Raw genomic sequence first — 57,854 nt, 5'->3', positions numbered from 1 at the left:
AGGAGACCGAAGTATGCTACTCGTGTTCTTATTATCGTTATGGTAACCGAGGTATGCTGTGGTAAGTGTTATCGTTTAGGAGACCGAGATATGTTGTAGTTGTACTTGTTATTATTGAGGAGACGGAAGTATACTGTAGTTGTTCCTGTTATCGTTAAGGAGACTGAGGTATGCTGTAGTTTGTGTTATCGTTAAGGATACTGAGGTATACTATATTTGTACTTGTTATCGTTAAGGAGACCAAGGTATGCTGTTATTCATGTTATCGGTAAGAAGGCTGAGGTTTGCTGACATTGTTCATGGTTTCATTAAGGAGACTGAGGTAGGCTGAAGTGGTTCTTGTTTTAAAGGAGACCGATGTATGCTGAAGTTGTTCATGTTATCGTTAAGGCGACTGAGGTATGCTGTAATTGTTCTGGTTATCGTAAAGGCGACCGATATATACCGCAGTTGTTCTTGTTATCGTTAAAGAAACCAAGATATACTATATTTGTACTTGTTAATGTTATGGAGACTGAGGTATGCTGTAGTTCCTGTTATTGGTATGGATACCAAGGTATGCTGTTATTCATGTTGTCGTTAAGGAGACCGAGATATATGCTGTAGTTCTTGTTTTCGTTAAAGAGACCGATTATACTGGTGTTGTTCTTGTTATCATCAAGGCTACCGATGTATATGCTGTAGTTGTACTTGTTATTGTTTAGAGGCCGAGGTATGCTGTAGGCTTGTAATCGTTAAGAAGACAGAGATATATGCTGTAGTTCGTGTTATCGTTAAGGAGACCAATATATACTATGATTGTACTTGTTATTGTTGAGGAGACCGAGGTATGCTGTAATTGTTCTTGTTATCGCTAAGGATACCGAGGTATATGCTGTAGTTGCTCCTGTTATCGTTAAAGATACCGAGGTATATGCTGTAGTTTCTCTTATTATCGTCAAGGAGACCGAGGTATATGCTATATTTGTTCGTGTTATCGTTAAGGAGACCGACATATACTGTAGTTGTTCTTGTTATTGTTAATTAGACCGAGGTATGCTGTTGTTCATGTTATCGCTAATGAGACCGAGGTATGCTGTAGTTTTTCGTGTTATCATTAAGAGACCGAGGTATGCTGTAGTTGTTCGTGTTATCATTAATGAGACCGAGGTATGCTGTAGTTTCTCTTATTATCGTCAAGGAGACCGAGGTATATGCTATATTTGTTCGTGTTATCGTTAAGGAGACCGACATATACTGTAGTTGTTCTTGTTATTGTTAATTAGACCGAGGTATGCTGAAGTTGTTCGTGTTATCGTCAAGGAGACCGAGGTATATGCTATATTTGTTCGTGTTATCGTTAAGGAAACCGACATATACTGTAGTTGTTCGTGTTATCGTTAAGGAGACCGACATATACTGTAGTTGTTCGTGTTATCGTTAAGGAGACCAATGTATACTGTGGTTGTTCTTGTTATCGTTAAGATACCGAGGTATATGCTGTAGTTGCTCCTGTTATCGTTAAAGATACCGAGGTATATGCTGTAGTTGCTCTTATTATCGTCAAGGAAGCCAAGGTATATGCTATATTTGTTCTGTTATCGTTAAGGAGACCGACATATACTGTAGTTGTTCTTGTTATTGTTAAGGAGACCGAGGTATGCTGTTGTTCATGTTATCGCTAATGAGACCGAGGTATGCTGTAGTTGTTCGTGTTATCGTTAATGAGACCGAGGTATGCTGTAGTTGTTCGTGTTATCATTAATGAGACCGAGGTATGCTGTAGTTGTTCTTGTTATCGTTAAAGATACCGAGGTATATGCTGTAGTTGTTCTTGTTATCGTTAAGGAGACCGAGGTATGCTGTAGTTGTTCTTGTTATCGTTAATGAGACCGAGGTATGCTCTAGTTGTTCTTGTTATCGTTAAGGAGACCGAGGTATGCTGTAGTTGTTCTTGTTATCGTTAAGGAGACCGACATATACTGTAGTTGTTCTTGTTAATGAGACCGAGGTATGCTGTAGTTGTTCTTGTTATCGTTAAGGAGACCGAGGTATGCTGTAGTTGTTCTTGTTATCGTTAAGGAGACCGAGGTATGCTGAAGTTCATGTTATCGCTAATGAGACCGAGGTATGCTGTAGTTGTTCTTGTTATCGTTAAGGAGACCGAGGTATATGCTGAAGTTGTTCGTGTTATCATCAAGGAGACCGAGGTATATGCTATATTTGTTCGTGTTATCGTTAAGGAGACCGACATATACTGTAGTTGTTCTTGTTATTGTTAATGAGACCGAGGTATGCTGAAGTTGTTCGTGTTATCGTTAAGGAGACCAATGTATACTGTGGTTGTTCTTGTTATCGTTAAGGTACCGAGGTATATGCTGTAGTTCCTCCTGTTATCGTTAAAGATACCGAGGTATATGCTGTAGTTGCTCTTATTATCGTCAAGGAAACCGAGGTATATGCTATATTTGTTCTGTTATCGTTAAGGAGACCGACATATACTGTAGTTGTTCTTGTTATTGTTAAGGAGACCGAGGTATGCTGTTGTTCATGTTATCGCTAATGAGACCGAGGTATGCTGTAGTTTTTCGTGTTATCGTTAAGAGACCGAGGTATGCTGTAGTTGTTCGTGTTATCATTAATGAGACCGAGGTATGCTGTAGGTGTTCTTGTTATCGTTAATGAGACCGAGGTATGCTGTAGTTGTTCTTGTTATCGCTAAGGAGACCGAGGTATGCTGTAGTTGTTCTTGTTATCATTAATGAGACCGAGGTATGCTGTAGTTGTTCTTGTTATCGTTAAGGAGACCGAGGTATGCTGTAGTTGTTCTTGTTATCGTTAAGGAGACCAATGTATACTGTGGTTGTTTTGTTATCGTTAAGGAGACCGACATATACTGTAGTTGTTCTTGTTAATGAGACCGAGGTATGCTGTAGTTGTTCTTGTTATCGTTAAGGAGACCGAGGTATGCTGTAGTTGTTCTTGTTATCGTTAAGGAGACCGAGGTATGCTGAAGTTCATGTTATCGCTAATGAGACCGAGGTATGCTGTAGTTGTTCTTGTTATCGTTAAGGAGACCGAGGTATGCTGAAGTTGTTCGTGTTATCGTCAAGGAGACCGAGGTATATGCTATATTTGTTCGTGTTATCGTTAAGGAGACCGACATATACTGTAGTTGTTCGTGTTATCGTTAAGGAGACCGACATATACTGTAGTTGTTCTTGTTATCGTTAAGGTACCGAGGTATATGCTGTAGTTGCTCCTGTTATCGTTAAAGATACCGAGGTATATGCTGTAGTTGCTCTTATTATCGTCAAGGAAACCGAGGTATATGCTATATTTGTTCTGTTATCGTTAAGGAGACCGACATATACTGTAGTTGTTCTTGTTATTGTTAAGGAGACCGACATATACTGTTGTTCATGTTATCGCTAATGAGACCGAGGTATGCTGTAGTTTTTCGTGTTATCGTTAAGAGACCGAGGTATGCTGTACTTGTTCGTGTTATCATTAATGAGACCGAGGTATGCTGTAGTTGTTCGTGTTATCGTTAAGGAGACCGAGGTATGCTGTAGTTGTTCTTGTTATCGTTAAGGAGACCGAGGTATGCTGTAGTTGTTCGTGTTATCATTAATGAGACCGAGGTATGCTGTAGTTGTTCTTGTTATCGTTAATGAGACCGAGGTATGCTGTAGTTGTTCTTGTTATCGTTAATGAGACCGAGGTATGCTGTAGTTGTTCGTGTTATCGTTAAGGAGACCGAGGTATGCTGTAGTTGTTCTTGTTATCGTTAAGGAGACCGAGGTATGCTATAGTTGTTCTTGTTATCTTTAAGGAGACCGAGGTATGCTGTAGTTGTTCTTGTTATCGTTAAGGAGACCGAGGTATGCTGTAGTTGTTCTTGTTATCGTTAAAGATACCGATGTATATGCTGTAGTTGTTCTTGTTATCGTTAAGGAGACCGAGGTATGCTGTAGTTGTTCTTGTTAATGAGACCGAGGTATGCTGTAGTTGTTCTTGTTATCGTTAAGGAGACCGAGATATGCTGTAGTTGTTTTTGTTATCGTTAAAGATACCGAGGTATATGCTGTAGTTGTTCTTGTTATCGTTAAAGGAGACCGAGGTATGCTGTAGTTGTTCTTGTTATCGTTAAGGAGACCAATGTATACTGTGGTTGTTCTTGTTATCGTTAAGGAGACCGACATATACTGTAGTTGTTCTTGTTAATGAGACCGAGGTTTGCTGTAGTTGTTCTTGTTATCGTTAAGGAGACCGAGGTATGCTGTAGTTGTTCTTGTTATCGTTAAGGAGACCGAGGTATGCTGAAGTTCATGTTATCGCTAATGAGACCGAGATATGCTGTAGTTGTTCTTGTTATCGTTAAGGAGACCGAGGTATGCTGAAGTTGTTCGTGTTATCGTCAAGGAGACCGAGGTATATGCTATATTTGTTCGTGTTATCGTTACGGAGACCGACATATACTGTAGTTGTTCGTGTTATCGTTAAGGAGACAAATGTATACTGTGGTTGTTCTTGTTATCGTTAAGGTACCGAGGTATATGCTGTAGTTGCTCCTGTTATCGTTAAAGATACCGAGGTATATGCTGTAGTTGCTCTTATTATCGTCAAGGAAACCGAGGTATATGCTATATTTGTTCTGTTATCGTTAAGGAGACCGACATATACTGTAGTTGTTCTTGTTATTGTTAAGGAGACCGAGGTATGCTGTTGTTCATGTTATCGCTAATGAGACCGAGGTATGCTGTAGTTTTTCGTGTTATCGTTAAGAGACCGAGGTATGCTGTAGTTGTTCGTGTTATCATTAATGAGACCGAGGTATGCTGTAGTTGTTCTTGTTATCGTTAATGAGACCGAGGTATGCTGTAGTTGTTTTTGTTATCATTAATGAGACCGAGGTATGCTGTAGTTGTTCGTGTTATCGTTAAGGAGACCGAGGTATGCTGTAGTTGTTCTTGTTATCGTTAAGGAGACCGAGGTATGCTGTAGTTGTTCTTGTTATCGTTAAGGAGACCGAGGTATGCTGTAGTTGTTCTTGTTATCGTTAAGGAGACCGAGGTATGCTGTAGTTGTTCTTGTTATCGTTAAAGATACCGAGGTATATGCTGTAGTTGTTCTTGTTATCGTTAAGGAGACCGAGGTATGCTGTAGTTGTTCTTGTTAATGAGACCGAGGTATGCTGTAGTTGTTCTTGTTAATGAGACCGAGGTATGCTGTAGTTGTTCTTGTTATCGTTAAGAAGACCGAGGTATGCTGTAGTTGTTCTTGTTATCGTTAAGGAGACCGACATATACTGTAGTTGTTCTTGTTAATGAGACCGAGGTATGCTGTAGTTGTTCTTGTTATCGTTAAGGAGACCGAGGTATGCTGTAGTTGTTCTTGTTATCGTTAAGGAGACCGAATTAAGAAAAAATAACTAGATAGACACACTTTATATATTTCCCATATAAAATCCTAAATGACGAGATACATTCATATTAATATTGGGGATATCTTGTTAAAGGCGAAGTATCTCTCCAGCCTTTAGTATCGGAGAATATAACATACATTATCTAGTACATACAGTTGGACAGGAAAGACTCTAGCGTCGAGAGTCAGAGAAACTATACACATAGCAGTTAAAAATTGAACAGGTATAGCAAAGTTAAACAACTGTCTTTTTTTGAAAGTCGTAGAAAACGATATTGTAGGAAAGGACAAAATTATCACTCCAATGTCTGGGTCATATTATTCCCTTGCACAGTAAAATGTTTATATTTGCTTCCCCTTTCCTACTCATTCATTTCGCTTTAGAAACATTTTTATACATACCACAACTTTATGCAATTACATTTTGAGAAAGGCAACAGAACACATACTCTACATACAAGGATACCAAACTAAACGTAACTCTTCTCATTTCAATATCATTGACATAAAAACAAAGCATTTTGTCAAGTGTACGCCCCTAGACATGTAGATACATAATACGTCAGTCATTTTACTCTCTCCTTCTGCAGTGGTAGTTAGTTTTAAACGCCAGATAAATCCCTGACAGTGGCAAGATATCATGATTGAAAGCATTGTAAGATAAAATATGTGCACTGACCTGTGAATATATCAAGCTGATCACCGCAAGCGATGCTATTTAAACTGTCGTAGAAAGAGACTGCATCTACTAGCTCAACCTTTGTTTGCCGTGCTCAACTGTTGCTGATTATAAAGTAAGATATGTAACTGTAATCTGTGACATTTACGAGGGATGATTGATATGTTGTGAGCCTCATATGGAAGGAGGTACTCAAGGATGTTCTTTTTAAGTCTCTGGCTATATAGGGCCGTGTACCCAATAACTGGTCTGATTTGGTAAGTTTATATCGACGAGGTAGCACTCTAAAGTAAACAAGACAAGCGGCTTTTGCAAAATGGACAAAATAATGATACCCATAATGATATGGTAGGAATACTAGGGAAATATGCTACAGTGCAAAGGTGAGTGGCGGAAATTAAGCGCGGCCGACAGAGCCTTGAGGATGACCACCGCCTGGAAGGCCTGTCAATGCTGCAACCCCATATGTGGTCAATAAAGTTCATAATATTGTTATGACTGTCAGACGAGTCACAGAAAGATATATAGCCAGCAGAGTTGGTATTTCACAGGAAAGAGTACATTCCATTCTGACCGAGGATCTTGCAATGAGAAAGCGTTCGGCTCGATGGGTATCAAGTCTTCTGACAGTTGATCAGAAGCACACCAGGCGCACACTATCGCGTGCTAATCTTAATCTTTTTTAGGAAGATCCAGCAAACTTTCTTCAGAAATCACTATGGATGAAACATGGGTCCATCATTTTACCCCAGAGGCAAAACAACAATGGGAACGATGGAAGCACCCTGGCTCTCCCCCGCTAAAGAAGGCAACGACTGTTCCATCAGCTAGGAAAGTTAAGGCCTCGGTTTTCTGGGATGCAGATGGTATTCTGCTGATTGATTATCTCCAAAGGGGGACAAACGATTAATAGCACATAATATGCTTCACTTCTGAGGCAGTTACGGGAAAATATTAAGCGCCGCGGAAAGCTCACTAAAGGTGTGCTATTCCATCAGAACAATGCTTATTTGAATGGAATTAATACGTTAAATAGTGAATATTTTATGGATTTAAAGCGTTAAATAGTGAATGTTAATGTAAACAGTGAATGTTGATTTGATTGGTTCTTACGGTAAATAGTGAATGTTGGTTTGATGGATTAATACGTAAAATAGCGAATGTTGATTTGATGCGTTTAAAAAGAGCGTGTATCGAAAGTGGATTGGAAGCGAATGTTGTGTCATTTTTCTTGTGTTGCAACGGGACGTTGCAATAGACAGGTATGCAAAGCAGTGCATGAAGTAAATAAAATACCGTGTGGCAAATTTGAAAATTATCAAATAACATCAGCTGATAGAACTTGATTCCTAGCTGTCCTACAGAACATGAGGAGAAAAACAACGTAAACACTAAAATCAATTTATTGGCACATAATAACTACAATAAATAATCACAGATAAAATTAAAGGTAATCTAAGAATGTTTCGTTGGCGTCTATTGCTAGAAATAAATGACTTTATATCAGTAAAACGATAGTACATGGGCACTATGATCAGACACACATCATATATAAAAGTAAAGAAAACACTGCAGTCACTGAGTAAAAGGGTAAGGAAAACATGACAGATCCTTCTCATGTCAAATGGATGGCAAACGTTGGTTATATAGATATATTGTATGTAGATAAATCAGTAATTTTGAAGGTTTGGTTTAGTGTTGTCTTACGTCAACAGTTATAGTCATTGTGGGAATTTTGTCGTAGTAGTTTCGCAATAAAGTTAGAAAAAGTCGTTAATTAAAATAACAGCTACATAAGTAAGGAGCAGGCAATTGATTTTTTACGGTCTGTAGGCGGCCAAGTTTCACAAACGCCAGGAACACAAACAATAAAATACATGTTAATGTGAAAAATGTACTAGCAGCGATACATTGGTTACGTATATAAAAATGAGAAACAAAGAAAAGATATTTGCGGAAGCAAATGGTAACGATAAATTGGTTACCTATACGAAGATGAGGAAGAACGAATTATTTTGCAGGAGCGCATGGGGAGCATTAAGTAACTGTTAATGTGATTCGGTGGGACATCATTAAACAGGTTCATATGTGTCACTTAATCTCTTGCCGAGCCATCAGTAAAAAGTTAAACACAGTGGCGTGTAATGGGAAATTGAGAAAAAAAACCTTCAAAACGCTTTTACTGGGAATCTGGATCACATACCCCCAGTATATAACTATAATCATTTACATTATCATCATAGATATAAGTAGAAGTGGTGACAAAAAGTGACATAGTGGTGCATTGAACAATAACTACATTATAACCTCACAACAAATGTAATTCAGTAATCAAATACTAAGTATCTAGTGTACGTCAATAACTAAAGTTTACATGCACTAAACACACAAACGATTCGTGTTGTAGAAAACTATAAATAAGCTAACATCAACTCGCCTGTTAGATACAAGATAGCAGTAACACTATTACATAATATCTATATCTCCATTTCATAATATCTATATCTCCATTACATAATATCTATATCTCCATTACATAATATCTATATCATGAAATCATTATAGTTCAAAACACGATTATATTGTACATATCATTGTCACCCCTGCTAAACCTGTGTACAATATATCACAACAAAAGTACGTCATTCTCAACAATAATACATAACCTCAAACAATTTTAAATAATCCCAAATGGGGCACAACTATCAAAAAAATGCTGACCATGAACGACCTGCGCTCGGCCACAATGTGAATGTATCGGAACTTGTGTGGCTATAGATATATCCGTGATCACGTGACTAGATATACTTAATCATGTAAGGAACAACTAAAATCCTGATATCTTTTGTTTGGTTGCTGATATCTACATTGTATATTGATTATTTGGTTGCCGCTGTATCACTTATTTACGCAAAAAATATCAGAAAAGTTAGCTGACCTGGAAGGTCCTTCACATTTCATATAACACGTAGTTACATGTATTCCCCGTCCTAGGTGTATACAATGATTTACGTATTACACGTAGTTATTCTCCGTCCTAAGTGTATACATGTTCCATGATTTACATATTACACGTATTTATTCCCCGTCCTAAGTGTATATAATGATTGATATATTACACGTAGTTATTCCCCGTCCTAAGTGTATAAAATGATTGATATATTACACGTAGTTATTCCCTGTCCTAGGTGTCTATATAATGATTTATATATTACACGTAGTTATTCCCCGTCCTATGTGTATATAATGATTTACGTATTACACGTAGTTATTCCCCGTCCTAGGTGTATATAATGATTTACATATTACACGTAGTTATTCCCCGTCCTAAGTGTATATAATGATTTACGTATTACACGTAGTTATTCCCTGTCCTAGGTGTATATAATGATTTACGTATTACACGTAGTTATTCCCTGTCCTAGGTGTATATAATGATTTACGTATTACACGTAGTTATTCCCCGTCCTAAGTGTATATAATGATTTACGTATTACACGTAGTTATTCCCCGTCCTAAGTGTATATAATGATTTATATATTACACGTAGTTATTCCCCGTCCTAAGTGTATATAATGATTTATATATTACACGTAGTTATTCCCTGTCCTAGGTGTATATAATGATTAACGTATTACACGTAGTTATTCCCCGTCCTAAGTGTATATAATGATTTACATATTACACGTAGTTATTCCCCGTCCTAAGTGTATATAATGATTTACATATTACACGTAGTTATTCCCCGTCCTAAGTGTATATAATGATTTACATATTACACGTAGTTATTCCCCGTCCTAGGTGTCTATATAATGATTTATATATTACACGTAGTTATTCCCCGTCCTAAGTGTATATAATGATTTATATATTACACGTAGTTATTCCCCGTCCTAAGTGTATATAATGATTTATATATTACACGTAGTTATTCCCTGTCCTAGGTGTATATAATGATTAACGTATTACACGTAGTTATTCCCCGTCCTAAGTGTATATAATGATTTACATATTACACGTAGTTATTCCCCGTCCTAAGTGTATATAATGATTTACATATTACACGTAGTTATTCCCCGTCCTAAGTGTATATAATGATTTACATATTACACGTAGTTATTCCCCGTCCTAGGTGTCTATATAATGATTTATATATTACACGTAGTTATTCCCCGTCCTAAGTGTATATAATGATTTATATATTACACGTAGTTATTCCCTGTCCTAGGTGTCTATATAATGATTAACGTATTACACGTAGTTATTCCCCGTCCTTAGTGTATATAATGATTTACATATTACACGTAGTTATTCCCTGTCCTAGGTGTCTATATAATGATTAACGTATTACACGTAGTTATTCCCCGTCCTAGGTGTATATAATGATTAACGTATTACACGTAGTTATTCCCCGTCCTTAGTGTATATAATGATTTAAATATTACACGTAGTTACTCCCCGTTCTAGGTGTATATAATGATTTACATATTACACGTAGTTATTCCCGTCCTATGTGTATATAATGATTTACATATTACACGTAGTTATTCCCCGTCCTAGGTGTCTATATAATGATTTACATATTACACGTAGTTATTCCCCGTCCTAGGTGTATATAATGATTTACGTATTACACGTAGTTATTCCCCGTCCTGGGTGTATATAATGATTTACGTATTACACGTAGTTATTCCCCGTCCTAGGTGTATATAATGATTTACATATTACACGTAATTATTCCCGTCCTATGTGTATATAATGATTTACATATTACACGTAGTTATTCCCCGTCCTAGGTGTATATAATGATTTATATATTACACGTAGTTATTCCCCGTCCTAAGTGTATATAATGATTTACATATTACACGTAGTTATTCCCCGTCCTTGGTGTCTATATAATGATTAACGCATTACACGTAGTTATTCCCCGTCCTAGGTGTCTATATAATGATTTACATATTACACGTAGTTATTCGCCTTCCTATGTGTATATAATGATTTATATATTATACGTAGTTATTCCCCGTCCTAGGTGTATATAATGATTTACATATTACACGTAGTTATTCGCCTTCCTATGTGTATATAATGATTTATATATTACACGTAGTTATTCCCCGTCCTAGGTGTATATAATGATTTATATATTACACGTAGTTATTCCCTGTCCGAGGTGTATATGATGATTTACGTATTACACGTAGTTATCCCACGTCCTAGGTGTATATAATTATTTACATATTACACGTAGTTATTCCCCGTCCTAGGTGTATATAATGATTTACATATTACACGTAGTTATTCCCCGTCCTTGGTGTCTATATAATGATTTACATATTACACGTAGTTATTCCCCGTCCTAGGTGTATATAATGATTAACGTATTACACGTAGTTATTCCCCGTCCTTGGTGTCTATATAATGATTTATATATTACACGTAGTTATTCCCCGTCCTAGGTGTATATAATGATTTACATATTACACGTAGTTATTCCCCGTCCTAGGTGTATATAATGATTTATATATTACACGTAGTTATTCCCCGTCCTAGGTGTATATAATGATTTTTATATATTACACGTAGTTATTCCCCGTCCTGGGTGTATATAATGATTTATATATTACACGTAGTTATTCCCCGTCCTTGGTGTATATAATGATTTATATATTACACGTAGTTATTCCCCGTCCTTGGTGTATATAATGATTTATATATTACACGTAGTTATTCCCCGTCCTAGGTGTATATAATGATTTACATATTACACGTAGTTATTCCCCGTCCTTGGTGTATATAATGATTTATATATTACACGTAGTTATTCCCCGTCCTTGGTGTATATAATGATTTATATATTACACGTAGTTATTCCCCGTCCTTGGTGTCTATATAATGATTTATATATTACACGTAGTTATTCCCCGTCCTAGGTGTCTATATAATGATTTATATATTACACGTAGTTATTCCCCGTCCTTGGTGTATATAATGATTTATATATTACACGTAGTTATTCCCCGTCCTTGGTGTCTATATAATGATTTATATATTACACGTAGTTATTCCCCGTCCTAAGTGTATACATGTTCCATAATTAACGTATTACACGTAGTTATTCCTCGTCCTAGGTGTATACAATGATTTATATATTACACGTAGTTATTCCCCGTCCTATGTGTATATATTGATTTACATATTACACGTAGTTATTCCCCGTCCTAAGTGTATATAATGATTTACGTATTACACGTAGTTATTCCCCGTCCTAAGTGTATATAATGATTTACATATTACACGTAGTTATTCCCCGTCCTAAGTGTATATAATGATTTACATATTACACGTAGTTATTCCCCGTCCTTGGTGTATATAATGATTTATATATTACACGTAGTTATTCCCCGTCCTTGGTGTATATAATGATTTATATATTACACGTAGTTATTCCCTGTCCTAGGTGTCTATATAATGATTTATATATTACACGTAGTTATCCCACGTCCTAGGTGTATATAATTATTTATATATTACACGTAGTTATTCCCTGTCCTAGGTGTCTATATAATGATTTATATATTACACGTAGTTATCCCACGTCCTGGGTGTATATAATGATTTATATATTACACGTAGTTATTCCCCGTCCTAAGTGTATACATGTTCCATGATTAACGTATTACACGTAGTTATTCCCCGTTCTTAGTGTATACATGTACATGTTCCATGATTTACGTATTACGCGTAGTAGCTGTATATTTCATCTGTTTTTTCCCTTAAATATCGAGGCAGGTTCTATTATATATCTAAAAAGGGGAGGCAATAATAAAGTGAGATACTTTGGAAAGTAATGTGCATGAACAACTTATCACATACAATAGAAGGAAAACGACAGTCGACACCCTGGTCTCGCTGTCTCCCTGTATTAAACCTGAATAGATACTAAACCCGTCACACCAGTCACACTTCACTCTCGTCATCATCAGTCACGTGACTTGGACGTTTCTTTCCACTGCCAAATCTATGGATGGAGTTCTGCTGAGAATGAGTGTTAGGTACGTTGTTTTGAGTCTGTGTTGGAACTGGCGCAAAACATTTTACAAGGTTCACAATTTCACATTGCATACTTCCTAAAGCTTGAATAATATTGCACAACGCTTTCTGGTTTTCATTCATTACTCTCCTCAAAAACTCTATATCGTCAATGATTTTAGTATTCATCTTGCTGTTCGTTTGAAGGTGTTGTAAGCGTACATCAAGCAGTTTCTGCGAGCGTTGGATAGCATCCAGTTGTGGGATGACCAAGGTTGTTGGGGCAGGTGCTGCGGGATTTGATACCCGCCGGTTAACGCCTTTCCGCCGCGGAGGTGGTCCTCTGGAGGCTACAATACAGACAATGTTCAGCAAACCTAAATACCATAATATACCATGTCTGAGTGGCAGAAAGAATACATAGGTCGTCATTAGTTGATGATTTGACACATTGCAGATATGTCATACATGTCAAACATACATTTGATTGTAAAATGGGAAATAGTAGCAGTACAAATACATGTATACGCTTCTTATGAATTATAATTATTGTAGTGTCATACTTATACTATTCATTGCAGTCTGCATATCTTATAGGCATAGGTATGATTTTATTTTATATAGGTAGATTCTTAGAACACGTCAGTCACTTTTCACCTTTCGATATCCGTTATTGAAAACAATAATAACTTGATAAAAACATATCGATATATCTTAACTTCAAATACATAATCAGAGAACTTATCTTTGATAATGTATACATATTTACTATATGTTGTCTTTCTTTTGATATACAATGTATTTCATTTTTCATAATAGTACCTTCATCTGCCTGTTGAACATGTTTTAAGAATTCCCTGTTCATTATTCGGCATTAAACGAAGTCACATATACGTGATAATAATAAGTACTTGTAAAATTAAAACGTCTATGTACTTTGTTAACATGTAATCAATATCTAGAAGCAAACTGAACCAAGGAAAGAATAGTAAAAGTATTTTGTGTACTTACGATTGAAATACGTACTTTTGCTGTTCATATGGACCCCCTCCTCCTCGTCTTCGTGTATGGTTGGCGGAGTGGCATACTGGATTCGGTTTGGGGCGTTCGGTACTGGAGGTGGTGTATCATTCATATCGGCAATCTCCACTTCCTCTGACCGTATGTTTGGTCCGCCATCTTTTACTATAAATAAGCACGTACTATCGTCATGTTGCCGATTTTACAGTGCCAAATGCGTCTACATACATGTATATACCATATAGTTGATATAGCGGTTTGGGGAAAATCTGGGTGAATGTGAATTTAATGCGACAATATATCATCCTTGTGTGAACAGGCATCTCGACGAGACCAAACTGTCACTAAGATTACTATTTTGGCTGGAAGAGAGAACACACATGTTCGGAGATTACTAACTGAGAAGAGTCCCATCTATAGGTGTCTAGCTTGTCGTTGTTGAGGTGCCACGATGTGCCTGGTTGTTCGATTGTCATATCTCTTGTTCTCATTTTGAAAATGTGATCTACACCTAATTAGGCCTATACAGTATTTGTAAGACAGGTGTCACCGATGAACAGAAGTCGCTTAGCCGTTTGGAACACATGGTCTTATTTCACTTTATTTTTCAAAGGTTTCCTTGTAAATGTATTTTTTGTTTCCCATTTTCTCTCGTTTTATCTAACTTGAGTTATACTTTTATAACAACAAAATATCCCAACCAGTTTAGAAGAGGTTAGATTATCATCAAGCTTTACTAAGCACGGACCTACGCAATGGGCTGTTTGACTGCATGCATTTGTGTTTGTTTGCCTGAAGTATTTAATATGAGATGGAAACAACACTCACACAATAAAGTTTCTATTTATATATGTGTGCATCCCGTTGTATCCATGGAACAGACTGATTGCTACCATACATTGTTCAATTCAATGAAAAACAATATCTTTGGGCGCAAATATGTGTTATGCACGTAGTGGGAAAATCGCTGTATTGTGCTGCAATCCCTATACCAAAGAAAACACGTTATCGTACCGTATTGATACTGTATTCGCCAAATAAACCGCGGATAAGACTCTACTCAACCAAGGTTATTTCGACAAGTATAATTATGACAAATGATTGAATACATAATATAACAAAATGAAATGGATATAACACTATACTTCTAAGCATAAATCGTTATTAAGTCTGGTTGAACCATATTTGTTTTAGTGCTTAATATAGCATAGGCCAACATACTGTAAAAAAATCGGTGTGTTAACTGTTCGCACACATGTTAAGGAACCCCGGAAATGTAAAACATAAATACTTTATATCATACTTACAGTTTTCCTTCTCATCTTTTGCTCTCTCAAGTTTAAACAGATATCTCTTGACCAGCCGTTGTATCATTTCAGAGTATGAGGTATTGTCAGTTTTCAGTTCCAATGACTTGCATATATTTTCGCGTCTCTTCTGCACAACAAAACAATACATATTGAAGTGTCTAAAGTGTCATCATTAGTTGGTAAAATATATTGTTCAAAACACACATGAACAGCACAATTTAATTTAGTAATGAATACATTATCAAGTCATATTACTGATCAATGAACTAAACTACATCTCATTCCTCTGTTACGCAATTCTTCAATTCGTCAGCGATGCTACATGTAATGATCAAACTACAAGTACAATGCAGAATCAGGATTTTCCCACAATGACATCGCTAAATATACATTACCCAGTATATAAATAGCCCGGTATGACAAACCACATCCGACACCACAAGCAGACATACAAGTTTATTATATAACGACACCCTAACTTCACCACTTGGCTGATAATACGACGTCACGGCTGATATTTGGACACCACAAGATAGATGTTTACACGGCGCCACGTACCGTTCAATGTAGCGCCTGTGAAACACCTTTCTAGTAGAGTACAGTGTATGTACCGCCGGTAGCTGGCATCATTTACGGAAATAGTGCATAATTCGGTGACACAACGAAACAATGCCACAACTTTGACTCTATACGGACTTTACACAACAAGCCACACTAATGAACAAACGAAGACATAACAAGCATGTTAGACTGAGTGCGAACATTTGTAAGGTACATTGACATAGATTATATTTTGAGGTATTTTCTTAATGTCGTAGTGGATCCTACAAACATCGACATGATCCAGGGTTCCGAAATTCATGGCGACAAAACAAATCGTACCCCAACATGTCATAGCATAACACACTCTCAACCGGGCCAACACGAGTGATTCATAGATGATATACCTTGTTTCGCAATTGTAAGATGTTGAAAGTTTTTGCAATCAAAGCGTATATTTAGTAATACTGTGACCCTTAGAGGTACCAAAATAACCTGACAAATCATGCATTGGAACACTTACTAGACAGCATTAAACGTAATCCGAACGTATATAAAGGTGGCGGAGTTATGTCTGGAATAACAGCTGCACATTCTTTAACATTGGAAAATACACACAAAACAACACAGTGGTTATAACCATATCACAGGTTACCTTGATAAACGTCTGTTTTCGAGCTTTCTGGTAAACCGACCAATTACTATCAGCCATAGCAAACAGGTCTCTGCAGAACTTCCACAAATAGCAGAAAGACTTAATGGAAGGGATCATGTTAAATGGCACAGGTAAAGTACTGCCCTCATCCATGTAGTTCAGCCATAACTTAGTTCGGGCAAACTTCCATTCTACATCACAGTCAGTCTGAAACATGTCACAAACACAGATAATAAAAATAGTTACATCATTCCCCATCTAATGTTATACTGGTATACACAAGGGGGGTAAGGCATCTCAATCCATCTGACTGATCTACGCTTACAATGTAAAGTGATAGAGCGAGTCTGTTTCCATGTTTTAAAGCGACGGAATGAGACCCAATGTTTTACACCAATGGAGTAAAGTGACAGAATGAGACCCAATGTTTTACACCAATGGAGTAAAGTGACAGAATGAGACTCTATATTTACACCAATGGAGTAAAGCGACAGAATGAGACTCACTTACGGTTTACACTAAAGAGTAATGCGACAGAGCGTGCCTTATTGTTTTATACTAAAAGAGGAAAGCAGAACAAGTCTTATTATTTTACACTAACGAAATATAGCAACAGAACATGTCTTACTATTTTACACGTAAGTAGGGAGGCGATACAACTGAATAACACCTAGACATTATTTACACCCGAAGAGTAAAGCGAAGAGACTCACAACGGTGTATCTATGGATGTTGAAGTTATTATTCGTATCCCTAATCTATCATCAGTAAGTCTTGTGAGTAAATCAAAACAAGTCGCTCGACTGGTTTACATTGGGCGGTAAAGAGCTATAACACATATAATGATAAACACTGGAGTAATAAGCGGAAAAGTAATGATATAGTGCTTAGAAGTGGAAAAACAAAAGTTTCTCACGCAACGCTTCAGTCGATTGCCCTAACTATTTATAATTGGAACCCCATGCTCAAGTAGTCAAAGATATTTCCATTGTGCAAGCTGCCGTAGTTTGTATGAGGATGGCGCCCTCCGGGAAGGGTGCAAGGCTTGCTGTGTACAATTTAGTTGGCTACGTTACTGACAGCCGACTATAATATGTTTTACAACAGTTTGCAATCACGGCAAGACGACTTCAAACAAAGTAGCAAGCTTTTTATGATTTTTATCAACACTAATACACGTAAACGACAAAACAAGCTAGATATATAAGATGTACTGATATATATTACATACATAATAGAGAATACATTTAGGTTTCAGTCATCAGGACAGATAACTACTGTTAGAGCGACATTACATGTGATCTAGTATATGAATGGCAGTCCAGAACAGTATCATAAGTGTAATGATATTATACACGCTATCATTGCCATTGAACTTCGCTCTCTATCGTCGGTATTTTCAAACCTGACACGAGCACCTCTGACATCTAATGGTGGGTATGAAATTGCCCAAAGAACACGTTACGGCGATTTACCGGAGGCTGAGTGCTGGAATGGCATCAATGGACGCATGTAAAATCGACAAAAATCGCATCACTGTGTACAAATTAGACAAAACATACCGCACTTTGTGCATACCATATACAACTACAATAACAGAACGCTATCGGATGGTACATACACAACTATATCACAGAGAACGCTGTCTGATGGTACATACACAACTATATAACAGAGAACGCTATCTGATGGTCCATACACAACAATAGAACAGAACGCTGTCTGATGGTACATACACAACTATATAACAGAACACTATCTGATGGTACATACACAACTATATCACAGAGAACGCTGTCTGATGGTACATACACAACTATATCACAGAGAACGCTATCTGATGGTCCATACACAACAATAGAACAGAACACTATCTGATGGTACATACACAACTATATAACAGAACACTATCTGATGGTACATACACAACTATATCACAGAGAACACTATCTGATGGTACATACACAACTATATAACAGAACACTATCTGATGGTACATACACAACTATATAACAGAGAACACTATCTGATGGTACATACACAACTATATAACAGAACACTATCTGATGGTCCATACACAACAATAGAACAGAACGCTGTCTGATGGTACATACACAACTATATAACAGAACACTATCTGATGGTACATACACAACTATATAACAGAACGCTGTCTGATGGTACATACACAACAATAGAACAGAACGCTATCTGACGGTACATACACAACTATATAACAGAACACTATCTGATGGTACATACACTACTATATAACAGAACGCTATCTGACGGTACATACACAACTATATAACAGAACACTATCTGATGGTACATACACAACTATATAACAGAGAACACTATCTGATGGTACATACACAACTATATAACAGAGAACACTATCTGATGGCCCATACACAACTATATAACAGAACACTATCTGATGGTACATACACAACTATATAACAGAACACTATCTGATGGTACATACACAACTATATAACAGATCGCTATCTGATGGTACATACACAACTATATAACAGAACGCTATCTGATGGTACATACACAACTATATAACAGACAACGCTATCTGATGGTACATACACAACTATATAACAGAACGCTATCTGATGGTACATACACAACTATATAACAGAGAACACTATCTGATGGTACATACACAACTATATAACACAGAACGCTGTCTGATAGTACATACACAACTATATAACAGAACACTATCTGATGGTACATACACAACTATATAACAGAACGCTATCTGATGGTACACACACGACTATATAACAGAACACTATCTGATGGTACATACACAACTATATAACAGTGAACACTATCTGATGGTACATACACAACTATAAAACAGAGAACGCTATATGATGGTACATACACAACTATATAACAGAACACTATCTGATGGTACATACACAACTATATAACAGAACACTATCTGATGGTACATACACAACTATATAACAGAACGCTGTCTGATGGTACATACACAACTATATAACAGAACGCTGTCTGATGGTACATACACAACTATATAACATTGAACACTATCTGATGGTACATACACAACTATATAACAGAGAACGCTATCTGATGGTACATACACAACTATATAACAGAACGCTATCTGAATGTACATACACAACTATATAACAGAACACTATCTGATGGTACATACACAACTATATAACAGAGAACACTATCTGATGGTACATACACAACTATATAACAGAGAACGCTATCTGATGGTACATACACAACTATATAACAGAACACTATCTGATGGTACATACACAACTATATAACAGAACACTATCTGATGGTACATACACAACTATATAACAGAACACTATCTGATGGTACATACACAACTATATAACAGAGAACGCTGTCTGATGGTACATACACAACTATATAACAGAGAACGCTATCTATCGGTACATACACAACTATATAACAGAACAGTATCTGATGGTACATACACAACTATATAGCAGAACGCTATCTGATGGTTCATACACAACTATATAACAGAACGCTATCTGATGTTGCATATACAGCTATATAACAGAACAAGGCTACATTTAACGATTCCCATGTACCTACACTAACATGCATCAGGGGTTCTTATAAATAAATCACCACAAATTTGATACGGTTAGTGACATAAATACTTACTTGTATATCCTCGAACGAATGGCTCATCATGGCGATCAGCATGTTGATGAGGACGATAATTATGACGACGTGATAGATTCCGAAAAGCGTGAGCCCGACTCCCTCAACTATCGAGGTGCTACTCTTCATCAACGACTCCGGATCATTTGGGCTGTAAACTACAACACCGCTGACTTAGTACACGGTTTATAAACCACATGATAATAATAAAGCTCAATTTCACTGACTGATCAAAGCGCAACACTTCTGCTGCTCATAATGTCGTACTTATTACGTTAAAGATGAAAAGGTCGGTGTTAATGCTGTACCGTCTAATGTGCGCAGTAGTTACATTCTGATATACACTGCTTGTAATTTAGAGAGCATTGATGCCACGCTTGTTTCAACTTCGGTTTCCTATATGTCTAAGACATTCCCAATTTATCATCATAAGACTACAGAGCCGTATGCAATCATTCACGTTTACTCTCGCACTCTTTCAAGGAATATAAAATAACAAATCTCCTAAAATATATACGTGCATCATGCACGATTTAGTAAATGATGATTTCCAAAAATAGATAATTCCAATATCAACAAATATCGGAGATAAATAGTTCATGCTTATATGTGATATAGGTCATATTGTTACTATTAATGTATAGGTAGTTTTGGTAACTATAAAGAGGAGACCAATGTGTGTTATGTTTTATGGACACATTAAAGTATCCCATATGATTTCCCCTGAATCATCTACCTTTATTAAACTGGAAAACAAATCTTTGTAAGACTTCCCAACAGTTACGGAATAAAAATCTATAACAAAAGTGTTCTTGTCGGCAAAGAGATAAGTATAAAATTTTATCTTGTGTGATAAACAGAAACACAGGGTATGTGGGTGGTCCTGACTTCAATAACCACACCATTCTTTGTGGGAATTATGACGCGGTTTCACTACAAAGCTTTCACTACAAGGCGTATAATCTTGGGCGTGTTCGTGGCATTTTAGAAGTTAGTTGGATATTAATGTATTGTGAATTCAATGCTAATTAGATATAGGAAATCATGGGAATAACATTATCTGAAAAGGAACCAATCTGAATAAAGTAATACCATCGACAATACTTATAGTAATCATACAGTATGGCTATACCGTGTAACACTATGATAGAGTGTATGGCAGTTCGTATATAAAACAATGTATTATCTAACACAGGTCATTTGTAAAGATGATTACTAACTAGGAGAACTAATACCCCACCCAGCTCGTACGGTAACATTATTTTGACGTTATAGAGGATTTTATTAGGTGAGATACGGAGCAAAACGTATTCAATTATCGCACATGTACATTGACGTTTCGTTGTCACCAATCTGGATTAGACATGAGCAGACCTTTATCGCCTATGGATAAACTGTTTCCTAGAATATCTGTTTCCATCGAACTTAACATTGCCAATTAAGTTTTCCCCAATTTATCGTCCTCAATATATTTCATCTTAGCCTTTGTCATTTTTTTCCACTAAATATAGATTCCCAAACTAACGCACAATGGTATATATAATATCAATAATCACAGAGGTATGACTTAAGTTAGCTGTTTGGGAAATATTTTTACGTTAATTATTGACATGAGACTAATGTCATTTGATAAGATATATAAATTGGTACAATTCTTACGCTCTACCTGCAGGGCAGTTTTGGTCATCAAAAAGGCATTTGACTTCATCAATAAAAACATGTCGTTCAAATTAATTAGAGAAGGAATTGATGGAAAGTTGTTAGTGTAAAACATGTTAAATTCTGTAGAAATATATACAAAAAAGTGGGATTTAAGAGTTAATACAAATGAAAAAAAATGTTTGTATTTATGAATGGTGGTATTTTGGTATTTTGAGGAATAAAAATTGGACATACACTTATAACGGATGTCATTTGGAAATAGTAAATGAATTCAATTATCTAGGTATTTTGCTAAATTACAATGGAACTTTTTGAAAAACACAGCAAAAAGTAGCAGATTAAAGATAATTTTTTTTTCAGTTTTGTATGTATATCATAAAAATTATCTTAACCTTGAAACCCAGCTATCGGTTTTTGATACATATATTAAATGTATTTTAAGTTATGATTCAGAAATACAGGACTTTCATAAAGCGCTTGAAGTTGAAAAATTACATACTGTATTCTGTCAACAATTACTCAGTGTACGTAACAAAGAGCGTAGTAGATATCCATTTGCATTGCTATGGGAATTAAGACTCTTTAAGTACATGTGCATTGGATGTAGATAGTAACAATGAATTTATTGTGCAGCGTTATATGAGAATACCATTAGGGAAATGGTACTTAGAAGACATTTCTAAAATTCGGCTGTCAGCTCACGATTTAAATGTAGAAATAAATCTTTATCAAATATTTCAGGAACACTTGAGAATTTGTACTGTTTGTAATCTAAAATCGAAGATGAATTTCATTTTATTCTAAAATGTCCATGTTACTCTGATATACATAATAAATGTTTGAAAAGCTACTATTTGAAAAGCCAAGCATGTTTATATTGATAAGTCATTTAACGGACAAAATATAAAATAATTATAAAAATTGAGAGCTACATTAAAGTGGCTAATGTCATAAGAATAAGTTATGCTCTCCGAGTATATTGTCTTTTACACGTATTTATTATTCTTTTATATTGTCGATGTTAAGTAAATGTGTATATTATGTATGTCTATGATACTTATAAATCGGAAGACTCAAAGTTAATAAAACAAACTTGAAAAAGTCCTACGTTAACTACGTATACTGAAGTCAGCACCACATAATGTATATGGATGACTATAGAAGGGTGGGAAAAGATGCATTGACTTCGAAAAATGACTGCAAATCAACCTTGAAATTCGATCTATCTGGAAAACGCAGTATACAAAGGTGAGGTAGGTCTATCTGGAAAAACACAGTATCAATAGGTAACATCGATCTATCTAGAAACAACAGTATAAATAGGTAGGGTCGGTATATCTAGACAAAACAGTATAAATAGGTAGGGTCGGTCTACCTAGAACAACAGTATAAATAGACAAGGTCGATCTATCTAGACAAAAGAGTATAAATAGGTAAGGTCGATCTATTTATAAACAACAGCAAAAAATAGGGAAAGGTCGATCTATCTAGAAACAACAGTATAAATAGATAAGGTCGATCTATCTAGAAACAACAGTATAAATAAGTATGGTAAATCTTTCTTGAAACAACAGTATAAATAGTAATGGTAAATCTTTCTTTAAAACGACAGTATAGATAGGTAAGGTCGGTTTATCTACAAACAACAGTATAAATAGGTATGGTAAATCTTTCTTGAAACAACAGTATCAATAGGTATGGTAATTCTATCTTGAAATAACAGGTTAAATAGGTAAGGTCGGTTTATCTAGAAACAACATGAAAAATAGGTGAGGTCGGTCTATCTAGAAACAACAGTCCTTTTGTCACATGTTTAGAAAAAGGCAAGATCGGTATATTTATAACCAACAGTATAAATAGAAAAGGAAGGTATGTTTATAAACAACAGTTTAAGTAGGTAGGTTGGTATATATAGAAAGAACAGTATACAGTGGTAAGGTCGATTTTTCTACAAACATCAGCATAAATAGGTAAGGTTGGTTTATTTATAAACAACAGTCAAAATAGGAAAGGTCGATCTTTCTAGAAACAACAGTATAAATAGATAACGTCGGTCCATCGAGAAACAACAGCATAAATAGTTAAGGTCGATCTATCTAGAACCAAACAGCAGTGTCCACCGTCTTTCAAATGTTTTTTGATGACTAAAAGGTTATGGACCATAATCTATATTTAAGTGGTTGAATGTAGAAAGGACAATTTCAGTGTACATCATGCAAAAATCTAAAAATGAGTAGGAAGAGTAGGAATAACAAACATTGTCATACTAATACAATAGGTGCAATGCTAGTGAGGTGTTCTGGAGTATTCGAGTTAATATAGTACACAATACCAGGACTAGTTGTTACGAAGAAAATCCTCAGTTTGGTAATTGTGCATGTGAGTACACTTTTTATATATCACAACTAGTATTTGATTCGTGACTTTTCAGTGACTAAACTGAAACCTTCAACAGACAAAATCCCAAATACTAGTTGTGATATACGAGAGTCTCTTTACACGTATCCTTACCAACCTGACGACAATGTACCAATGTAAACATATACTTGACTGGTTGTTCTACACACACCAGGAAGTTCTATCCGTGTGAGGATGGAGAAATTCTGATACTTTTATCATCGGTAAATACAAACAATATGTTGCGATGTCTATTAAAGTGGACATAATACCATTGAGAACGGCATCAGAGAATTTGTTTGATCCACACAAACATTGCCTAAACTAGTCAGTTAACAGTCCCTATTCGACACAGGTGCGCATGCAGATAAAAGGAAACAACAATGGATTTCTGTACCTTTTGAAATAAGTTTTCTTCTACGATTAAATTTAGATATCTTAGAAGAAATAATTGAAACATTCCTCGTTAATCTGTAAGGAGCCCGTGTGTTTTATGTGCGACTAACAACACGTGTATCAGTGAAGATAACGAAGAATCGAGAAAGAAAGTAGAGCTGGAGATAGAATTTACCCGTGGATTTGCCCTGACTTGTTCCGCACACAGACGGAGGTAGCCCTGTAATGTTATTTGGCAATTTACCATAATACGCATACCCTTGCTGACATTTTACATGGCACAAACTTATCGGAATATACCATCATAAATGCACTCCAATAGCATATAGTTATTTATCGTCCATAAAATTCATCTGCCATTAGTAACACATTGGTACTAAAATACAACTACACAATTAATACATTAACATAGTGTGTATAGCATTGTTTTATATGATAATTAGACAAGTATCTTTCTAACAAAAGAATATCGATAGACAATTAACAAACTCGTAAGATAAACAGCGACATGACGTACATTTATCAATTAATTACAGTATAACAGTTCGTAGGTTATTACATCTCCACAACATCACAGAGTGCAATTGGTAATATCACTAAATATAGCAGCGTATCTTAATCGATATCTATGTTATACAACATAGCAATATATAATTACAATAGCATGAAAATATAAGCAATGTATCGTAAAGTGACATACATGTCCTTGTGATAAACACCTTCCGTTATGACAACATATTTGGCAGGTATTATATGCGTACGCCCTATTGTGGGACTTTCAAGTTGATGCGTTTCGACACCGACAGAACTAGGTACTTGTATTGTCTATATATTTTGATAACTGCATCACCAAACCAAACGTAAACACAGGAGAATGTGTTCTTAACTTCCTGTTATAGATTTATCGTTTACAATAGTTTAGATACAAACACGACCATATGTCACGCTACAATGTGTGTATCGTGCTAATATTAATGACAAAATACACGCTTATATAACGAGATCCCAGCGGGATTCTGGCGCCCACCATTATGTGATGTGTATTCAGTAGTTCTGTGTAATATTATTCGTTCCTCCTCTACAGTTCTCCTACAAATATTTGATGTATTTGGGGTAATGTCGTTTAGGATTTGCTCATGTACTAACATTTTCCAGAGGTGCGTTGTTTTAATTACCCTTTAAAATGAGAGCGACATTCAATCTATTGACTACGATGACAATGGGGTAATGAATGTCATTTTTTTCTTGTAGTTTCAAAATTGAGTTCCAATATGAAAATAATTCCACGAAAGTGGATGTGTAGCCTGCACAGCAACTTGGGTGACTACGAAGATATATATACGTTTTTTACTTTAAGAAAGTATGCCTGGAATTCTGCAATACAGGGCAAGCTCTTTCGGTAAATGATTACCGCATGAAGTTTGAGTTTGAACGGCCCAAGGGAACTTGAGTTCCCGCACGGAAATCTTTGTGCGGTACGATGGCGGATATCAGCCGTCAAGTTACTCGCATTTATGTGATACGACTAACCCTGACATAGTAAAAATCACATGACGGTTACTCTCGTGTGATACGACTAACCTGATATAGTAAAAATCACATGACGGGTTACTCTCGTGTGATACGACTAACCTGATATAGTAAAAATCACATGACGGGTTACTCTCGTGTGATGCGACTAACCTGACATAGTAAAAATCACATGACGGGCTACTCTCATGTCCAGTGTCACTAAAGAGTATACTATTTGGCTTTAAATTTGGTCAATTAAGCAATTTCTCTTATTTCCTCAATTCTGTGTGGTGAATAAAACTATTTCACCCAATTTAGATTTTCGGGGACTCTTTTTTACCACATAAATATACCAATCTACAGGAAAATCAAAAAGAAATTATGTTGCAATTAGTCTGTTGTCAAATCATGAATTGACTAGATTACACGAGCTCCATTGTATAACCGGTTTAATCAGCAAAAAACTAAATTGCGTACATATTCGAGGGTCGCCATGATATCCTCTTTTGAAAGGTCTACTACGTTAAAACTATACTCTGGAAAAGTAATGGGTTTTGTAAGTGTACAGTCATTTCCTTCGTGTCTGTGTACAGTCACTGCCACAGTCACTCGCACCACATACTAGTAACATGTCAAGTGAGTTTTTAGTCTATGTCAGGTTACCCGCATCACATGAGAGTAACATGTCAAGTGATTTTAGCCTATAACAGGTTACTCGCATCGCACGAGAGTAACCCGTCATGTAATTTTTACTATGTCAGTTTACTCGCATCACATAAATGCGCGTAACGTGACGGCTGATATCGGCCATCGTAGTGCGGACGGCGCCGCTAACAAGGGCGCCGACATAACGATACCTATATGTCACCTACAAAATATGCAGGCGACATAAAAACCAACTACCGTAACAGTCACTTTGTCGTAGTGATAATATATGTCAGATGATTAAATCAGTCTCTGAACTAAGGAATTTATATATTGAATATGCAATCAGTTCTTGAGAGGTAGTGATAAGAATCTTCAGGAGGTTAAATCAAATAAAGATAGTTGTTTGTCTGAAATGTTTATGGGCCCAAACCTCCACATCTAGCATGAACCTACATAATACATTTTGTAAATTTGAGATCAAATGATTTAGTACTTCACCAAATATGTTGAAAAAATCAACTTTCAAATCCATGTTTTAATGCTGTTGATACAGAATATGATTTAATAAAGATTCGATGTGAGATATATCAATATATGTAACTGTCAAAATTCAAGATGGCCATCTGTTGGCATTTTTTCATCAGTCTCAAAATCGACCATGTACTTTCCAGTACCTTTTACGAAATAGCGATTACATAAAAAAATCAATCAGTAAATAGATAAATATGAAGGCCGGACAACCGACGGACCACAGACTAAGGGCGATATGGAAACTAAAACATGTTTCATGTACAGTGTACTCGAGAAGAGCTTTGGAATTTACACACATTTATGGGTATTGGGAAATTGGTAAGTCAAGCATTATCTAAGATGGAGAAAGGAAGTAATAAGAATGTATACATACATGCACTAGTACCAGCAGAGCGGTTGTGTAGACTATGGCTGCACATGATTTTGTTGCGAGCACAGTCTATAACCATACAGTGACGATCTACATTCGGACAGAAAGAAAGGACAGTATGGGTCAGTTACCTCCCCTTCATCAGGTGTTAACATTACTATTACTGTCAGAGTCGATCAACTGCCCAACGTTTCGGAACAAGAGTTTGGGATTATGTACAATGTAGGATAGTTATTCCATTATTAGAAATATAAAAATCCTGCATGGTCCTCTGCTATATAACATTTGTTATCAATCAACAAGACCTTCATCTGGCACTCTTTAATATAAAGTGTAAGTGTTGAATATGAATCTAATACGTGAAACTGACAAATGATGTCATCACACAACAAAATACGTAATTTGAATTATTACAGACCACAAAGTCCCCGTCATACATTAACATAGAGTAAATATGCCGCAGTGACAATTAATTATTATCACTATCATGAAGTTTTGCTAATTATCCGGATACACCTCTTTTATTTTAGAACGGTGTGACATTTGTAGGCAACCAGGCAAGAACTGTAATTAGATATTGAAATTTACGCAGTGATATTTAGATACATGATTTCTTATATTTAAGATTGAATAGTTTTTCATTCGGGAAGTCGAGCGATTTATTAGTGTGTCGCTTTAATGAGGAATGTTCATTTATATTTCATTATCATAAACATCCAATGCAATGTATATTACTTTACGTATCTTACCGAAATAACAAAATGTAAATTTAAAGCAGTGATTAACCTCATATCACCAATATTTGATATCTATACCCAAATATCCGTGAGAGAAATATAGTTTAATTTACATTTTCATAATAGGGACTAAATTAAAATCGTTTAATAACACTTCACAAGGTACAGGTTGCCCTCCAATACACATTCACTGTGTTTGATGATATACAAATGATAAGCAGCCTCACTGCCTCTGACTAAACTGCCTGATTTAATATAGCACAGTTTACAAGCTCCCAAACTCTAGTCCTACGGTTGGTGATAATATGTCACACCTACACATGACCTATTATGACCACAGCAGTTGTTCGAGGGTGTTGATCAATATAACTGGCCCACAGAAGGATACAATGGTACAACAGTTGTTATATTAGTTTGACATGTTATATATAAATTATTTTAGATATTCTTGTCGTTAAAATTAATATAGTAATTATTTCCATGCGTGTACGTTCACAGTTTAGGAAAGACAGCTGTTCAGTTATAAGATATATATCTTTAACATGTTAGAATAGGAAAACATGCCAACAATGCTGGGTTAGGAAACTTTGTTAATGTACATGGGGTACAAGAGTTATTTCCCTTACACCAGGTTTGAGATACATACTTCCCTCAGGCCCTGGGTGTTTAACGTTGATATCGTTGATGCTGACCTGCCCAAACATCGACCAGAACAGACTGTAGAACGTCTGTCGTAACCTGTAACATAACACATATATCTCGTTACATACACAACATACAGTAGACGGATTGTGTATTGTCTTCTAGGATGGCCATTTCTGGCTAGCTTATAAATGTTGGCCATTTAATAGAGCAAAAATACCATGGTAAAGGACAAACACGTAATGCCCACGATTGACAGTGAGGGAGCGAGATCCTGCTCCCTGTCATCGTCTTGCTGCGCGTCGTGTCGTCTGTCTGCGTTTTAACGTCACGTTTTCATATCATCGGGCTGCCGAAAGATGTTCTACCAGATTTGTTATTTAGTTGAACACTGTATTGTTGTATACAATATATGTCCTAGACATCAAAGTTGAGTAAGAATTCGTCACCAAGTTACGATTAATATATCACCTGTTATAACACTAATACGCTCTATTTGGTTGAATTGTACGTCGAATGTAACCTCTTTCATCAATTTTGCCTGCAAAGTTAACCATGGTTCAATAACAATCGTTATATGTAGTGCTTATATATATAAGAACATATGTCATCGTTTTCAGCTTTTTATAAAGAGTTGCTACAATAAATATCACAAATCTAGTAGGTATCGTGTATCGTGTATTGTTCTATAGGGGTCTTTATTCCAATAACGCTGTACTTCCATAGAAAACACGTAATAAATCTGATATAAAATGTTAACTACCCCTGAAAAGCCTCCGCAGCGTGTACGTAGACTATCTGTCCGTTCATAGTCATCTTTATCCTTTGGGCTCCGTAGTACCAGTACAGATTATGGAGACCGACCATGAATGCGAACAGGACCTGCAAAAGATTGTGATGTAACAGGACGTTTAAACGACAATATCTAAACTGATAATGACTTGATGTAATATCCATACACTAGTTTCTATTATGATGTAAAGGTCTTACCGCAATGATAATATGATCTTAAACATCAGTACCTTAGTATTAAAGAAATCACTGAAAAGTCGAAGAGGTAATATGTTCCACTAGTTTTGCTTTTGTTTAATTACAATTAATATTGATACCGTACTTCGTCTCCGACAAAAGTGATTATGATTGATGGAAATATGAACAGGCTGTTGTATATTTTATATAATACGAAAAGTTGCATATTTTACGCTATTGTCATGTTCCAAAAGCTGTCCTACAGGTACGACGTAGGGATTGTACCGGCTACCTCCATTGCATGATCGTAAGAGGCGACTTAATGTTTGGGATCTTATATTTTCTCTTCTTTGTATTTGGCCTATAGTTGGAGCGTTCGTCCCTGTGGTGATGGCTTCGAGTCTTGTCCCCGTAGCCGCGACATATACGAGCCTATAAAAATGGTAGTAACTACTCCTGCTTAGCGCTCAGCATTTTTGGGAGAGGAACAACTGGTTCACCCATTGTCAGTATAATGTGACCGGGTTGGGTGTCCTGCTGAGTGTAATCGGCAGTATGCTTCATTAAGGTAGCACTATAAATCAGTATCAGTTCTGCGCTTTCACAAGAAGCCAGACGGAAGCATACCGCAGATTTCCAGAACACAAGGAAATGACCATTCTACAGCCTCCCAAAACACACACACACTACACGCGTGTTTCTCACAAACAGGGAATGCCTTCCTTAAATGACCTTAGCTGCTGATAGGACGTCAATCATTACTAAACCAAACAAAACTAATACACCAAAAGTTCGAGCTTCTTCATTTATCTTTTAGGTTGAAAGTAGAAATGAATAATTTATTACATCGCGATTAAAATCTAAGTTTCGATCTTTCGTGTGATTGATTTGTTGATGTTTATTAGATCTATCCCTATGCCAATGCATCCAAATGAACGAATGGACGCCGCATCATGCCTTATGTACATTAAAATCTGCAACATCCGGAAGTTTAACATACCAACATAAAGAGCACCATGAAGCGCGTGATGTCGCCTATCATACGTCCGAGGGAGATCTGTAAAGGTCCTAACACTTCGAAGGCTGGCATGAGGTAGGTGGTTCTGGCAAAACTGATCACATTCGCAATAGCAAATAGGACATCAGACACTATTTCGGGATCGTCCGGCTTCCAATGGAATCGTGCTGAACAGATAAAGTTCAATGATAAATTGGCACACTAAATAATAAATTCCATGTTAATGTACAAAGTAAATAAATACAAAATATTGAACAACCAAAATATGAGTAAAAACAGCGTCAAACCTTACTTTGAACAATAGAACCTTCGTTTCCCAAAGCGCAAACCTGTACATTTGCTATAACAACGATTCGTATTTAAACATTATAACTTATCATTACTTTAAACATAATCTACCGATGTATTACCCATTGGGAGATATATCTAGTATTATGGTAGGTGCATAATTCTTCTTCAGATTAGGGCGACAAATAAATGATGACACCCAGTATAGCGTTTCGTCCGTTATATTCGTATTAAGCCCGTGACTTGATGCAGAGTTTGATAAGACGAAGTGCATTGAGGGCTGACGTAGATTGCCTACTGTTTACAACGACCAGGCTAATAAAGGAGGGTGAAAATTGGATTAACATTGAAACTGGATATATAGTTATCAGCTATAATAAATCTTAAGAAGAGACTCAACAATATACAACGCTTGATTAACAGATGCATCGCAGAGAATCGATGTAATCTCAGTCAACCTTAGAGGAGACTGTATTGATCAGGGACGTCGCACTGTATTGTGGCATTAGGTAGCAAGTGTTATTAGTTATACACGCAAAATGACGTAGATCAAACATGACGTGCCGAGTATATTTTATCAACTGCCAATATTTCTTTTCTCAATAACGCATATCTATTTCGCTTACAATCCAATCCAAATTTCTTTACAGAATCAACTAGTCCTCTTGCTGATTGGCAAGACAGAGTCCACTTCAAACCCATTCTACTTACACGCCTCCATAAAATAATTTGTCGGCGAGTTCGAAGAATCTTTGATTTCATCCAGCAGAAGGTTGAAATATGTATAATTTGAGTTTTTCAGCAGCTGGGTGGCGCGCATTGTTCCGTTAAAATATCTGTAAATATACGAGAAGCTTGATTATAAAATGTTTCAATATATGATGAGTGACGAAGATATTTTCTTATTTCATTACCAGTAAAATAACCGTGACTGCAAGAGAACTGCAGTGGGAAAAGATTGAAATTTTCATTAAAGCAGCTGGCTGGCTGACCTACATTAACAATACCGTCAAATACCATACCTGTTGTATGCAACTAAACGCTAGCATGCATGTTTATAGTAAATAGTGACGCTAACGTAGAGCCGCATGTTTAATGGAAGTATAATGAGGGTTAAGTAGAACATGGAAGTTTTAGTAGAAGTATTATGAGGGTTAAGTGGAACATGGAAGTTTTAGTAGAAGTATAGTGACGATAAAGTAGGTTATAATGTAATCGTGAGTGTTGACGTGTTGCTCTGCTGAAGTCTTTAATAACAATAACACATTTATGATAATAATATTAAATATATTGTTATTTCATGTTTATTTGAATACGATCTGTATTGATAAGTTGTATTATATAACAGTTTAGTGTGAAGTATTACACGAATTGCTTCCAACCCATTGATACAGAACTTGTATCCCTTCAATAGATACAGAACCTCATCTCTTCGTCATGTGATGCAGGACTATAAAATTGTTTCGCATTTTCACAGACCATATTGCCACAGCTATGATAAATGATGTACAGTGTTATGTATGTGTTGTGGAGTTGTGATCTGCTTCCTGTTTTGTGGCTGCAGCAAATGACCATTGTCAGTAATGCAATATATATTGGTTTAATTTATACAAACATTATATATGCAGACACCACTTAAATGGCAATATGCCTGATACGGCTATGGCGCTTTATTGAACATTTCAGTTGGGACGTAGACAAAATGTAATATGGTTTTAGCAATAACGATCACTTTGCCCGTGTGTCTACTTAGCTTTAACTGTTATCAGTTTAATCACTGCAAATCGTGACGGGCTTTTCTATGACAAAAGATAAAAAATACTACTGCCTCAGACCCAAGTAAAAAGTATTATTCTTGCCGTTGTTAGTGCGTACACGTGATCTTCGATAAGTTCTCTCTATATACTACCCCAGGCAGGAACAACTATCCTAGTCAGCGGCCGGGTTTTATCATTAGGACTGGGATATAGACAAGGGGTTTGTTGAAAAACAGATGACCCTCCAATCGTATATAACCTTGTCTAACTCCCACAAACCTCTATATAATATGAATTGATAAATGATATGACGAGGCAGTCTGTGATAGTTATCACAGAGGTAGCAACTGCTATAGAACAACAGTGCTACTGTGTACACTGTACCAACAACCCAATACCTAGTGCGATAGGTACATATTTTTAGTGTTCAATAATGTTGGTAGTCTTCAACTCGGTTTCTCCCATCAGCAAAATGCAGTCACATGTATAACAACAATATGTTCTAGGAGCGATAATATTGTGTTTTGTGCGTTATACTTTATACCTTTGAGTTGTGTAGATAATATAAGTTAATCAAGTTTATTAATTGTTTATTCATGTCACTTTTTACGACGTTGTGTACATACCACAAACTACGATTAAAGCTATTTGTACTTAGATATTCGTATTATTGTGTTATATTTGTTTATCCGGGTTAATTGTTATGTACATGTACATTGTGAAGGTAATGTTAACTGTTTTCTAATGGCATTTCTAGTGCATTATCTGTATTGGTAATATGATTAAACTCTGCTATATGCTGTGAGGAGATGTATATTATTTAATATTTCACATGCTATATCTTGTAAGTAGTCCCTACCTGTCGGCATTTGACACCTTGTATTCTGTGAAGAATCGCATTACGTAGGACGCGAGATACATTGATAGCACACTGAAGTCCATAAAGTTAATGTAGTCGGTTAGGTAGGAGCGTGCACCAGTATGGTAAATCTGTTTACACTCTATCCACAGTAAACCTGGAGATAAAAAATGTTTAAGGCAGGTCTATGAAATTTGTACCGGATATTTAATTTAGAATTTACTTACTCAAATCAGAATGTTTCTTTGTCGTGAGTGATCAAAAGACTTTCATATTTTGTTTAATTAAGTAACATGGTTAATGATGTTACATATCGGTGCGTTCTCAATTCGATATTGCCAACAATTGTTACGTTGCATGTAACCAATTGTGAAAGTTTATTTTCTTCAGGTTTCAAATTGGAATACAACAATGATGTTGACATATGTTTTCGCAAAATATCATATCTCTACAACAACATAAATATCTTATATAAAAACACTATTCAAAATACGGAATAATCAAATATTGTTTATGTTTATCATTAATAAAGAAAACAAGACTGGAACTTGTAAGGATGCAGCTACATATGAATTCCAGAAAGTGCTTATATATTATCAGAGTCTAACCAATATATATCAAAATCACTAATAAAGTAGTTTTGAGGATGGAACTACATCCATCATAGTATTGGAACATTTAATTTGTAACTACCTAATATCCAGAACACTATACAGATCTGGACGTGTGTTAGAAGTGTACTGGATGGTCGAAGAGTTTCCTTCATCAGGCTCTGTATCTTCTCCTCGTGCGACAGGTGTACGAACGCCGGGCTGTTCATTTCCCGGGTAGAGGTGATTGACACACCGCTCTCCGTCAGCCGGAATGTCGCGGCCGCCAATAGCACAAGGAAACACATGTGTGACGTAGTATGGGTGATGAACTTGGTGACAGGACAACGCATCACAGATCCAGCCTATCGTAATCAGTGGTAATCAATTAACATATTTCTGTTCAAGTCGTGCGCATACCAATAATTTATTTGATTCATATATTTTAGAATAGAAAACATACGACGTTTAGTGAAAGCATCGATCTTAATTCAATCTAAGGGTGACACATAGTAGTGTTGTTGATAGACAATTTTATTTACGTAAATACCATACTGCCGAAGAATTGTACAAAACACACAAGGTATTAACACCATTCAAAACAAATTGAGAGCGAGAAACAGTCAAAATAAAGCAGACTGTATTTTACAGCTGTTTAGTCCTTCGAACACTCGTCAGTGTTGTTAATGGTCTAAATTAGACTATACTAGACTAGATTCACACTGAGTACAATTATCCTACAGCATCAGCAAATACTGGGGTTTGATACCTGATCTCAGGCTGTGAAACAGGCAGGCCATTCTACTATATGAGATTTCTTGTTGTTTTCATACTAATGAGATGTAATATATTGGTGTCTATATTAATATTGAGTGAGGTACATTAGTCAAAACACCCCATAACATTAAATTTTGTAATGTGTAAAACTCTCACTTACTGACTACTGCACTTTCATGTGTTAATGTTGTTCATTGTTATCAAATACATAATATCATTTTCTAATTCAATAACAAAATTGAAATTAAAAAAGAAAAAAGAGTTTATGTTAGAACTGTTACATTTGCATTCCATATTTTAAAAACAGTTTATGATTTTAAATCACAATTATCATCATTCACCACTTACATCCTGTGAACATTATGTAATAACGCTTTAAACAATTCAGCTGCATATGATCAGACTATTTGGCCATTTTTAATTAAATAACGTATCATTTTTTTCACAACGTTTCTTTATCGATTTCTTTTAAACGCGCGCGAAATAGATTTAGATATATTTAGATATATCCAAATCTGCCATTTCAGAATACATGGTTACCACGACATACCGATTTGTTCTATTGCTGTGTTAATGATGTTAATGTGCTTTAATGAGTCAATTCAAATAGAGATTCCCAATGAAATACAAACGGTTTTATTTATATACGGCCGGAAGTACAGCAGGTTTATCAAAACATTTTCAGAAATAAACTCGTGACTTGATGATAATACTGGGTTATATGTGGAAATGTTTTGTGGTTTCTATATCGAAGTGGTGGCATTGATCTAAGGAAGGATATATTCTCTAAACGAGTGAACCCCTCGTTTGTCAGTTCCTCAAACTCATTGTAATGACCTTGAACTTCGACCTCGGTTATAGGATCGATTACATGTATATCTGTGTCCAGTGCCTATGCGTTGCTTACCCAACGAACTAATTGGCAAGTGTGACCTGTGGAGCATACTCGATGATTGGAGTTTGACTGGCAAGTCCCAGCCCCAGGACCATCGATCCTGGGACGCCTAACTCGCACATTATTGGTTAATTGAGTCAGTGCAGGACCAACCTCTTCTGCTTATCAGTCAAAACAGCGAGTGATTTGTAGAGCACAATTTCGTTACCATGACAGTATGTGCATAGAAACGACAACATGTCCAAAAACACTGGCACGATAGATCGGTAGCAAAACATGGGTATAGATCGGTAGCTATATGGGCCAGAACCAGATAAGAAGACGGAAACACTGAATGAGGTAAAACTATCAGTCTTCACTATCAGAGATTGTTCTTTCATAATAAGATGAATTATTATCGCGAAATTAGGCGCAAGTAAAATTTTGGCGAAATTGATTTTTACACGAGGACAAGAGATCTGCATGCTTGATGCTACATTTAATTATTGTCTACAAGGCGCAATGGCTTGGAATATTGCGTTGTAAAAGTTAACAATGGCTTAGGGATATTGCGTGGTAAAAATTAACAATGGCTTAGGGTATTGCGTGGTAAAAGTAAACAATGGCTTGGGATATTGCGTGGTAAAGGTTAACAATGGCTTAGGATATTGCGTGGTAAAAGTTAACAATGGCTTTGGATATTGCGTTGTAAAAGTTAACAATGGCTTGGGATATTGCGTTGTAAAAGTTAACAATGGCTTGGGATATTGCGTGGTAAAAATTAACAATGGCTTAGGGTATTGCGTGGTAAAAGTTAGCAATGGCTTGGGGTATTGCGTGGTAAAGGTTAACAATGGCTTTACCAGAAAAACAGCAGAGAATATTGGTATCATGATATCGAAGTTCCATGTATGAACACAAAAGTACACAGAGAATAAGACCGTGTGTTCCGTAAGAGAGTAAGCGTGATCTGTCGTACTCAAAATGAGATCTAGACTTATGAGCAAGCATCAAACACTTCAAATCACACAAAAATAGTTCAAATCAAAGCTAGTAGCTTATACGATTTATCCCAAACACACTGCGACATCCACATATGATGTTGCCATCTGTGCATTATGCTCTCATAAGCTAGCCTAACATATTCTCTTTAACAAATGTGACCCGATGTGTAAACATATTAAGTTCACGTAGTTCGTCCCCTCATTAGCGTTGTTTTGATTGGGGAAAGAATATCAGTACATGAGAGACTGGGCAGTGGAATTTGAAGAACCAAGCCTTGGCACAAAAGAATATCAGTGAGACTGGGGTACGTCTTAGTATTGACACGAATCTTAGTGAGGTACTGCGATGGTACCATTTCAGTGAGGTAATGTCAAGGTCGTAGCTTGCTACAATAGTTTGGTATGTATCCTGGCATTGGCGGTGTTATATACATACCTTGGTGTTAGGTGCCATCACGTACGCTACACACATCACAGGTATACATGGAATAAAACACGTGGCAAACGCCAGCTGCTTCCAGGAGGGAAGGGACTGTAGGAATCCCATCTCGGGCCCGTACCATAAGGTCGTCATGTGCTGCTGACAGTTAGGGTGAGCAACAAACTGGAAGAGATTAAACAAAATATATAACAGACCCTCTTAGAATTACTTAAACGTTACCGCACTGCCTGAAATTGTGAAGCAGAGTTATCAATGTAATGGGTAGTAACAAAGGACGACTAGAATAAGGGCCAATGGTCCCTAGATCTTTATCAAATGACGACTAGAAATAAGGGTCAATAATCCCTAGAGTATTATTAAAGGACGACTAGAAATAAGGGTCATTGGTCCCTAGAGCATTATCAAAGGACGACTAGAAATAAGGGCCAATGGTCCCTAGAGTGTAAAAAAGGACGACTAGAAATAAGGGTTTGTAGTCTCTAGAGTGTAAACAAAGGACGACTAGAAATAAGGGTTTGTAGTCTCTAGAGTGTAAACAAAGGACGACGACTAGAAATGAGAGTTCGTGGTTCCCAGTTGAATAACAAAGAACTACTAAAATAAGCGCTCGCGATCCCTTTGGTATTCGTAAGGATAAAACTACGTAGTTGTCTTTGGTATTTATGTCATTTTCTATCCCCAGGAATGATCATTAAGGTAATAGAAATCAATCAGATTAGTATTACGTCATCATATCAAAGCCGTTTACAAATGCCACGAGATCATAACACCTTTCAAAGCAAATTCACGGTTATATACAGTAGAGCCAAAATGAATGAAACTGCACCATACAGCTGTTGCGTCCTTCTAGGCTACGGGGGAGGCAACCAAAAACGCGAAACAGCCTGAAAGAAACGCCGGTTTACAAAGTAAAATATTGGAACATGTCTGACAAAGATTTGACTGATAGTTATTACGTGCATGATACAGTAATGAAGTATTAAATAAATCCAAAATTATATGATATGGAGTAAACTAGGTTGTTGCAGTTCAGATAAACAATATTGATACCTAGATTAATAATAACTTAATAATCTTTTATTCTAGAAATCTGATTACAGCATGTGTTTTTGTGTTATAGGAATGCAGCACTAGCAGTGTCTACAAGCTGCAATTTCAAAGGATTGTACAGGACAACCAAGTCTTGACAGACATGCCTTTAAGATTGTATAGGTAACATAAAATGTATAGTGGTTGTTTATCATTTGATATCTTATCTTAATTGGATGTTTTACCATATAATATTAATGTAACTCTAATACATCCTCTCTTACATATGGGTATATTTTTGACATTTGACTCCCAAATGAGACTATATCTAACACCTTATAAGAGGGTAGCGACCATGATAAAACTTGGCTTGGCTGTACCTTTTTTTCCCTGTAGCGTATGGCCATTTTCAGTCTGGCGAGAGGGTCCACGCGGACATTCTCTCCACTGCCCGACCCCTCACTAAACACGGCCTCCACCTCCTGCGTACCACGACACATGTCCATCAACTCACAAGCGAAGTTCATACACTGCTCGACCAAACCCAGGTATTCAGCCTGAAATACAAGCAACATCATAATCTGAAAAGGAATGTCATATAGGGTATTAAAGAAAATGGTCATTGTCAAAGATCTCGAGGGAAAATATCGAAGGGAGATGTGGAAGACACTTGCTATGAATTGTAAAGGTAGATTATCAAAGCGACCTTAGACCAGTGTCAATTCGAGAGATTGTTGTAACAGAGTTAAGGCAGCCGTTAGGTTGTTCGATACTCTGTGAGGAGCACAAAGTACTACGTCCATAAAATCCATATCGATCTTGTGACGAAATTCAAAATGGGACGTCATTAACCCAATCATCTTATCAGTTTGGTAAATCCTGGTTCGGGTAATATCAACACAACATAAGATACGTTCAATACATTTAGTTGTGCCATTCCGTCCCATAAAATATCAGGGTTTTAACTTCTAGGCCATTAAGTAGATGTATGGACATTACATAACGTGCTTACCGACGTACCATGAACTCTTTCTCGACTTCCGCAAGGTGCATCATTTCCTGTCGCAGCTCAAATGTGGTCATGATGGGGTCCGCACTGGATAAAGCCATGTAAGCCGGACTAGCTAGCGCCCGGTAGGCATTTAGTCGCGACCGAGACCTTTTCAATGAATCATAATTTTGTTTTGAAATACAGTCTGAACATCTGCAAGAAATTGCATGTGGTCTTTCTATCCTATGGTTTCTAGACAAGAACATCTGCACGATTTCATGATTGTTATAGTGACTGGCGAGAATAATAGGTGTTATATCGGGAGGAAACTGACTTTTCTCTTCTGTCCTGAAGAAAGCCTCGTTCACTCCTGATATAAGAAACCTATCCTCTCCTGCCATGAAGTTAGGATGTTCTGATATCACTTTCACGATTTTAGTCGCACCTTTACTGATTGCATGAAGTAGAGACTCTTCTATACAGTTAAATGATAGGTTGTCCAGTAGAATTTCTATCACGTCAATTTTCTCACTGTCCACCGCTAGGTGGAGTGCGTTACGCCCCATGTAGTCAACACAGTTCGCGTTAAGGGTTCCGTCTTGATTTTCTTCCTCTAAAGTTTCGCGGACAATCCCCACGTCTCCCAAAGAGGCAGCATTCAGATACACGCGCTCTTCGTCAGTCAACTGGAACGGGAAATAGAAAACTGTATCCCGAATATTACCATCACTTTTTCAATTATCAAATGAAAAGCACGCCAATAAAACAACAATGTGCTATAACTCCTTATTTAATAAAACTGAACACAATGTCTTCTAAAACAGAAAAAAAACTGATGGATGTCATCGAATCACCGGTTATCAATGTCTGATCATAACCAAGACTGCCATGTATTTTCCTTGTCTGTAATTTAACTAAATACTCATCATTCCAATTTCATCTGCATGCGCAGCATACATTCTGAACAGTATATTGAACAGTGCAAAGATATAAAACAGATGATGAAAATCAATATCGAAGATTCAGGCGAACAATATTCATGAAATAGTAATGACGTTAAATTTGTGTTGATATAGGCAACATCGAGACAACTAACTCTTACACCTAGACAACATCGAGTCGAGTAAACCTGACACAGAGACAACATCGAGTCGAGTAAACCTTACACCTTGACAGCATCGAGACAACTAACTCTTACACCTAGACAACATCGAGACGACTAAACCTTACACCGAGACAACATCGAGTCGACTAAACCTTACACCTAGACAACATCGAGTCGACTAAACCTTACATCGAGACAAAATCGAGTCGACTAACTCTTACACCTAGACAACATCGAGACGACTAAACCTTACACCGAGACAACATCGAGACGACTAAACCTTACACAGTGACAACATCGAGTCGACTAAACCTTACACCTAGACAACATCGAGACGACTAAACCTTACACCTAGACAACATCGAGACGACTAAACCTTACACCTAGACAACATCGAGACGACTAAACCTTACACCTAGACAGCATCGAGACGACTAACTCTTACACCTAGACAACATCGAGACGACTAAACCTTACACCTAGACAACATCGAGACGACTAAACCTTACACCTAGACAACTTCGAGTCGACAAAACCTTACACCTAGACAACATCGAGTCGACTAAACCATACACCTAGACAACATCGAGTCGACAAAACCTTACACCTAGACGACATCGAGTCGACTAAACCTTTTACCTGTTACAAATTGGAGGACCATCACTCTGTACGAAGTTGGCTAAGTAGTAATATGGTAGATTAGTAGCATGACGCCAGGTGAGTATGTGGTATAGTAATATTACAGACTGCATCAAGTGAAATACAAAATATAAGCCATGTCAAATTTTATCAAATAAATCAGATATATTTTCGTCTTTTTGGTTTATTTGCAATAAACAATAATGAAATCAGTCGTTCATTTCAAGGACACAGCCAACGTGAGTAGAAAATGAACGGTGTACTGAGAACCAGAAATAACATACTAAACCAAAACGACAACATCTAGATTAATATTTGTCTTCTTATGGCATAAGGGAGTCATTACAAAAGTTAACATAACTCCAGTACAAACGGAGTAATGCATACTCAATGCGATACAAAACATTCCGCACCTTACAAATAACACCGCATGATATCAGCCAAATTTGATACCACATCCCACATTTCCAAGGTAGAATTTAAACAAACAATCTTTACATGCACAGTAGGATGTGAGGAGATACAGAAAATGACAACGTGAGCCATACATGCCATCTTTTACAATGACTTACTTTAACAGACCCCGTTTGTTTTATTAGTAGCTATCTAAAATATACACAACCTACTGCATACAATAATGTAGATATGAAGCTATAGATTTGTGTAGTGATAACATTCCTGTGGAGCATTTGCAATGGTACTAAATACCACAATATTAGAAGTTTGCTCAAGATGTTTCATAGCCGTATCTTCAATCTAATGTAATGCATGGATGATGTAGTGTAGCCACTTGAGTTGCTTTGCTATGCTTTCCATAGAAAATTATCACATTCTTGGGAAGACCATTCTTCCTCATAAAAACCTAAGGGAGCAACTACTTCTTGGGAATTTCTTCAGCACAGCTGTGACACTTGGTGCTTGACACCCGCCATATCACATCTGTGGGAGACAATGTAACGCCATTGATAAACTCCTACGTTGTACGCATGCAGCGTCTAGAAAAGCACCCACAACTAAACGGAAGTCCGACTTTTCTCACACGTAGTCACAGTGTATAGCAGTATAAACTGATAGTTTTAAAGGATCTAAAATGGTATCCATGGAAACCAATTACAGTTGTCGTATCTTTGACATCCTGTCGTGTACTTTGTCATTTTTTCTGTATTTCGGTTGATCGACTTTGAGTTGAAGTCCTGACTTTGTCTGTGTTCTTTACTTGTTTGATGTAATGATGTCCTGTTACCAACGCTTAATTGTATGTAGCCCTTCCGATTGGCCGAGGCTCTCCTCTTGTGCTGGTGGCATAGTACCTTTACAGTCACATCATTTGTGTTAAACATGTGTGGCGTTTACCTTCGGGTATGTATGTTGGTAAAATTATTGTTCCTATATGTGGCATATTAAACATTTTAGGTACAATGTATCCATCGCCATGATGATTATAGAACTCGGCATCGAATCCCGAGTACTGGCGTTTGTATATTATATTGTTATTTATATCTGTAGCCGCATAGACAGGTAAGCAAATGCCTCTGCAGTTCTGTTCTGTCCCTTTATATCCAAGTATATCTTAATATACGTAGCTTCTTACTCGCTTGGTCCGTTAGCAATTCCCTGGTCTTGTTTTGAGAACTTAACATCGTCTGCACTTGATCTAGATCTACGCGGATCAAGTAGCAGACAGTTCCTGTTCCGGAACAGAATTTTAAGGACCCATATATTCTTGTTCATATTTTGTCCTCGTTTTATTTGCTAATTACAATTCCCATGTCCTATTTCTGTCGTTATTGTACTCGAAGTTCAACATTGTTATTCTATAAGTTGTACAACTATTCAGTAATTAATTAACAGATTCGATATAGAGGGCGATGCTATGTTACAAGTAGAAACCATAAAGTGTCAGTGGACTCGGGGGTGGATCCACGCTGATCAATTACGTGACACGTACATGGTAGTGTTCACAAGTCTCAATCACAGAGAAACAGGCGTCATTTTATCGACCGACGCTTATCACCACAACGCTTTAAACGCATACAAATAGTTATCGCTAATACAAACGTCAAAGTGAATAAGGTACATTATTCATTTGATAGTGCAATCCCTTTTTGTAAGGCAGCCCACACTTTATATACATATATATGATTGAGTTGTCTTTGCTACGTAATAATTTGGTCCTGCTTGTGTCTGCTGTAGTACACGATTGTTCTATAATCGCCACACGATCTCTCGCCATACCGAGATTGAATGACACCACCCTAGTCACGCCGACGATCTGGAGCCGACCCAGAACATCACAAACAAGGCGGGATTTAGTGTCCACTAAAAAATCCTCGAGTAAGGCGGAAATTAGTATCAGACCATCCCTCTATAAGGTAGTGCTGGCTAGTGAGAGATGGTGATTACACGTGTTTGTAATTTGAAATAAAAGTTAATGAATGTCTGCAGGAAATGAAAGTAACTCAACGACCTCGACTTAAAAGACAGTATTAATATCTTAGCTCAACTAATCAGAATCGGAACCAACAGCTTATCTGGAACAAACTTCTATTTCCTCAAAGACATCAACGAAAAGGCACACGGATCTCAATCCCTCCTCTTGGTTTTCTTTATATATCTAACCAGACTAGGTTTGTCCAATATCAAACATTAAATAACCTATTTCTTAGACGAATGGTATAAAGGTTTTATGTTAAACTATAGAATATGATAGAAGATATAAAAGAAAGCACAAAAGGTACATAAAAATGATAAAAGGATGGATATTTACATAAAGTTAAAAAAAAAAACGTTTTCATAGCAAGACTTCAATGTGAAATGGAAATTCGTCAGGATTCCGAACGAAAATTAACTAGTAAACATAAAAAAAATAATGTAATCATTAAAAGTTAAAAAAAAAAAAAAAAAAATAGCAATATATTTCCGGTTAAATTAAAGCTAAACCTGCTGCCCAAATAAAATGGGATTTGAATGACAATATCATAAATGGTGAAACAATTTGTAATCCCTATTACAATCTGGATTGTAAAACAATAAATTGTTATTTTATATATTGTTATTGTAATTGTATCTTGTATCATTGTTATCCTGTGACATTGTTATCGTTTTTTCCCCATTGTTTTTGTTTGTTTGTACCATTGTTATTATTTATTTCATGCCTTTGTTATTGTTTATATTGTATCATTGTTGATGTTTATATTGTACTTTTTTTACTGTTTACATGTATGTACCATTGTCATTATATATATCGCACCATAATTGTTATTGTTTGTCTTGTTTCATATATCATTGAATATCTAATTGGTTAGCACATCCCTTTGGTCACATCTCCTTGGTTACAATATATCTTGCGTCACACCTGCTTGGTTACAATATCCCTTAGGTCACATCGCCTTGGTTACAATATATCTTTGGTCACATCGACTTGGTTACAATATATCTTTGGTCACATCTCCTTAGTTACAATATCCCTTGCGTCACATCTCCTTGGTTACACTATCTCTTTGGCCACACCAACTTGGTTACAATATCCCTTTGGTTTGGTCACATCTCCTTACTTACAATATCCCTTGCGTCACATCTCCTTGGTTACAATATCTCTTTGGCCACATCTCCTTACTTACAATATCTCTTGCGTCACATATCCTTGGTAACAATATCCCTTTGGCCACATCTCCTTAGTTACAATATCTCTTGCGTCACATCTGCTTGGTTACAATATCCATTTGGCCACATCTCTTCGGTTACAATATGCTTTTGGTCACATCTCCTTGGTTACAATATTCCTTTGATCACATCTCCTTGGCTACATTATATCTTTGATCAAATCTCCTTGGTTACGTTTTCACGTTGTTGTCATATCTTCGTGGTAACAATATCCCTTTGGTGACAACTCTTTGATTGCAATATGTCTTTGATCAAATCTCCTTGTTTACAATATCTCTTGCGTCACATCTCCTTGGTTACAATATTCCTTTGGTCACATCTCCTTGGTTAAAATATCCCTTTGGTCACATCTCTTTGATTGCAATATACCTTAATTCATATCTCCTTGGTCACAGTTTCCCTTTGGTATCACGTCCTTGGTAACAACATCAGCTTGGTGACATTTCCTTGGTATCAACATCCCTTTGGTAACATTTCCTTAGTAATAGAATCCCTTTGGTGATATATCTCTGGAAACACCATCCCTTGGAAGCAATACCTCTTTTGTGGCATCTCGTTGGTAACAATACATCTTTGGTGACATATTCTAGGAAACATCCTTTCTTTTGTAACATCCCCTGAAACAAAATCTCTTTGGTGACATATCCCCTGAAACACCATACCTTTAGTGACATATCCTCTGAAACACCATACCTTTGATGACATATCCAAGGTAACACCATACCTTTGGTGACATATCCAAGGTAACACCATACCTTTGGTGACATATCCAAGGTAACACCATAACTTTGGTGACATATCCCCTGAAACACCATACCTTTGGTGACATATCCCCTGAAACACCATACCTTTGGTGACATATCCCCTGAAACACCATACCTTTGGTGACATATCCCAGGTAACACCATACCTTTGGTGACATATCCCAGGTAACACCAAACCTTTGGTGACATATCCCCTGAAACACCATACCTTTGGTGACATATCCCAGGTAACACCAAACCTTTGGTGACATATCCCAGGTAACACCATACCTTTGGTGACATATCCAAGGTAACACCATACCTTTGGTGACATATCCTCTAAAACACCATACCTTTGGTGACATATCCCCTGAAACACCATAACTTTGGTGACATATCCCAGGTAACACCATACCTTTGGTGACATATCCCAGGTAACACCAAACCTTTGGTGACATATCCCCTGAAACACCATACCTTTGGTGACATATCCCAGGTAACACCATACCTTTGGTTACATATCCCGTAACACCATACCTTTGGTGACATATCCCCTGAAACACCATACCTTTGGTGACATATCCCCCGAAACACCATACCTTTGGTGACATATCAAGGTAACACCATACCTTTGGTGACATATCCCAGGACACGTCGTACCTTTGGTGACATATCCCACGATACACCATACCTTTGGTGACATACCCCACGATACACCATCCCTTTGATAACGTCTATTTGGTTACAACACTTATTAAATATCATGATTAATAATGTACTTTGATAATAAATTACACTTGTTGATATCAGTTTCCTTTTACATTTCTGCAGTGCCATCTCTTTGTTATTAACATTCGTTTGGAATCATTTTTTGTAACAAGATCCATCCGGTGATTCGTGAAATATGCTTAATATTTGCCACTTATATGAAGCATTTGTTATGATTATAGGCCTTGGCCCTCTCTTTCTCTCTATAGTAACATTTGTTATTGTTATATACTCTGACCCTCTATCTCTATAGTAACATTTGTTATTGTTATATACTCTGACCCTCTATCTCTATAGTAACATTTGTTATTGTTATAGACTCTGACCCTCTATCTCTATAGTAACATTTGTTATTGTTATATACTCTGACCCTCTATCTCTATAGTAACATTTGTTATTGTTATATACTCTGACCCTCTATCTCTATAGTAACATTTGTTATTGTTATAGACTCTGACCCTCTATCTCTATAGTAACATTTGTTATTGTTATATACTCTGACCCTCTATCTCTATAGTAACATTTGTTATTGTTATATACTCTGACCCTCTATCTCTATAGTAACATTTGTTATTGTTATAGACTCTGACCCTCTATCTCTATAGTAACATTTGTTATTGTTATATACTCTGACCCTCTATCTCTATAGTAACATTTGTTATTGTTATATACTCTGACCCTCTATCTCTATAGTAACATTTGTTATTGTTATAAACTCTGACCCTCTATCTCTATATAACATTTTTATTGTTATATACTCTGACCCTCTATCTCTATAGTAACATTTGTTATTGTTATAGACTCTGACCCTCTATCTCTATAGTAACATTTGTTATTGTTATAGACTCTGACCCTCTATCTCTATAGTAACATTTGTTATTGTTATAAACTCTGACCCTCTATCTCTATAGTAACATTTGTTATTGTTATATACTCTGACCCTCTATCTCTATAGTAACATTTGTTATTGTTATATACTCTGACCCTCTATTTCTATTGTAACATTTGTTATTGTTATATACTCTGACCCTCTATCTCTATAGTAACATTTGTTATTGTTATAAACTCTGACCCTCTATCTCTATAGTAACATTTGTTATTGTTATATACTCTGACCCTCTATCTCTATAGTAACATTTGTTATTGTTATATACTCTGACCCTCTATCTCAATAGTAACATTTGTTATTGTTATATACTCTGACCCTCTATCTCTATAGTAACATTTGTTATTGTTATATACTCTGACCCTCTATCTCTATAGATACATTTGTTATTGTTATATACTCTGACCCTCTATCTCTATAGTAACATTTGTTATTGTTATAGACTCTGACCCTCTATCTCTATAGTAACATTTGTTATTGTTATATACTCTGACCCTCTATCTCTATAGTAACATTTGTTATTGTTATAGACTCTGACCCTCTATCTCTATAGTAACATTTGTTATTGTTATAGACTCTGACCCTCTATCTCTATAGTAACATTTGTTATTGTTATTAACTCTGACCCTCTATCTCTATAGTAACATTTGTTATTGTTATAGACTCTGACCCTCTATCTCTATAGTAACATTTGTTATTGTTATATACTCTGACCCTCTATCTCTATAGATACATTTGTTATTGTTATAGACTCTGACCCTCTATCTCTATAGATACATTTGTTATTGTTATAGACTCTGACCCTCTATCTCCATAGTAACATTTGTTATTGTTATATACTCTGACCCTCTATCTCTATAGTAACATTTGTTATTGTTATAGACTCTGACCCTCTATCTCCATAGTAACATTTGTTATTGTTATAGACTCTGACCCTCTATCTCTATAGTAACATTTGTTATTGTTATAGACTCTGACCCTCTATCTCTATAGTAACATTTGTTATTGTTATAGACTCTGACCCTCTATCTCTATAGTAACATTTGTTAGTGTTATAAACTCTGACCCTCTATCTCTATAGTAACATTTGTTATTGTTATAGACTCTGACCCTCTATCTCTATAGTAACATTTGTTATTGTTATATACTCTGACCCTCTATCTCTATAGTAACATTTGTTATTGTTATAGACTCTGACCCTCTATCTCTATAGTAACATTTGTTATTGTTATAGACTCTGACCCTCTATCTCTATAGTAACATTTGTTATTGTTACAAACTCTGACCCTCTATCTCTATAGTAACATTTGTTATTGTTATAGACTCTGACCCTCTATCTCTATAGTAACATTTGTTATTGTTATATACTCTGACCCTCTATCTCTATAGTAACATTTGTTATTGTTATAGACTCTGACCCTCTATCTCTATAGTAACATTTGTTATTGTTATAAACTCTTACCCTCTATCTCTATAGTAACATTTGTTATTGTTATATACTCTGACCCTCTATCTCAATAGTAACATTTGTTATTGTTATAGACTCTGACCCTCTATCTCTATAGTAACATTTGTTATTGTTATAGACTCTGACCCTCTATCTCTATAGTAACATTTGTTATTGTTATAGACTCTGACCCTCTATCTCTATAGTAACATTTGTTATTGTTACAAACTCTGACCCTCTATCTCTATAGTAACATTTGTTATTGTTATATACTCTGACCCTCTATCTCTATAGTAACATTTGTTATTGTTATATACTCTGACCCTCTATCTCTATAGTAACATTTGTTATTGTTATAGACTCTGACCCTCTATCTCTATAGTAACATTTGTTATTGTTATATACTCTGACCCTCTATCTCTATAGTAACATTTGTTATTGTTATAGACTCTGACCCTCTATCTCTATAGTAACATTTGTTATTGTTATATACTCTGACCCTCTATCTCAATAGTAACATTTGTTATTGTTATATACTCTGACCCTCTATCTCTATAGATACATTTGTTATTGTTATAGACTCTGACCCTCTATCTCTATAGTAACATTTGTTATTGTTATATACTCTGACCCTTTCTCTCTATAGTAACATTTGTTATTGTTATATACTCTGACCCTCTATCTCTATAGTAACATTTGTTATTGTTATATACTCTGACCCTTTCTCTCTATAGTAACATTTGTTATTGTTATAAACTCTGACCCTCTATAGTAACATTTGTTATTGTTATAAACTCTGACCCTCTATCTCTATAGTAACATTTGTTATTGTTATAGACTCTGGCCCTCTATCTCTATAGTAACATTTGTTATTGTTATATACTCTGACCCTCTATCTCTATAGTAACATTTGTTATTGTTATAAACTCTGACCCTCTATCTCTATAGTAACATTTGTTATTGTTATAAACTCTGACCCTCTATCTCTATAGTAACATTTGTTATTGTTATATACTCTGACCCTCTATCTCTATAGATACATTTGTTATTGTTATATACTCTGACCCTTTAACTCACCTTTGTATTACTATAAAACAACACACTACCCAAGTATTACTATAAAACAACACACTACCCAAGTATTACTATAAAACATACAATCGAGTTCAATACACTACCCAAGTATTACTATAAAACAACACACTACCCAAGTATTACTATAAAACAACACACTACCCAAGTATTACTATAAAACAACACACTACCCAAGTATTACTATAAAACATACAATCGAGTTCAATACACTACCCAAGTATTACTATAAAACAACACACTACCCAAGTATTACTATAAAACAACACACTACCCAAGTATTACTATAAAACATACAATCGAGTTCAATACACTACCCAAGTATTACTATAAAACAACACACTACCCAAGTATTACTATAAAACAACACACTACCCAAGTATTACTATAAAACAATACACTACCCAAGTATTACTATAAAACATATAATCGAGTTCAATACACTACCCAAGTATTACTATAAAACATATAATCGAGTTCAATACACTACCCAAGTATTACTATAAAACAACACACTGCCCAAGTATTACTATAAAACAACACACTACCCAAGTATTACTATAAAACAACACACTACCCAAGTATTACTATAAAACAACACACTACCCAAGTATTACTATAAAACAACACACTACCCAAGTATTACTATAAAACAACACACTACCCAAGTATTACTATTAAACAACACACTACCCAAGTATTACTATAAAACAACACACTACCCAAGTATTACTATAAAACAACACACTACCCAAGTATTACTATAAAACAACACACTACCCAAGTATTACTATAAAACAACACACTACCCAAGTATTACTATAAAACAACACACTACCCAAGTATTACTATAAAACAACACACTACCCAAGTATTACTATTAAACAACACACTACCCAAGTATAACTATTAAACAACACACTACCCAAGTATTACTATAAAACAACACACTACCCAAGTATTACTATAAAACAACACACTACCCAAGTATTACTATAAAACAATACACTACCCAAGTATTACTATAAAACATATAATCGAGTTCAATACACTACCCAAGTATTACACAATACCAAAATATTTCTTTAAAAAAACACCTAACCATAAGGAAATTCTGTGGAATTCATTCAAAACATGTCTGAAAAATTATTTCCGAGAAATTAGTTTAAAAGCGGAATTTAAAAGCTAAAACCAACAATGTCTTAAACGTTTGTCATTTTAACAAGATAATAAGAGATTCCAGAAATAATCATGACCATAAATAAAAGAAAAGCAAATTCTGAAAGTTTAACCACAGGAGATAATTATAACAATGTTTTAAAAGGCCGCATTGATTCCAAATAATAAAACCGCTTACAGGGGGCAAGGCTGGAAACCCCATCAGCCGCCATTATTATCTTTAGAATGTATTTCCCGTACACATACCTTTATACAAAAAGTGTTTTAAACGCTAATTTTAGTTGCATTGTATCCCTTGTGTAATAGCAGCTTTTTACCCCTTGGTGAGGGCCCTGTTTGACCCCTAAGTATGGGCTCTGTTTGACCCTAGGTGAAGGCCCTGTTTGACCCCTAGGTGAGGGCCCTGTTTGACCCCTAGGTGAGGGCCCTGTTTGACCCTAGGTGAGGGCCCTGTTTGACCCCTAGGTGAGGGCCCTGTTTGACCCCTAGGTGAGGGCCCTGTTTGACCATAGGTGAGGGCCCTGTTTGACCCCTAAGTGAGGGCCCTGTTTGACCCCTAGGTGAGGGCCCTGTTTGACCCCTAGGTGAGGGCCCTGTTTGACCCCTAGGTGAGAGCCATGTTTTATCCCTAGGTGAGGGCCCTGTTTGACCCTAGGTGAGGGCCCTGTTTGACCCCTAGGTGAGGGCCCTGTTTGACCCCTAAGTGAGGGCCGTGTTTGACCCCTTGGTGAGGGCCCTGTTTGACCCTAGGTGAGGGCCCTGTTTGACCCATAGGTGAGGGCCCTGTTTGATCCTACGTGAGGGCCCTGTTTGACCTTAGGTGGGGGCCCTGTTTGATCCCAACAGACTATACTCTAGGAACCTGAACACTACACACAACAAAACCTTTTGTTTTTGCTATTCAAGACGAGAATCACAGAAATCAACTCTGTTGCCTCCGTGTTTGGGCCTCCTCAGCCTCAGGACCAGCACCTATCTAATCTTGAGTCTCTTTCTCTATGAAATTAACGTAAATTGAAGAATAACAGGTGAAATCCATTAGCAATGATTATTCCTAATCTTATTTGATACAATAGCAATGTTGATGTTCATTTTATGAATTCAATTAATAGGTAATACAAAAATGTGAAATTCTCTTAAACAGTGGAATGTTACAGAGACACATGTTATAGTAAAACAGAGGTTGAACGAGAACACGTGCTTCGTGTATTACCGTTAACTGCAAACCGATACAACACTAATGTTGCAGCTTTTAATGTAGCTTTTAACGGTATCGTTAACAAATCTGAATACACATGTTGTGTAGTTGAATGGTGTGTAGTTGTGTTGTGTAGAAGAAAGTTGCGTGGACGTTACTGGTTAACCTCAGATGTTCTACGTTAGTGTTCATATAATGTTTTGTGCAGATATTCACAAATGTATTGTAATTTCTGTGAAAATTGAATTATCCAATCAAGAAGACCATGATGAATTGTTGATTGCAACTTATGTTGACGCTAACTGGTCGGATAGACCATTACAATGTTTAATTACATCACGATGAATATGCATTTCACATTCGACCTATTACAGTGGTAGTTGAAACAGAAGGACTATCACCTCTAATCGTACTTGTGTGTGTCACAGCTATACCGATGTATGGGCTTATGTTTCAGTCAATAACTAGTCGTCCATAGAGAATAGGACGATAACTTGATCAGAGCCTCTCGACAAACATAACCTTGTCAATCAATTAATGCTCAATACAGCACAAATCCGAATCACTTAGATCTCCGTGGCAATACACAATCATCAGAGGCCTTAGAGTATAATATCTTCGATAGGTTGATATGTAGTATCGTCACGATATCCTTCTACAAGGAGTTACAATAACACTACATAATTAGGAAATCATTATACAAAGAGTTACCGTAACACTACATCATTACCACATCCTTATATAGAGAGTTACCGTAACACTACATCATTACCACAACCTTATATAGAGAGTTACCGTAACACTACATCATTACCACAACCTTATATAAAGAGTTACCGTAACACTACATCATTACCACAACCTTATACAGAGAGTTACCGTAACACTACATCATTACCACAACCTTATATAGAGATTTACCGTAACACTACATCATTACCACAACCTTATACAGAGAGTTACCGTAACACTACATCATTACCACAACCTTATATAGAGAGTTACCGTAACACTACATCATTACCACATCCTTACATAGAGAGTTACCGTAACACTACATCATTACCACATCCTTACATAGAGAGTTACCGTAACACTACATCATTACCACATCCTTACATAGAGAGTTACCGTAACACTACATCATTACCACATTCTTATACAGAGAGTTACCGTAACACTACATCATTACCACATCCTTATACAGAGTTACCGTAACACTACATCATTACCACAACCTTACATAGAGAGTTACGGTAATACTACATCATTACCACATCCTTATATAGAGAGTTACCGTAACACTTCATCATTACCACATCCTTATACAGAGAGTTACCGTAACACTACATCATTACCACAACCTTACATAGAGAGTTACCGTAACACTACATCATTACCACATCCTTATATAGAGAGTTACCGTAACACTACATCATTACCACAACCTTACATAGAGAGTTACGGTAATACTACATCATTACCACATCCTTATATAGAGAGTTACCGTAACACTTCATCATTACCACATCCTTATACAGAGAGTTACCGTAACACTACATCATTACCACATCCTTATATAGAGAGTTACCGTAACACTACATCATTACCACAACCTTATATAGAGAGTTACCGTAACACTACATCATTACCACAACCTTATATAGAGAGTTACCGTAACACTACATCATTACCACATCCTTATACAGAGAGTTACCGTAACACTACATCATTACCACAACCTTATACAGAGAGTTACCGTAACACTACATCATTACCACATCCTTATATAGAGAGTTACCGTAACACTACATCATTACCACATCCTTATACAGAGAGTTACCGTAACACTACATCATTACCACATCCTTATATAGAGGTTACTGTAACACTACGTCATTACCACAGACTTATATAGAGAGTTACCCGTAACACTACATCATTACCACATCCATTATATAGAGAGTTACCGTAACACTACATCATTAACACAATCCTTAATACAGAGAGTTACCGTAACACGAATCATTACCTACATCCTATATAGAGATTACCGTAACACTACATCATTACCCGACAAACCTTATATAGAGAGTTACCGTAACACTACATCATTACCACAATCCTTATACGAGAGGTACCGGTACAACACTACATCATTACCACATCCTTATACAGAGGGTTACCGTAACACTACATCATTACCACAACCTTATATAGAGAGTTACCGTAACACTACATCATTACCACATCCTTATACAGATAGTTATCGTAACACTACATCATTACCACATTCCTATACAGAGAGTTACCGTAACACTACATCATTATCACAACCTTATACAGAGTTACCGTAACACTACATCATTACCACATCCTTATATAGAGAGTTACCGTAACACTACATCATTACCACAACCTTATACAGAGAGTTACCGTAACACTACATCATTACCACAACCTTATACAGAGAGTTACCGTAACACTACATCATTACCACAACCTTATACAGAGAGTTACCGTAACACTACATCATTACCACAACCTTATACAGTGAGTTACCGTAACACTACATCATTACCACAACCTTATATAGAGAGTTACCGTAACACTACATCATTACCACATCCTTATACAGAGAGTTACGTAACACTACATCATTACCACAACCTTATACAGAGTTACCGTAACACTACATCATTACCACACCCTTAACCATGGCACCATAGTAGGCGTCACACCGTTACACGCAGTAATGAGATTCAATATAAATTATGTAGACATGGAGAATAAGTCAGTGTCGATAAGTTAACTTATAATTCTTTATACAAATACAACGATGTAGTTGAAATCGATTAATTTGAGTCATTTCAATTACATACCGAAAAATATCATCCTGTCTGTAAGTGTCGGATTTATACATTAACTTGTGTAGTTCGGTAGTCCTTACCTGTCAATCCTACATCTGCCTGCTCCGCCCTCTACAGTCATTACCTTCCATGCTAACCGAATTCCCAAATTTGTCTTTGTTACCCTGCCCGTCAGTAAACCTTGCCTTCCCCTTTCCTCAAATACTCTTACATGCCCGGCGCCTTAGTTACCCTAACTATCCCGCCCTCAGAACTCCTTACCTGCCCCTCCTCTCAGATATCATTACCTGCCCCGCCTCTCATATATCCTTACCTGCCCCGCCTCTCAGAACTCCTTACCTGCCCCGCCTCTCAGAACTCCTTACCTGTCCCGCCTCTCAGATATCATTACCTGCCCCGCCTTTCAGATATCATTACCTGCCCCGCCTCTCAGATATCATTACCTGCCCCGCCTCTCAGAACTCCTTACCTGCCCCGCCTCTCAGAGCTCTTTACCTGCCCCGCCTCTCAGAACTCCTTACCTGCCCCGCCTCTCAGATATCCTTACCTGCCCCGCCTCTCAGAACTCCTTACCCGCCCCGCCTCTCATATATCCTTACCTTCCCCGCCTCTCAGATATCCTTACCTGCCCCGCCTCTCAGATATCCTTACCTGCCCCTCCTCTCAGATATTCTTACCTGTCCCGTCTCACAGTTAATCTTACCTGCGCCGCCCTTCAGTAACCCTTCCCTGTCCCATCCTCAGAATCCTTTTTAACCTCGCCCCTTGGAGGCCTTTTCTGCCTCAAATCTCAGAAGTCCTTCCCGGTCCAATCCTCAGAATCCTTATGCCCCTCTGTAGGCCTTTCCTGTCTCACATCTCAATAGCTACTCTCTGTCCTGCCGTTCACTAGGCTTACATGATTCTCTCTTCAGCAGCCCTTACCTGTTCCGCCCCTCTGAATCCAAAACTCAACTCTGCCCTTAGTTATCATTGTTTGTCCCGCCCTAAGTAGTCAGGCGCCTCCTCTGTCTTTCAGTTATCCTTGTCCGTCCCGTTGTTTTCCGTAAGCCTTAGCTACCCCCACCCCCTACCCCCACCCCTACCACCCTACCCCCCCCTACCACCCTACCCCCTACCCCACCTACCAGTGCCTCCGTAACCCTTGCATTCCGCTACTCTGAATCATTATCCATCGATAGACTTTGCCTGCCCCCACCACTGCACTTTACCTGCCCCACCAATCTTACCTGCTCCGCCCCTCAGTATAATCTTACCGATCCCATCCCTTATTAATTCTTATTTATCCCGTCCCCCAGTAGGCGGTACCTGCCCTACTCTTCAATTTTCTTCAGTAGGTATCCTTACCCGAGTCTTCCATCAATTATCTTTACGTGTTCCGCCCATCACTTTTTCTTACCTGCCCCGCCCCAAATTATCCTTACTGGTCCCGTCCCTCAGTCATTCTTACTTGTCCCGTCCCTCAGTCATTCTTACTTGTCCCGCCCCTCAGTCATTTTTACAAGCCCCGCCCCTCAGTCATTCCTACCAGCCCCACCCCTAAGTTATCCTTACTAGCCCCGCCCCTCAGTCATTCTTACCAGCCCCGCCCGTAAGTTATCCTTACCAGCCCCGCCCCCAAGTTATCCTTTCTTGTCTCGTCCCTCAGCCATTCTTACCAGCCCCGCCCGTTGTTATCTTTGCCAACTTAACCCCTTATTTATTCTTACCAGCCCCGCCCCCAAGTTATCCTTACATGACCCGTCCCTCAGTCATTCCTGCTTGTCCCTCCCCTCAATTATCCTTACTTGTCTTGTGCCTCAGTCATTATTCTTATCAGCCCCGCCCCTCAGTCATACTTGCAATTCCCGCCCCTAAGCTATCCTTACATTCCCCTGTTTCTTAGTAATTTTATCTCTCCTGCCCCTCTGTATTCCTTACCTCCCCCGCAACTTGAAAAGCCTTACCTGTTGTGACCCGTTGTGCAGTCCTTACCTGGACGTCCTCGAAGTTGTTGAAGAGTGATCCCTGCGATGGCATGGCCGAGGCACGTTTGTGTTCACTGGAGCCTGTGGTCGTGAAATCCGCACCCCTGTGAGAAGGAGAGTTGTATACAATACAAGAGGAAAACGTACTGGACATGGTGACACCTTCTTAGCACTAACAATCCGGTATCTGGTCTCTTCCTAAACGTGTCCTTACACAGTTCTTATCCGTCACCTTACCAGCATCACACGCGACCAAAACACTTCCATACGATCTGTCCTACACACAGTATGTTAGTAAAACAAATACACTTTAAACTGTACAAAAAGACAGGGTAGTAGTGCCACCCGTTACAGATGCCAGTTAATGATACTGTTGTTATGTCCATGGCCGCCAAATGTTCCGTCGGAAATTGTCTTGTTTGCATGCAATGCAGATAGTGATTAGAAGACGGAG

At 36.9% G+C, this 57,854-nt stretch overlaps 1 protein-coding gene across 1 annotated transcript; it reads right to left on the bottom strand.

Moving 5' to 3' along the window:
• Positions 1-11,749: 11,749 nt before the first annotated feature.
• LOC117327119 (short transient receptor potential channel 3-like) lies at positions 11,750-57,554 on the bottom strand. The gene is made up of 15 exons (XM_033883964.1): positions 57,408-57,554; positions 39,873-40,529; positions 39,233-39,409; positions 37,818-37,985; positions 34,830-35,091; positions 34,137-34,293; positions 32,232-32,356; positions 31,215-31,399; positions 30,009-30,127; positions 29,250-29,341; positions 20,351-20,508; positions 16,646-16,852; positions 15,448-15,577; positions 14,132-14,299; positions 11,750-13,470 (listed from the first exon to the last, which is right to left on the bottom strand). The coding sequence occupies exons 1-15, from the start codon at positions 57,552-57,554 to the stop codon at positions 13,049-13,051; spliced, it is 3,174 nt and encodes a 1,057-aa protein (XP_033739855.1). The 3' UTR covers positions 11,750-13,048.
• Positions 57,555-57,854: the final 300 nt, after the last annotated feature.

Source organism: Pecten maximus, chromosome 1 (genome assembly GCF_902652985.1).
Source record: "Pecten maximus chromosome 1, xPecMax1.1, whole genome shotgun sequence".
Lineage (NCBI taxonomy): Eukaryota > Metazoa > Mollusca > Bivalvia > Pectinida > Pectinidae > Pecten > Pecten maximus.
This window is presented reverse-complemented; position numbering and strand designations above follow the sequence as displayed.

What these genes read in the sequence shown, in the direction of transcription:
- LOC117327119 (XM_033883964.1), bottom strand. Translation starts at nt 57,554, where the DNA reads ATGTCCAGTACGTTTTCCTCTTGTATTGTATACAACTCTCCTTCTCAC. An exon ending in TACGCTACAGGGAAAAAAAG is followed by an intron (nt 37,986 to 39,232) that starts GTACAGCCAAGC and finishes AATCTCTTCCAG; the next exon opens with TTTGTTGCTCACCCTAACTG. An exon ending in AAAAGATGAGAAGGAAAACT is followed by an intron (nt 14,300 to 15,447) that starts GTAAGTATGATA and finishes TTATAGTAAAAG; the next exon opens with ATGGCGGACCAAACATACGG.